Raw genomic sequence first — 71515 nt, 5'->3', positions numbered from 1 at the left:
CATGGGGAAGGGCCATTCCTTTGGGGCTTCTGGTTTCGATTATGCACTTAGTCCCGAATAGGAAAACTGGCAATAGGTGAAAGGTCAAGTCAAAGACACCCCCTTCCCAGGACACAGCCCACAGGCAGCCATGTGATGTTTTATCTTCTGATGTTCTGAGAGCAAAGAAGTTTATTGAGAAAGACGGAGCCCCCACCACTCAGTATGAAGACTTTTCTATTGTCAGCTCTGCATCTGACCCTTCTTTTCTCCTCTGCGCCTGGTGTCCTCTGACTCAGAGCTGATCTGGCTCAGTGCCCTGCGGATAAGCCTCCAGCCTCCCTAGGGGAGGGGTGGTAGTTTCTGGGGTAAATGGGGAACTTCATCCAGACCTGTGTCAACTGCTGGCTTCTGTTTCCACCTGCCATGGTACCTGGGACCTTTGGGACCTGACGGGTTCTGAGTGACCAGCAAGCTCTCTCTTCTCACCGTCTCTCCTCTGCCAACACTTAGGATAGACATTTTGGGTCCTGCTCTGTCCATTACCACCTCCACAGCAGCTGTCCATCTTTCCTGGACTTTCCCAAATCTCTCTTCCACCGAAGTGTTGGCCCTTATGGGCTGTACCCTTGTATTTCTTTTATTGTCATCTTGGTGAGTTTCTTTGGAGGGACAGGAGATAAACACATGTGGCTAATCCACCGTGTCTAAAAAGCAGCTTTCTTCGCCCGTCAAATGGCCCCACTTACATACACACTTTTGTCTCCCACTCTTGACTCAAACAGGGCTTGAACTCTGAGCAAATGCCACACCCATTCCCAATGCCATCCCCTGTCCGGATAGCTTTTTTCACTTGGTATCACTTCCATATTTATTCGGAATTCACTGGACCTCAAATACCACAGCCTCCAGTACGTATTCAATGGCTCAGGTTCCTTTAACGTCTCCAGCTTATCCCATGTGTTCCAGCCCTGTGTGTTTATTTACTTTTTCAGGCATTCCTTTGCTTATTATCTGGGGACTTGCTTGTAAGCGTCCTCTGCGTGGTGTATCAGGGAGCTTAGCGTGCAACACTAACTGACACACATGAGATGGGTGTGGCGAAGGGGAGGACACGCCAGAGCGGAGACCAGAAGGACAAAAGCCTGTCACGTGCTGAGTCCTGCACTCTCTGAGGGGTCCCCTGACAATGGGCTTTTCTGGCAGTCAACTTGAAGAGGGAAACCCAATCATTTCTTCAAACCTGAGCACCCACCACGACAGATCTCACCTGGAGAACGTCTCAGAAGACCTGCAGATGGACTCCGAGGGCCAGTCAGCTTTCACAGCCAACGTGGCAGAAGAAAACAGCCACCTTCCTCCACCAGAGAACCCTCGATGCCTTGTTTCCAACGAGACCCTGGAGTGCCAGGCTACCCCAGGGCATTGCCACTGAACAGCAGCAGCATCTCCCGGGCAATGCTGAAGTCTGGACTCACATGCAACCCTGGTTTTCTCTGAATGTGTTTCCTTCCTTCTAAAGAGGACACATGCTCACTCTGCCCACTACTCATGACTAAATGGTGATGCAATTGAGTTAATACTCAAATACTATGAAAATTTTAAAGTGCAATGTATTATTATCTTCTTACTGTCTGTGATTTTTCCTGACGTCCAATTGACCATGGAAGGGACTGCTGTCGAGCCCCACATGGTTGAAGGCGCCATACCCCTGACACTCCACAGGGCCTGACGGTGAGCCGGCCAGCCTGCCCCCATACCTCACAGCATCTCCGCTCCGCTCTGTGTTCAGAACCGAGAGCCCAGCACAGCGGGTGCTCGGCACAGGCTGACACGCAGTCAGCAGACGGAGAGGTACAGGGTGGCTGGCTCCATAGCCGTTCCACACACTGCCTCTAAGGATGCCCACAACAGCCCAGAGGGGTACATGTTGCTACTTTCACCTTACAGAAGAGTTAAATGAGTTCTTTTAAAATCACTCAGTAAGTAGTAGGACACTTCTGAGTCCTAAATTTTGTTTGGCATCCAACACGGTCTAAAGAATTTGTCTAACCAGGGACTATGGTGAGATTGCAGGTGGACAGGGGAATTCTGAGTCCTTCACTACCTGTAGCACACACACCTGCACACACGCGTGTACACACACACGCGCACACACACACTGTAAAGGACCCGTGATGGTGCAGCAGTGGCTCTAGGAATGACTGCAAGGTACAGAGCAGTGATGATCCACTGAAACCCTCCTTTCTGGGGCTGGGCTGGGCAAGTTCTTTAAATTCAGTTTAAAGCTAAATGGAGGGCCCGGCCGGTGCGGCTCAGTGGTTGAGCATCGACCCATGCATCAAGAGGTCACCGGTTCGATTCCCAGTCAGGACACATGCCCAGGTTGTGGGTCCAATCCCCAGTGGGGGGCATGCAGGAGGCGGCCAGTCGATGTTCTCTCTCACCGATGTTTCCATCTCTCTTTCTCTCACTTCCTCTCTCTAAACTCAATAAAAACAAAAACAAAAAAAAAATTCTTTTAAAGAAAGCTAAATGGAGGGAAAATGTCCCATTTTTATTGATTTGGGATCTTTGTTGAAAACTGTGGAGTGAAAGTCCACTCTCTCGTGCCCCCGGGGAAAGGACTGTCTTTCTCAAGCTCTGTCTCAAATCCCTGGAGCAGAAGCCCCTCTGCTGCCGACATGCCCGCCTCTTGAGACACCCTCGGAGAGGGGTGTAAGGGAAAGGAAGCGGGTTCTCCACAACCACCAACCCCTGCGTGCCGCCTGCTCACCCAACCCAAACCGCCGAGTCCTCAGGAGCGGCCCAGAGCGGAGTCCCCAGGACAGGCAGCTCGAGGCGGTAGCAGAAGACAGAACCCACCGGAGGCAATACAGCCCCTGCCCACGTGACCTGTGCGGGACAAGACTGGGGGCCGGGGACCCATGGGAGGGTCTCAATGAGGAGTTGTGAAGACACTTGTGCTAGAACCCCGCCCTCCCACTGAAAACAACTAAAAATGCTGATGATTTTTTTTCTTTTTTACCTTTTAAAAGCATCAAAGAATTGATTGTTATCACACCAAATCTAAACGAAACCGCGAACCCGAAGAGATAGCTGTGACGCTGTGGTCTGAAGCTCTTTCCCCACCCACCCCCAGGCTTTTGCTGAACTTGGCACATCTGAGCTCCGATCTTGAAAGCCCTGCGGAGCTTTGAGGAAACAGATGACACACAGGGACCACCCAAGGTGGGACATCTCACATAAAAGTGTGACCCCTGAGGCTACCCCCCCCTCCCCCAGGAGCTGCGAAGAAAACCTGTCTCCGAGCTGAGCAGGGGAAGGAAAACCCTCCCTGTACAGTTGCACCGCCAAGCTCCCTCTCACTGGTGTCTGCAGCCAAATATACAAAACCTCAAGCTGTGAAGTCAGTTAAAAGTGGTCTGATGTACTGTGGCCTCGGGAGGCAGAGGAAAGAACAGAGGCTCTCTGAAAACATTCCCTCGTTCCAGGCCTCAGAGAATCCCTTCAAATGAGCAAGCAGTGACACAGTGCAAAGTGACCTGCACACCAGGGAAGGCATCGTGCCGGAGAGGCGGCCACTACACAGCGAGGGTGCCGGGCTCAGGGGCCAGCACAGAGGGGCCACCAGAGTCCACGTCGGACCACACCAAGACCGAGAGCGTCTTAGCAGAGAGAGAGCAGAGCCTCGAACGGGGGCCTGGCCCCGCATGCCGGTGCACACCAGCCGACCAGCAGCTTGGTCCCGACACTGCAGTGGCTGGAAAAGGAAAGACGTGCTTTGGGCTTTGGGTGGCTCGTCTGCCCTTTGCTCGTTCCCTGACACCTGAGTCACAAGAGCAGCAGGTGCGCTTTTTATGTTTCCAACTGCCAAGGCGGGGCCTCTGCTGCTCCCCGAATAACCCCCACTTCCCCTCACTGAGGAGCCCACCGGGACATGCTCTTCGTGCCCCGGGACCTGGCGGGCTCCCCTAAATCATGATACCATCAAAATTAAGCTGGCCAGAGTTCATTCCGTGGAAGCTAGTGAGTTTCTGCTAAGCTGACCAGTTTGGCTAACCGTGGTCCCACACCATTTTCTCTCTCTACACTGTTTTCTGGGTAACATTTCCCACTTCAAGGATAGCGGCCGTAACCCCATGAGGTCCAGCTCAGAGTCCCTCTATTTTCTTGACTCCCACAGATTTCAGTAGCACCTGAGTCCACCACTGCCCACGAGCCCCCAGAAGCGCCAGGCTCCGGGCCTCTGCCCAGTCAGCTCTGAAGCCCCGCCCCGCTCGGCCCCGCCCCGCTCGGCCCCGCCCCGCTCGGCCCCGCCCCGCTCGGCCCCGCCCTGCGCTCACTGTGGGCGCCACGGGCTTGAGCTCCAGGGAGCCCCAGCTCCTTTACACCGACTCCACCCAGCCCGACTTCCCGGCTGACCCCGAAACACTGGCCCTCCCAGGGCCTCTGTGCTCAGTCCTCTGACCCCTGACCTGGGACCTGAATGCCCAGCAGCACTGTCCACCTTGGCGGCAGGAGCAGGGAAGCAGGTACACAGACCCCGAACGGGGACCAGCTGAGCAGGTCCCTGGAGCATAAAGGACGCCAGTGCCCCGGGTGGGCCGAGTGGGCGAGGTGTGGCCGGGGAACGGGATGCAGTGCTAACGTGTGTGACATGGCTGGGCACCTGGCCCTCCGGGCGTCGGGACCAGCATCATCAGCTCAGTAAAAGCGCGTCCCTTCCCGTCCCGGCCAGCGGGACCCAGCGCTCCCAAACCTCTGCGTGGAGGGGACAGTCACATGCGGCCTGATCACGTGGGGCCCACAGACAAGGGCAAAGCGCAGGGGGCACCCTGGTCCTGGGAAAGCTGGTGCCGGGTCTCAAGCAAGGGAGTGGTTAGTCTGAATCATATTTTTTAAAAATCACTTTGGCTGCTGTGTGGCAAATTCACTGTCAGAGACTGAGCTCAGTAGGAGGCCTGAGAAAGGTGGGTGAGGACAGTGGCCCGGGCCGGACAGCTGCTCTGGCAGCAGTTGGACTAGAAATGGGTGGACAGGGTTGTGCTCCGATGTCGAGCTCACCGGACTTGCTGGTAAACGGTTTGCGTCTGTGTCCCATCCACACCCCCGCCTCTTGGGAGTCACCCTGCTACGGGCCGCAGCAGGCAGGACGCCTCAGGGGTCACTCACTCACCGTCCTGAGCGGTGGCTCTCACGTTTGCTGTGTCCGCCCCGACGCCCCGCACGCTGGGTGGGCTAATGTGAGATGTGAGTTTCCCTCAGCTCTCCCAGGGCACTGTGCTCCCCACCGCGCTGGCTGGCTCAGCTCACCTGGTACTGACTCTCTTTCCTCTCAGGTTTCTCCAGGAGGATGGGCAGGAAGTGCTGAGCTCCCAGGTGACACCAGTGGACACAAGATTGGCCAAGGCCCTTCCACAGTCTTCAAGTAATGAGGGCCCAGGTTTTCTGAGTGGCCACCTTCATTCTCTTCTCCTCCACCTGGAGGGCGGCCTCAGGGTGCTGAGTTCTAAGGAGCTGAAAGGCTTCACCTACTTTAAAAACCTGAAGATTCCATTAGCCTCACACTTCTGCACTAGGCAGTGCCGGCGTCGCCCAGGGGATGGGACAGAGCGCGGAGGGGCAGGGAGCACATCAGCCGCAGTGCACCCCTCCTGGGGCTGAGGACCGGGCAGAAGGGAACAGAGCCTCCAGTGAAAGCAAGAGGAGAAAATGCTCACCGTGAAAACAGTGACAAGGGGCGGGGGCATGAGCGGTGCTTTTCCTTCTTGACTCTACTTTTGAAATTATCTAAAATGTACAAGGTGGCCCGGCCGGTGAGGCTCAGTGGTTGAGCGTGGACCCTGCACTAAGAGGTTGCCGGTTCGATTCCCGGTCAGGACACATGCCCAGGTTGTGGGCCCGATCCCCAGTGGGGGGCATGCAGGAGGCGGCCAGTCGATGTTCTCTCTCTCTCTCTCCCTCTCCCTTCTTCTCTCTCCAAAATCAATAAAGAAAAATATTTAAAAATTAAAATTAAAAAATAAAATGGACAAGGTGTAGGAGAAATAGGATAGTCGCAAGATACCTCTTGATCGTGAAGGGGAAAACTGTAGCCTTGGAGAACCCTGGCGGACACCACTTTTTCAAGCGGTAAAGGTGACTTCAGGGATGCACGAAAGGACATTAGGTGCCTCCTGACCGGACGTCCTGTGGGATTCCACCCAGACTGATCCTGAGAGAGAGTCAGACAAGCCCAAATTCAGAGAATTTCGGCAAAATCACTGGCCAAGACTCTTCCAGAATGTCCAGGTCATAAAAGCCAACGCCAGCGGGGGAACTAGTCCAGATCAGAGACCGGAGACCCAGCATCAAACCCAAGGTGTGATCCAGGAAGGGACATCGGGGGCGCGATGGGACAGGAGCACGGGCTGCAGGGGAAGGTGCGCCCGTGAGACCCTCCTGCTGGGCCGTGGGCCGCGGTCGGGGTAGGAAATCGGAGCACTGAGAGCTGACGGGAACCACGTCCGCGACTCCCTCTCAGATGCTGTCCTTGAGGGGTTCCGGGGGAGGGTGTGTGGCAATTCGTTGTGTAACTTTTCCACATTTTTACAAGCCAACGATTGTTTCAAAAGAGTAAGTTTAAAAAAATAAAATGTGTACGAACTTCGCAGTAAAAAAAAAAAAAAAAGTTTCAGAAAGAAAATGTGTCCGAATTCATAGCCTGTGCTACAAACTCCTGGGGTAGATTTCTGCTGTCAGCAGGGTTCCCAGCAGCCGAAGAACAAGGAACAAAAGGCCTGCCCTGCCCTCGAGCTGTCAGGGTGCCAGACCACACAAGGCTCGGCCTCCAAGGGGCCTGACTGAAAGATAAGTGCTGATAAGGCCTGCAGGTCATCCCCGGCAGCCTGGCCCCCCAGCTCGCTGGAGGAAGCCAGCCCTGCAGAGCTCGTCCGACATGAGCCAGAGCAGAGCCAGCTTCTCTTCACTTGAAAGCAGCAGCTGGTGCTCCCCCAGGGTCTGAGCAGCCCCTGGGCCGGGTGCCTGCCAGAGTGGGGGAGCACTGCTGGGCCCCTTCTCAGGGGGGCCAGGAAGGTCCCAGCCAAGCCCTCCTTCAGATTTACGGGGATGGCATTCTGCTTGGATCGGTTCCGGAAACCAGAAATGGTGTGTGTGTGTGTGTGTGTGTGTGTGTGTGTGTGGTGGAGGGACTGAACTTATCGGGGGATCACTTCGTACGTTATATAAATGTCTAACCACGATGCACCTGAAACTAATATAGTATTGAATGTCAACTGTAATTGAAACATTTTTAATTTGGAAAAAAACCCCACATCACTCATTAAAAAGATAAGCTACAAAGCCAACCAGTGACCTAAACCTGCGTCTTTCTCATCAAGCCCAGCGTAGAGGAGACCCGGGGAAATGTCCTTTCCCGGGCTTTGGGCAGTGCCTACCAGGCCTGGGTAGAGGCTGCAACCTGTTCAGGGGTCGCTGCCCTCCGACGCCGCTCCTCGTAGGGCAAAGGACCAATTCCATAGGGACCAAACTTTCCCTAACAACCAGGAAAGTGTTCCTGCCTGGCTGACCACACTGGCCGGTTGTCTCAAGGAAGGGTTACTTTGAAACACTGTCCAGTCGAGGTCTGTGTCTGGTCCCCAATTAAGTGGCTGGAGCTCTGCTGGACCCAAGACAGACTGGTCCCAGCTGAATCAACAAGAGCAGAGGCGCTGTTTACAATAGATGCAGGACGCTGCTCTCCCCCCACTTTAATTGGGGAGACCTCTTTATCCAGCCCCCTGTTTTTTTTTTAACTTCTGGAAGATGTACCCATGAATCAAACCCATTCTAACGCCCCACAATCATACTGAGAAAAGGGAACTGGGTGAACCCTGAGACCTAAGACAGCTTTCTGGCGTCTGGAGCACCAGCGCGGAGGCACAGTGCCCTCGTGCGGCGGCGTGGGGCGCGACAGGCGGGGCGGGCCCTTCCACGGAGGCCCGTCCCGCACCGCTCTGCCTCCCCCCAAGGTGTGGAAGTTACCTGTGGCTCCTCTGCGTGACAGCTGAAGACGGTGTGGGCATCTGGTCGATTTGAGGCTGGCAAGGAGAACATTCCGAACGGGGAATTAAAACCCTCGGTTTAGGCCTGGCTCTGGGGCTCTGGGCAAGGAGCCTGAAATCTCTGTTCTCTGCAAAGGGAAGAGAAAAAAAAAAAATGAAAACTGTGTTGTTTTCTTCACAGGGTTGTTTATAAAGATTACATGTAGTAATGTGTGTGATAGATTACTTAACCACTCCCTACACACATGTGCACACAGCAGGATAGTAACTGGACGGTTTCAAAGGGATTTTAACGAAACACGGCCCCATCGAATGCCTCCCACACAGCCAGGCCACTCTCCCCGATGCCCCCCACTTCCACGGGGCTTCAGGGCGGCCTGGGGGGTACTTGGGTTGCTGAAATGCGGCCTGGAGACAGCCAGGGCAGAACTAGTCCTTCAACTGCGCCGCAGGCCCAGCCTCTGCGGGGCGTTCACAGCCCTGGGTCCCGGGCCACGTCCCAGCCCCTGTAAGCGCCCTTCCTCCACCTGCTCATGCCGTCTGCCCCGAGGGGCTGTGCCCTCTTCAGAGTATCCTATCCGTTCACAGTGACAGTCACAGAACACTGCCACTGGACTCAGGCTCCGCATGTCCATCCCGGCTCCTGAAAGAAATCTAGTTCGCTCAGGTCATTTAGGATCCAGCCACTGGGCACACAGAATGGACCAATCCTAGGTCCCCGGAAACAGTGTGACTTTGCATTAAAGTGCCTGTGCCTTTGTTGAGGCCCACGAGCCACACAGTGGGGTGACGGGCTAACGACCAAGGTGGAAGGTGGGAAGGGTGAAGGCTGCATCCCCTTCTCGGACGGATGCTGACGATGTAAGCTTTTTAGATTCTCCTTGAGTTCCAAGAGTTAAAAAGGTGCCCTGAAGCAGAGAGCAGAGCTTCGTGACTGTGAAGGGTGGGGCTCAGCTGCACCTTGCCAAAGCTCTGTGAGCCCCTGGGACAGACAGCTTTCCTGGGGGCCCCCGGCGTCCGGGGCAGCGGCGGCCTTGAAAGCCGGGAGCAGGGCGGGCCTGTCTTCCAGCGCCCCCTGGCGGAGCAGCGCCTCTCAGCACATCGGCGGGTGTGTTCTCAAACCTCCAGGAAGGCGAGAGGATGTTTCTCAGCCTCCCTGAACCAGGCCTGAACCCTCAGCTTCTTGCACTTCGTAGGTCCTCAGCCAAATAAAAGATTCCGATTCATCAAGGACAACTTTTCCTAAATCCCATTCTTTCCATAACGTTTTTGCCCACAGCAAAATGTGAGCAAGCTGTTCTGTGCCCAGTGTCTGACCTTTATTTCCAACTGCATGTGAAAGAAACACCACCTAGGGCCATGAACTTGAGAGTGAGTACTCCTTAAATTCTGCACCCGAGGGGCCTCACCTGACTCGCTCAGTCCCGGCCCTGCGTCTCCACCTTCTTCAGGCTCACAGACCTCAGCAGACCTGCTCGCACTGGCCCCTCTTCTCTGTCTGCTTCTGGCGGCCGCGATGGGACCTTGGTTTCTATGGGGACTTGGCTGTCTGTCTCCCCAGGTGGACCGTCAGCTCCAGGACAGCTTCACCAGCTCTCCAGTGCCTGGCACACTGCCAAGTATACATCAGACGCACAATAGATACTTGTTGATTAAATGGGGGAAAAGAACTCAGCAAGATGACAAAGCCTCTGGAGTAGGGTCGGAGTCACCAGACTGGGGATCCCAGGAGGGCAGGAGTTACCTAAAATGTCCTAGCCCAGAGAGAAAGATCTGGCGGTGTCCTCAGACACATTCCTCCACCCAGCACGTCATCTCCAGCGTGGGCTGTGGGTACACAAAGTCCTAAGTAGGTAACAAAGTTGGGGGGAGAAGCCAAGTGCACAAATTCTAACTACAGAGCAGGCGGTGAGGGGAGAGAGATGGCATTTGTAGGGTGCTTCTCATGAGCCAGGTACTTCACCTGCCTGTTATTTCACAGGAGCCCCAAGCGCTGCACCCCCTTATCTTCATTCTGCAGATATGAAGCTAAGTATAAGAGATTCAGTAATATTTAAAACTCACATGTACCTAACTCTAAACCCTATATTCTTTTCACGGTGTCATGTAAAAGAGGTGCCATGTGAGAAGTAGATCCTGAGAGACAAGACAGAGGATTTGAGACAAGCCTCGATAGTAGGATTTCAGCCAGCAGAGATGCTCCAGATGTTCTGGGAGGAGAAAACTGTGGGGTCTGGGGGCCGCTCACAGCTCAGGTGTATGTGCTGTCCCATCATGCATTCCAACCATCTCCACCCCACCTGCCTCCACCCAGCTACTGGGGTCCCTGGAGGCACTGCCTTCATCTGCGGTGGCCCGAGAACAGTCTCAGACTGGCACAGGGCTTGTCACTTCACTGGGGAGTGAAGTTAAAAACTCAGATCCCACAAGGATGTGAAGCAGCTGGGATTCTCACACACGGTGGGAACATAAAACGGTATAACTGCTTTGGAGAACAGTTTTTCAGTCCCTTAAAAAGATATAGACATATACCTATCATATGACCCAACCACTCTACTCCTAGATATTTACCCGAGAGAAATTAAAATATATGTCCATACAGAGATGTGGACATGCATGTTCATAACAGCTTCATTTGCAGTAGCCCCAAACTGGAAACACCCAAATGTCCATCAGCAGGTGAATGGATAAGTAAATGTACGGCTGATCCACGGAACACTACTCTGCAGTGAAAAGGAATGATCTATACACACAACAACATGGACAAATTTCAGAGAAATGTTATCAAGTGGGAGAAGCCAGACCAAAATGGCGTATGTACATACTGAATGATTCCATTTATATAAATTCTCAAAAATGAAAATCAATCTGTAATGACAGATGTCAGATCAGTGGTTTCCTGGGGTTGGATGGGGCACAAAGAAGTTTGGGGGGGCCTCATTTATTAGAGTGACCATAACAAAATACCCCAGACTGGGTAGCCTAACCAAGTTTAACAGGTAGCAATCAAAATTGTGGTGATCATGATTGATTGTGGTAGTTGTTTCAAAACTTATCAGATTATGCCCGGCCAGTATGGCTCAGTGGTTGAGCATCTACCTATGTACCAAGAGGTCACCAGTTCAATTCCCAGTCAGAGCACATGCCCAGGTTGTGGGCCCGATCCCCAGTGTGGGCATGCAGGAGGCGGCCAGTCGATGTTCTCTCTCATCGATGTTTCTATCTCTCTCTCCCTCTCCCCTCCTCTCTCTCTAAAATCAATAAAGAAAAAAAAACTTATCAGATTATGCACTTTTAATAGGAACAAGTTAATTGTATACAAATATCACCTCACTAAAGCTGTTTAAAGAAACAGTAACAACAAGCATCAGACCCTGGGCTGTCCCCTCAGAGACAGGCTACTCCGTCAGGAATAGAGCTTATAAATCTCCATTTCCAGCTCGTCCTAGTGACTAGTGCACCGTCGGTTTGGGAACCAGCGGTTTAGGTGGACCAAAGGCGGGAGACCAGCAACCCAGAGCCCACACCCAGCGCCCCTCTACACGCAGGCATTATCAGAAACGTTTGTGCACAGCCAGCTGCCCGGAGCCCAAACAAGCAGCACCAAGCAGGGGAAACACAATTGCAGAGGCAGGTTGAGAAAGTGAACCTTTCAAAAACACCATCTCCCCACATTCTAAACCACCCCGGTAACATATAATCTAGGTAAAATGGTGCATCTAGCCCCTACTCCCATCCAGATGACTGTCCCTAAAACTCTCTTAAATAGACATTCTTGGCCATAAAGCTCTTTCTCCCCTTTATGAATCAATTCATGCCTTGGTCAGTGACTGACACTCCTACGACTATTCACTCCACAGTGAGTGGTTCATGACCATAGTCTTCTGTGGAATAAAACATCCTCATAGTTTATGTCGCCACCCCACCCATCAGCCCAGTCTTGCTGAACATGCACCCATTGCCCACCAGGGGGAGCAGTGGCTGGATCTTAATTTCCCAGCATGCATTGTGTTATTTTTCTGGGGGTGGTCAGTAAGCAGCTTCATATTCAATACTATGTTGTAATGGTTCTGGTCTTGGTTCTAACACACAGGGTAGAACATAGGCCGTCTGTGTAACTTTGCTGAGCGTCCGTTTTCTTATCTGTAAATGTAATATAATGAGATCTTTGGGACTGGCTATGCTTGAGTGCTGATGCCGTTCGTTCGTGCATGTAGCAGCCTCCCAGCTCAGCTCCTCCTGCACCTTCACACTATTGGTATCTTTCATTGCCATCTCTGGATTTACATTCGTTTTGTTTTGTTTTGTTACTGTGGGAATAAGCAGGAGTTCAGGTTCAGGTCATGCAAATCAGGCCCATTCTAAACACCACCTACTTGTCAGCCACTAGACTTAGAATAAATTCTACACATCCCGTATCATGGGCAAAGGAACAGGCTTTACTGGGTGTCTTAATCTGCTTGGCTGCCATAACAAAATACCACAGACTGGGCGGATTAAACAACTGAAATACACTGCTCATAGTTGAGAGGTTAGAAGTCCGAGATCAAGGTGTTGGCAGGTTCGGTTTCATCTGAGGCCTCGCTCCTTGGTTTGCAGACGGCCTCCTTCTCCCTGCGCCCTCGCGGGGTCTTTATCCTGTGTGAGCACCCCTGGTGTCTTTCTGTGTGTCCAAAGTTCCTCTTCTTAGAAGGATGCCAGTCGGATTGGATTAGGATTTACCCTGATGGCCTCATTTTAACTTAGTTCTCTCTTTAAAGATCTTACCTGCAAACAGTCACATTCTAATGTCCTGGGGGGTTAGGACTTCCACATATGAAATGTGAGGAAACAATTTATCCCACACCACTGGCAAAACTGGGTAGGAAAAACCAGCACTATTCTCACGAGTTGGGTTCCAGGGCCAGGGCTCTTTGCTGGAGGCATAATGTAAATTTGCATTCCAGATGCAGGTCTCCAAATCCCAGCGCCTTCTGCTATAAGGAAAGCATCAGAGGAAACAGGTCAGTGAAGAAATGTACAAACCACTGAACACAAGTCTGGATTTGGGTGCCAACAGTTTAAGAAGTATCAGGGAAATCCAACTGCCCAACACCTAGGGACATGGGGGAATCATAGTCCTTCCAACGAGTGGAGGGGAAGAAGCCAAAGAACCTGCGGAGACTGAGCCCAGTGCAGTACGTCATGCCTGGAGAGGTGAGGTCCCCGAGAGTTCATTGTCCCAGCACAGCAGAGTCTCAGGGGCATTTCGAACAATTCTGTGACTTGTTGGAAGAGGCATGTGGAAGACCCTGGAGATCTTACACTTTCTTTTATTTCCCATAATCCTACAGTCTGTGTGGGAAAGACTCACAGCTTAGCATTGCAAACATCCTTATTCATCTGATAGAACAACATCCTCTAGACTCGACTGAAATAAAATAAATAAGGATGAAAAGAATAGGGTCCAATAAATAAATAAGTAAAACCATCTAAACCAGCAGTCCATGCTTTAAGTCACCATCCAACAAGCAGTGAAGAATCAATAAACGAAAAAGAGAAAGATGTCAAAGAGTTAACAGGTATGTATTAAGCTGACTGTATCAACTAAAAATCGTCTCCAAAAAGTATGTTGGTCCAGGTAGTTTTAGAAATAAGTTCTTTAAAACCTTTGAGGAATTAGAAAATGTCTTTGCTAATATAAACTGTTCTGCAGGTTATAAACAAGTAAAAAACTTCCACGTCCATTTTACTAAATCAATATAATCCTGATACCACGGCCGGTGGGAGGATAATGGTCAGATGTATCCTGCGGCCACTAGCGCCCTGGAGGGGACCTGGGGTGTGGTGTTATGAAGTCACATGAAGAAGGTGTTCCAGGAAGAGTCAATGAGTGACCGTCATAATAAGAACCAAAAAGGGACCACTAGATTGGCAACCCAAGGGTCCTTGCTGACCTTGACACACATAGTCTCAGTGGAGGGGTGAGGATAGAGGCTGATTAGAATGGGTGGAAGAGAGCATGTGAATTGGGGGGCGGGGGGTGGAGACTATGACAAAGGGAAACTCTTTCAAGAAGCTCCATGAAAAGGAACAGAGAGAGGACACAGAATTCAGAGAACGATGAAGAGACAGGAAGGATTGTTGGTTTTTTATGTTTGTTTTTTTAATCCTCACCCTAGAATATTTTGCTATTTATCTTCAGATAGAGTGGGAAGGAGGGAGAGAGAGAAAGAAACAGCCAGGTGAGAGGGACACATCGACTGGTTGCCTCCCGCACAACCCCGACCAAGGCCGGGGACGAACTGCAACCAAGGTACATGCCCTTGACCAGAACTGAACCCATGACTCTTTGGTCCACAGGCCAATACTCTAACCGTTGAGCCATACTGGCCAGGGCAGAAGGACTGTTTTGTTAATGGCACATACTAGAGCTTGTTTATATGCTGATGAGAATGATCCAGGAGTGAGAGAGAAACTGATGGTGCGAAAAGGAGAGGAGGTAATTATAAGCATGATGAGATGGACGTCAGAGGACCAGTGGCCTTGCCTGAGAGAAGGACCTTTCATCCATAGTAAAGGGAGGGAAGTGGAGAGTGTGGACATTTGGCGGTATGCAACTATGATATGCATGAAGCTTTTGCTATAAGAACATTCACTGAAACATTGTTTATAATAGCAAAAAGAAAAGAAACAAGATAAACACCCAATAGAGGCATTGACTAAATATACCAGAATATTATGCAGCCATTAAAAGTGATGTTATGTACCTCAGCTAACATTTTACTGAATGATAAAGACCTAAGACTAGGAATAAGGCAAAGATTTCTGCTCTTGTCGTTCCTATTCAGCATAGTATTGGAGGTCTAAGCCAGTGCCATAAGGCAAGAAAAGGAAATAAAAGGCATACAGATTGGGAAAAAAAATAAAATAAAACTGTCTTTTTTTTTGCGCAGATGACGTAACTGCCTATGTAGAAAATCCCCAGGAATCTACCAAAAAAAAGTTCTTAGTACTAATAAGTGGTTTTAGCAAAGGCACGGGATACAAGGCTTTTTAATACTAACAATGGACAATTGGAAACTGAAATTAAAAACACAATACAATAATAATTGCTGGGAGAAAAAAGAGAAAGAAAGAGAAAAGATTAGATATAAATCTAACAAAGTATGACAAGATCTGTATGCTAAAAACTACAAAAGTTCAATGAAAGAAATCAAAGATCTAAATAAATGGAGAGGCATAGTATCTTTATGGATTGTTAAGGCTCAACATAATAAAAATGACAATTCTGAAACTAATATAAAGGTTTAACACAATTACTATGAAAAATCCTAGCGGGATTCTTTGTAGACATAGACAAACTGTGATGTGTATATGGAAAGGCAAAGTAACTAAAATGGTATTTTATAAGTATTACTTGATTTTAAAATGTTTTTATTGATTTTTTTCTTTTTTTAGAGAGAGAGGAAGGGCAGAGAGATAGAAATATCCATGTGAGAAGCATCGATGGGTTGCCTCCAGCACACCCCTACTGGGGATCGAGCCCGCAACCCAGGCTGTGCCCTGACCGGGAATAGAACCAGTACCTCTCAGTCCATGGGATGACATTCAATCCTCTGAGACACACTGGCCAGGCTGACTTTAAAACTCACTATAGCAACAGCAATAAAAAGAATGTGCTTTCGAAGAGGCTTAGACACGTAATAGAAGATTCAATAATAGATCTACACAGGACTGCAGACTGATTTTTTTACAAAGACGCAATAGCAACTCAATAGAAAAGGGATAGTTTTTGAATAGTTGACATTCATAAGTAAAAACATGAACTTCAACCTAAACTTTACACATTATACAAAAATTAACTAAAAATAGGCCATCGATCTAAATATAAAACAGAGGAAAACAGGAAAAATGTTTGAGACCTATGATTAGGCAAAAATATTTTAGATATGACACCAAAGGCACAATCCAGAAAAGAAATGTTGATCAATTGAGCGTCACCAAAATTAAAATGTTTGTTCGGCACAAGGCCCCATTAAAATGATAAAAACCACAAGGCACAGACTGAGCCGAGGGGGGGGATTGCAAACCATATCAGCAAAAATCAAAGTACTTGTATGCAAAGTACACAGAAAACTCTCTAGCCTCTGCAGTAACAAAGCAAAATATCCCATTAGAAAACTGGTAAAAGACTGAAACAGACATTTCACCGAAGAAGATACACGGATGGCAAAAAAAAGTTCATTAAAAGGTGTTCAATATCATTTATTTGTAATGAACAGAAGTAAGTCTACACTAGGTAAAATAAACAAACACAAACCAATGCGTTCTTTACAAATTCCCTGGGACACTCTGCTGAAGCCCTGAGGTGCCAAGGGAGAAGACTTCTATGCGGTGAGGAAGTCCAAGCCTCATGGAAAGGCTTCAGCTGACAGCCCCAGCTGAGGCCCCCGCCAGGAGCTCACATCAATTGCCAGATGTGAAATAAGGAGACCTCCAGATGATTCCAGTCCTCGGCCACCGTCACCTCCATCCATCACACCTTCCCAGCTGACGCTCCCTGCATCTTAAAGCAGATGGAAGTCTTTCCCCCCATACCTGGTCCAAATTCATAACCTGAGAATCCATGAGCATAATAAAATAGTTGTGTTAAGCTGCTAAAAGTGGGAGTACCCATTACCCAGTAATAGTAACCAGAGCAAATGGGCATTCTTTGTTTTCTCTGCAAAACGAACTGACTTCAAGTCAGTCAGTGTGCTTACCAGATATCTACTACCCAGTATAAAGTTCCTCCTCTCTGTTAGGTACCTTTCATTTCTTCCCATTCGGTGAGCTCTGTGCTTATGAAGAAGCATTATGTTCTTCCCAAACCTGTTTATGTCCGCTGTATGTATTATTATACTTACACAATTGAACTAAAGATTATATAAACCGATAAAATCTTGGTATGAAAACAGAGTTGTTATTATTATAAAAACTAAGGTGAATGCTTTGGAAATAGTCGATAAAAGTAAATTGATAAAAATTATTACAGTAGAATTAGATGTGGACGAGATAACTATAAGAAATTGTTGGGAGATTTTGAAAAGCCAAAAAGATTCTGCATTCAGATTGCTTTTAAATATCTTTAAGTTCTCATTTCTTTTTAAAGAAATAAAAACTATATATTGTAGTTGATGGTGTGATTTATGTAAGAAAGACAAGCTTCAGTTCCAATCAGTGGACCCCTACTTAAAAGAAAGCATTTGGCCCTACATCAAAAGATTGGCAAAGGACTATACTTTTATATGTTTTAAGTTAAAATAAAATGTTTAATGCACCTACCCTTTGACCCAGTAAATTTACTCCTGGGTATAAACCGAAGAGAAATGAAAACATATGTCCACAAAAATCCTTAGGCAAAGATGTTCATAGCAGCATTTGTCATGATAACCCAAACTGGAAAACCAAATGTCCATCAAGAGGAGAATGAATAAACAAATTGTGGGATATTCCTACATGAACTAATACTCAACAGCTAAAAGCAATGAATGCAACAACATGGGTGAATCTCACAGACATGACACTGAGTGAAAGAATCAAACATAAAAGAACTCGTACTGTATGATTTCATTTATATAAAATTCGATCACAGGCAAAACTAATCTATAGTGACAGAACTCAGGAAATGTTCAATATCTTGATGGGATTATGGATCACACACTGTCTCCAGTTGTCAAAATTATACAGTGAAGATTAGTATACTTTAATGTATGTAAATTTAACCTAAAGAAAATGGAATTTAAAAACTTGAGTGGGAGATGGGGAGAAGATGAAGTTAGAGATAAAGCAAGAATTGCCCATGTTGATTATTGTTGAATAGTGTGCTGAGGGCACATTACTCTATTCTGATTGCTTTGAGAATGTTTGGAATTTTCTATAATTTCTTAAGTTAAAATGTTTAAAGTATGTGTTATCCTCAATTATTCCCAGACGTAACCAACCTTTTGTTGTTTTGTTTTTGTATGTGTGTGGGTTTTTTATTTTTTGCATCTATCTTCAGATAGAGCAGGAGGGAGAGAGGGAGGAAGAGAGAGGAGAAACATCAATGTGAGAGGGACACATCGAGTGGTTGCCACCCACACCACACCACACCACCCGGGCCGGGGACAAACTGCAATCGAGGTACGTGCGCTTAGAGGGAACCAAATCCGGGGCCTTTCTGGACCAAGGCCCCAGACTCTAACCGCTGAGCCAAACTGGCCAGGGCTGTATGTGTGTGTTTTCAACCAACTTCTTTGATGAGCTGCCTGACTCCCTGCCCCGGCCAGGGGCCTCTGCCCCTCAGACTGGGGCGAGCCGGCTCCGAGGCTGAGCCACAGCTCCGTGTGTGGCGGGCGCGTGGGCATTTTTAAAACCACAGCCAGGACTGGGGCTACTGCTCTCTGCCACGTAGTCAAACCCTTCAAAAATACATGCTTTGTTTTATAATGGATTCATGTCTTGGAACCTCATTAAAATGTTAAGTGAAAGGCAATTTGATATAACAAGAAACAAAAAAAACTATGAATTTTTATTATCAGACCAGAGCTAGGGTCAAATCCCAGGTCTGGCATTTTGAATCCAAGTAATTTATGACAATTTAATGTCCCTGAACTTCCTTGTCTTTATCTGTGACAGGAGGGGACCATGCACAGATGGCTGTGTCTCTCCATATCTGCTACCCTTTCTCCCCGCAGGGACAGAGTCTGGCGATGCGGACGGTGTTGCAGAGGCCGGCCTCCCTCGCAGTGGTGTGGCCGCGTGGCCGCGTGGCTGCGTGGCTGCGTGGCTGCGTGCTGCCTCTGAGAAATAAAGGGTGCGTCCTGGGAGAGCGACAAGGAATCGTCCTTACAATGCACTGTCACGCTCTTCGTACCCTCCTCTTCCATCTTGCCGCCAGGGTGTGAGGCAGTGGTCGCAGGTCCAGCCACCATCTGGGAGGCCCCAGGAATAGACTCAGCGGGCAGGAACCTGGCTGCTTTAAAACACCCTTCAGCTGCCATCCCTGCTCTGGTCCGCCTACCCACAGAGCTTTATGGGGAAAATAAATAAATGGCTTCCTTGCATACCCCCCGCCGCAGGTATAAGTTCACAAGTGAACTCAAACCGGACTAGTACAATACGTGCTCCATAGTGTGCTGTGATGAGTGGAAATGCATGTGTCCAGAACACCTATTAGGCCTCAAAAACAGTAAAAAAATATAATTGTTATCTCTACCTCCTTAGTCATAGTTAAGGTCCTGTTTGTTTTCTGTAACCCACTCTGGGTCTAGCACTAAGGGCCACGTATAGGCCCCCACCAACACTAGTGGGATGAACTGACACTGCAGTTTTGACTAATGAAAGACACACTGATCCAAACGGGGTCTCATGAAAGAGTATAATGGTTAATCATTTGAACAGGCGGGATTTAACGTCATTCTAAAACCAAGAATTGATGGGTGAAAACAGTCGTATATTGAGACAGACACCCTCATAAAACAAAGGTCAAAGTTTCTCAACATCGTCACTACTGACGTTTGGGCCAGATAATCCCATGTTAGGCGCAGGGAGGGGCTGGGTGTTCCGAAGCCCCGCCTACAGAGGCAGCAGTCACGCACCGCCCCCCCGCCCCCCCCCAGTTGGGATAACCAAAAATGTCTTCAGACATTACAAAATGTCCCCTCGGAGACAAAATCACACCCTCGGTTGAGAACCACTGCTGAATATGGAGGTATAAAGGTATACAACTTTTCTAGACACTACTTGATAACACGTGTTAGGAGCTCTACAAAAGTGTTTAGATATTTTCATCCAGAAATCCTACTTCAAGGAAAAATATCCGAAATATAAAGATGCACACACTTCAATAAAAAATGACAACCTCCTTTAAAAATAGGCAAATGATCCGAGTATTCATTTCTTCAAAGATGGTAGAAAAATGGCCAACAAGCACCTGAAAAGATGCTCCACATCATGGAAGTCGAAACCTCGGTGAGATGTCACCTCACATCCATGAGGATGGCTATGATCAAAAAGACCAATAGCCCTGGCCGGTTTGGCTCAGCGCCTAGAGCAGCGGCCCGTGGACCAATGAGTCTCAGGTTCGATTCCGGTCAAGGGCACCTACTTTGGTTGCAGTTTGTCCCCGGCCCTGGTTGGGGTCATGGGAGAGGCAACCAGTCGATGTGTTTCTCTCACGTGGATGTTTCTCTCCCACCCTTCTACCCCCACCTCTATCTGAAGATAAATACAAAAATATCCCCAGGTGAGAATAAAAAATTTAAAAAAAGACCGATAAAAACAAGTGTTGGTGAGAGTGTGCAGAAACGGGAGCCCTCGTACACGCTGTGGGTAATGTAACAATGGTACAGCCACTTTGTAAACCAGCTTGGCAGTTCCTCAGAAGAGTAGACATAGAGTGACCATACAACCAAGCAATGCCACTCCTAGGCATATACCCAAGAGAAGTGAAAACATATATGCACACAAACTTGTACACGAATGTTCATAGCAGCATTATTTGTGATAGCCAAAGAATGGACACAACCTAAATGTCCACCAACAAATGGCCTGATAAACGTGGCCTATCCATGCAATAAAATATTATTCAGCCTGAAAACATTATGCTAAGTGAAAGAAGCCAATGACAAAAATCCACATATTATACGATTCCAGTTATCTTAAATGTCCAGCATAGGCAAACGCATAGAGACATAAAGCTCGGGGCGGGGAATGTAGAATGGGGAGTAACTGCCAATGAGGATGAGGTTCCTGTGGGAGGTGATGAAATGTTCTAAAATTGGTTGTGGCAACATTTGTACAACTCCGTAAATATAATAAAAATAATTGAAGTGTACACTTGAAGTGAGTAAATTGTATAGTACATGAATTACTAAAACCGTTATAAAAATACTCAAGCCCTGCCGGTGTGGCTCAGTTAGCTGAGCATCGTCCTGTGCACTGAAAGACCACTGGTTCGATTCCCGGTCAGGGTGCATACAATTGGCAAGCAATTGATGTTTCTCTCTCACATCGATGTGTGTGTGTCTCTCTCTCTTTCTCCCACTCCTTCCTCTCTCTAAAACCAATCAATCAATCAATATCTATATATATATTTAAAAACACTCAAAACAAAAATAAAATTATGCACATGCAAGGATGTAGATTGTTATATGTTGTTATTTATAAGATTTTAAAAATCAAGAAATATCTAAATGCAAAGCAAAAAGGATGGTAAAATAGATTACGTTCAGTCATTTGAATAAAGTAACCATTGTAATCATCTTTTGAATACTTATTAACACAAGGATATTTCATGCTGTAGTATTAAGGAAAAACACAAAATATGAAATCTGCACTTACACACACACTCACACACAGAAAATTTATAAAAGAAAATTTGCAATCAGGGAAGAATGGTTAATATAAGGTGGTGGATAAATGATTATTTTTATTTTCTTCTCTTCCTTCTATAGTTATCATATTTCTTACTTCATATACGTTTATAATCAATATTATTATTTTTTTAAGATTGAGAAAGAAAGTTTATTTTCAAAACCTACTTGAAATGTATAGATTATAAGAGTTGAATAGAAAAGTATAGACCATGTAGTCAAACTTTTTCATTTTACGAATAAAGTAACAAAAATCCAAAAAGGCTAAGTGCCCTGGCCCATGGTCAGCCATCTGGTCCAAGTATGTGAAACTCAAACAATTCCATTCCTCTCTCACTTCCTTTTCTTTCTTTCTTGATGACCCACCTACGCACACTCAAAAGTAACTTAAAAAAAAAAAAAAATTGAGGGATGGACCTTGAGGACATTATGCAAGGAAGGAAGGAAGGAAGGAAGGAAGGAAGGAAGGAAGGAAGGAAGGAAGGAAGGAAGGAAGGAAGGAAGGAAAGAAAGAAAGAAAGAAAGAAAGAAAGAAAGAAAGAAAGAAAGAAAGAAAGAAAGAAACCATATGATCTCACCTATATGTGGACTCTAAAAACAACAATGCAGAGAACAGATTGGTTGCTACCAGAGGGGGGCAGTGTTGAGAGAAATGGGTGATTGTAGTCAAAAGGTACAAACATCCAGTATAAAAGAAATAAGTCCTGGGGATATGTACGGCAATGGTAAGTGTAGTTAATAATACTTTATTGTATATTTGAAAGTTGCCAAGAGTAGATCTTAAAAGTTTTCATCACAAGAACAAAAAATTGTAACCATGTGTGGTGATGGATGTTATCTAGACTTGTGATTATCTTGCAAGATATACTTACATTGAATCTTTATGTTATACACCTGAAACTAATATAACATCATATGTCAATTATATCTCAATTTTTTTTTTAAGAACTAGATTTTTTTTGAGGGATTTCTTTCCCCAAATTGTATTCTGTATTCTAAATATCCTGCAAGATTAGAAAGAATCAACAATTTCTCTCCCAGACCATTAGAGGGCACTAGCAAGTCAAGCCAGGCTGAGCACTAAGCACAGTGGATAAACTACAGTGAGAATAACCATCTTTTTTTGGCATCAGAAGCAAACAAAGATGATTAAAATCATGCTGACCCTTGGATGACTGTCTTCAGTTTTTATCTGGCCAGTGTTGGCTAAAGGAGTCTTTGTGAAATGGGGCATTCTGGTTCCCATCCCATAAGAACAAGAAATGAATGACATATCGGGAAACAACCCCAGTAACAGCTCCCAACTGTCTTCAGAGCAGCAGCCCATAATCACCTTATTTCCCTGCTCCAAGTGTTGTCAGAGGGATCCTCTGGCCTTTGGCATGCTGGGGGGCAGCACGGATGGAAGGCTGGAAGAACACAGAGTGAATGCTTCTATCAAAATGACTAGCTGCCGATGCTGTTCCTTGGGGTCCTCCCCCCAAACAAAAGGAGAGAATCAAGCAAGAAACAAGACCCTGACACTCCTCAGTGGAAACAAAAGCTCAGTGAAATTTGGCAAGCCTCCCTGTTCTGAAATGATTCCCAGACGATCGTAAATTGGGAAAGCGGTCAGTGTTGAGTGGAGACACGTGGGCCTGGATGCAAAGCCCAATTCCTCACCTCTCTTCATGTCATGTGAAAGTAAAAAATACAGAGTTGGGGGAAATAGGGTTCACCCATTTCCATTAAGTCCAGTTAAAGAGCCTTATCCCAGACAGGTAAGGCTCTACTGTAGTGTTTAGTCTACGTATGCTGGATAATGACCCATGTTCAAATCCCAGCTCTGCCTCTCACTGGTCAAGTGAACCCATGCAAGTTACTCAGTTTTTCTGTGCCTCGGTTTCCTCATCTGTAAATGCAGGTAATATGAATAACAGTTCCCACTTCCTAAGTTGTTATGAGGATTTACATAGTCTCTGACACATTATTAGTGCTCAAAAAATGTTAGCTATCATCTAGTGCTAGTGGTGATGGGTATAAAAATCTTAAAATACAGAGCTTTTCTACCCTTGTTTCATAAGCCAACCCAACATCTTGGGGCCTTTATTCTAAGGAAATTCTCTCTTAATTTAAAGATCCCCAAAAAGCTTGTAGACAATGAATCACTCAAATCAACCCAGGATTGATACATTGCTAAAACTCCTATATCACAAAAAACTAAAAATTATTTCTAAAATCTGCCCCAGGCTGTATACGCAAAGTATATATTTTTTCTCACTTAAGCTGCTAATTATGGAAGTTCTTCCCCAAACGCAAATTTACCAGGGTTTGATGTGAAGGGTTAGAAACACAATGTCTACACTTTTTTTTTCTTTATTGATTTTAGAAAGACAGGAAGGGAGAAGGAGAGAGAGGCAGGAACATCGATGTGAGAGAGAACATCGATTGGTTGCCTCCTGCATGACCCCCACTGGGGATCAGGCCCACAACCTGGGCATGTGCCCTGACCAGGAATCAAACCAGTGACCTCTTGGTGCATGAGTCGACACTCAACCACTGAGCCACACCGTCCAGGCAATGTTTACACTTTTTTTTTTTTTTTTATCCTCACCCAAGGACATTTTTTTGTATGTATCTTCAGATAGAGCGGGAGGGAAGAGAGAGAAAGAAACATTGACATGAGAGAGACACATCGACTGGTCGCCACCCACACAACCCTAAATGGAGCCAGGGACAAATTGCAACCGAGACACGTGCCCTTAGCGGGAACCGAATCCAGGACTCTCTGGTCCACAGACGGACGCTCTGACTGCTGAGCCAAACCAGCCAGGGTGCAATGTCTACACTTTTATAAGTTGCTCCATCAATAGTTGAAATGCCAATTCCCCATAATTAATATATGCTAGGACAAACACTTATAGTAAGATTAATTAGTGTGGCTCAATGTATTTTCCAAAGATGGTTACAATCTTTCCTATTACACAGAAGGCAAAGGAGGACCAGAGTGTTCTTGCTGTTTCACGTCATTTTATTTCAAAATAATAAATGTGCCAAAGTGACATGTTTTGGGGAACCCTGTCCTGAGTCCCATCACTGGTCTCACAAAAATAAGCTAAACTAGGTTTTGCTGGCATGAGTAAACGGAATTTTCTAGGCTGGTCTCCATTTGTCCTGGATTTTAACATGAGCAAAATGGCACAAAAGTTGTATTCTGTGACATGAGTTGCATCTGTGACATGCCCTCCAGCTGCACGGGCTGGTGGGTGATGGGCTGTTCCTTGGGCCTCTGCGGCCAGTGCAGAACTCGGTGCAGCCAACAGTGCTGGCTGGCCCGCCCGCCCGCCCGGACTACCCGATGCTGGCGTTCCGCTTGAGGTAGTTGGTGTAATGAGTCAGGAGCAGCTTCTTGAACGCGCTGCTGTAGAAAGCCCACGAGGGGACCAGGCCCAGCAAGCTCGCCTTGGAGAAACAAAAACACGAGTGTTCGGGTGAAAAGAAGAACAAGGAAGTTACAACTAAAACATCTCAGTTTCTATTGATCATTTTTGAAAGAGATTTTTCTGCCTATTGAAGTTATGTTGCAAAATCTTTTAGTACAGTCATGTGTCACTTAACAAGGAGGATTCATTCTAAGAAATCATTAGATGATTTCCTCAAAGTGCAAACATCCTAGAGTGCACTTACACAAACCTGGAAGGCACGCCTATGACACACCCAGGCTACGCCTATGACACACCCAGGCTACGCCTAGGACACACCCAGGCTACGCCTAGGACACACCCAGGAGCCTGCAAACCTGTACAGCAGTTCCTGCACCGAATCCTGCAGGGTGGAATAACACAATGGTAAGTGCTTGTGCATCTAATCATAGAAAAAGTACATTTAAAAATTTTAAATATGGCCCTGGCCGGTTTGGCTCAGAGCTTGGAGCGTCGGCCTACGGACCAGAGTCCAGGGTTCGGTTCCTGCTAGAGGCACGTACCAAAAAAAAAAAAAATTTAAATATGGTTACAATATGGTATAAAAGATTAAAAAACGGTACACCAGTATAGGGCATTTACCATGAGTGGAGCTCGAAAGACGAGAGTTGCTCTGGGTAAGTCAGTGAGCGATGAGTGGATTAGAAGGCCTAGGGCAATACTGGGCATGACTATGACTTTATAAACACTATACTTAAGCCACACTAGATTCATTTTTAAATTTTTCACTCTTTTTTTTTTTTTTTAAATCCTCACCTGAGGATATTTTTTAATTTTTTGTTCAGATAGAGTAGGAGGGAGGGAGAGGGGGAGAGAGAGAGAGAGAGAGAAACATCGACATGAAAGGGACACATCAAGTGCCTGCCACCTGCACGACCCAACCAGGGTCAGGGACAAACTGCAACTGAAGTACGTGCCCTTAGCGGGAACCAACCCCGGGTCTCTCCGGACTGCAGGCCGACGCTCTAACCGCTGAGCCAATCCGGCCAGGGCAATTTTTCATTCTTTAGTCATGAATTAATCTTAGCTCACTGTAACAGTTTTACTTTATAAACATTTCAATTGCAATTATTTTGTAACAACATAGCTTAAAACACAAGCATATTTTATAACTGTACCAAAATAGTTTCTTTCTTTATATCCTTATTCTATAAGCTTTTTTCTATTTTAAAATTTAATTTAAAATTTTTTTTAACTTTTTAGATTTTTTTTTGTTAAAAACTCTGATACAAACACGCACATTAGCCTAGGCCTACACAGGGCCAGGGTCTCAACACCACTGCCTGCCACCTGCACACCTCGTCCCATGGAAGGTCTTCAGGGGCAGTGACACATGCTGTTGTCATCTCCTGTGAGAGCAACGCCTTCCTCGGGAACACCCCCTGGAGGACCTGCCCGGGGCTTTCTGAGGAGGTGCTACTTTTTTTGGAAATATGTCGATGTTGGCCTGTTGCATTTGTTTTTTGTTTTGTTTTTCATCATAGATTTGCTTATAAGCAGATAATGCAACATGAACATTCCTCTCTAAAAATGAAAACCTTTTGGTGTTTTTTTAAATTAATGAAAAGCTATCTAAGGAGCTGGTCGAGGTCTGCAAAACGTCTGCTAGACCCTTCCCTGTGAATTTTCTGGGAGGTTCTTTTCCTTCTCCTGCAGTTTCCTTTCCTCTTGCCTCTTCTGGGGTCGCCCCAGTCCAACAACTCCTCGTCCATCAGTTCCCCAGGCGCTCCGGCGAGCTCCTCGTTGCCATCCCGACCACGGCCTTGTTGGGGTTGCAACGTCTTCATTCTTGCCAAATCCTTTGAAGTCATGGACAAAACTCTTGAATGTCTTCTTCCAGGTGCCATTCATACACTCCTTGGTGACATCACTCCAAGCCCAAGCAAGGTTTTGGATGCAGTCATAGGTGTAATTTTTCCAAAACTGCGTCAGGGTCTTTGTTAAGCAACAGCCTGGGCAAAGGCCCTCCTCGGGTAGCAAGCTTTAGAAGCTGCCATCGCTCTTTGATCCAATGGTTGAATCAAAGAGGGTGTTTGGGGGGAGAAACACCACTTTGATGTTGGGATGAAGATCACGCCAGCACTCGCAGACTCACACTCACGTCCACCTTAGGTTGAATTGCTTTAAAAGAACCCAGAGCTGGCAATAAACCAGTGTCAGAGCCAGTGCGGCCTTCTCTGTCAGCATCACAGACTTCCTGCTTGGGCCGTGAGCATCGTGGTTCTGAGAGGCAGAGGCTCCTGTGTCTGGTCTTCCATCCAGATCATTGGAAGTTTCTCCATGTCTGATACAGGCCCTTCTCAAAGTGTTGTCTTGTTGCCGTCAATAAATCAGGTCCTCTGGCCCCTGCCGGTTTGCCTCAGTGGTTAGAGCATCGGCCCGTGGACCAGAGAGTCCTGGGTTCAGTTCCCGCTAAGGGCACGTACCTTGGTTGCTGTTTGTCCCCGGCCAGGGTTGGGGTCGTGTGGGTGGCAACTAGTCGATGTGTCTCTCGCATTGATGTTTCTCTCTCTCTTCCTCCCTCTCTCCCTCCCGCTCTATCTGAAGATAAATGCAAAAAATGTCCTCGGGTGAGGATTAAAAAAAAAATCCGGTCCTCTGGCAGCTCCCATCACTTTGCTTTTGTTCTTGACCGTAGCTGTGGCAGAATGAGACATGTCTGAGTGGCAAGCAATGGCCATCACTGACTCTCCACCGTCATAGTCCTTCATCACTGCCCATTTCATTTCCAGGTCAGACAACGCGGTCTCTTACTGGCAACATCAACAGTGGGCTTTGTATGCTTAGGGGCCACAGTGAGCAAAACAACACAAGGGCCAATCGAGCACAAGAGAAAATGATGCACTCAAGAGACACGCTGTAGGAGGCTGCTGCCATGGCAACATGGCCTACTGTTTTACTGCTGTTCATAAGTAGAAAGAGTACACATTTAAAAATGATAAAAAGCAGAATACTGAAAGTACATAAACCAGTAACACAGTCGTTTATTATCGTATCAAGTAATAATACACACGATGACGGGAGGAGCCATGCTCCTGCATGCCTGGCAGCCTAGTGGCTTGGTCAGCACTGACGTCACCAGACATGTGAGTGATGCCTTGCTGCAACACAGGGCTATGCGTCACTTGCGACAGTTTTAATCTTTTTTTCTTTTCAATTTTTTTCTTCCTTTATTGATTTTAGGGAGAGAGACAGAAACACTGATGAGGGAGAACATGGATTGGCCGCCTCCTGCATGCCCCGCACTGGGGATGGGGCCAAAATCTGGGCATGTGCCCTGACCGAGAATCGAACTGGCGACCTCTTGGTGCATGGGTCGACTCTCAGCCAGTGAGCCACACCAGCCGGACTAGGTAGTGTTAATCTTTGTCCGTTGTCATCTCTGGGGCCACCGTCAGGGATGCGGTCTATTGGCAGAAGCGCAGTCACATGGTGCATGGCTGTAATTGCTAAAATTGAAAGGGCCTGTGACACTTTAGAAACCAAGTCACCCACAGCATCAGTCCTGAGGAAACTAAACTAAGGGAACGGTGTCCATGGTAAAGCATCACCCCCTTCTATCGCTCAGGGAGCACTTTCTCTTCTTGGTGTGTCCCCCCTCCCCCCATCTTCATGTGTTTTCCACCAAGCTTCTGTGAAGATGAGATTGTCGGGCCCTGGCTGGTTTTGCTCAGCGGTTAGAGCATCACTTCCAGACCAGAGAGACCCCATTCGGTTCCGCTAAGGGCAGGTACCTCCGTTGCAGTTTGTCCCCGGCCCAATTGGGGTTGTGTGGGTGGCAGCCAGTTGATGTGTCTCTGTCATATTGATGTTTCTCTCTCTCTCATCCTCCCTCTCTTTCTCCCCCTCTATCTGAAGATAAATGCAAAAATGTCCTGAGTGAGCATTTAAAAAAAAAAAAATGAGACTGGCAGGGAAAATCCGGTCTGTCTAGAATTCCTTGGAGATGCTGGAAACAGAGCTGCAGTATTGTTTTCACGATTAGCATGCAGTAGTCACATCTACTTGGTTTCCTGTTTGCATTTGTTTCTAAAAGCAGCCAGAACAGTGAGAACTCCTGGGCCGGGGAAGCTTATTTCCACGCGGAGGGAGTCCGCGCGCGGCCTGCGGAACCGGCTTGCCCGGCACACTCCTCATCGCCGCACACTGGAGCTTAAAATCGGCCTGGGGGCAGGATTTAAGTAATGGAAATCAGCGAATGCTACAAATCAGGTGTTTTGTTTTACTTTTTCCTGGGGAGCCAGGGGTTAAATATTTGCTAACACAGAGGGTCCGAGATGAGAGCAGCCGCAAGAGAAGCTCCCGGGGCTTGGCCGGCTCCCCCAGGACCTCTGGGGGCCGCCTCAGGGGCGAGGTTCCCAGCGTGGGGGCCCTCATGGGCGGAGCCCAGGCCTCCCCAGCGAGGAAGGGCCCTCAGCCCCGGGAGGGCCGCCCGCACACCTGTCCTCACTGCTTCGAGAAGGAAGTTAGCAGTTACCATGATTGCATGGCCGAGGCAGCCACAGGTTGCGTCTCCCAGCGTGATGTAATTCAGTGATTCTCGAACAAAGTCGTCGGCAGTCTTGGTTATGGGGCTGGTGTTGAGGTGCTTGGTCATTGGGGTGGAGACAGCGTATGGGGTCAGCACCTACAGTGGGGAATAAAGCTGTAATACAGGAGCCATCCGCCCACCCGGAGACACGAACCCCCATTTCACCAGCCCTTCATTTTCCAACTCTGTCCTTCCCGCAGAAAGCTCCAGGATCCGAGGCGATGAGGGAGCCGAAAACGCAGCCCAGAGCTGGGCACAGAGCTGGGCACCAGGCTCCCAGGTTCCCTTGGGCAGGAGCGCAAGCCGAGCCTGAGCCGCACAGCCCGGGCGGCGGTGCGCGGGGGGCTGAGCACGCGCCCACTCACAACGTGGGTGCCAGGCTTGCAAAATAAAAGTGCAGGACACTCAGATTGAATCCAGAAAAACCACAATAATTCCATATCAATATGCCCCAAGTATTCCATGGGATATACTTACATTTACATTTTTGTTTGTTATTTAGCTGATACCCCAATGTAATTGGTTGTCGTGTATTTTATCTGGCAACCCTATCTCGGAAGTTTATTTCTAAGGTATACAGCCAAGGTTGGAGCAGTTCCAAGCGCTCTGGGTTCCCACTCTCACACTTTAGTTGGGAGCCAGGAGTGGAACCTACCTCATCAACTTTCCTGTTGTGGTAAGAAAAATAAACAACCACACATGGTACCCTCCAAATCCACCACCAAGTTTCCGCCCAGGGTCTCACCACCTTGCAGCCTCGTGTAAGGTTTCACCGTGGGGTTTCTTACTTCACTCCCCGACACAGAGCACTTGGCATCGTTAGAGGACAGAAGAGATCCGTGCTTGTTTTCTTGGTTTTATTTTTCTTCATGTCACATTTGAAATAGCACTGTTCTGACTTTGGAAATATGGTTGGTGGGACATTTCTCAAAAAGAAAAGAAAAATTTAAGCCCTGGCCGGTTTGGCTCAGCGGTTGGAGCGTCCACCTGCAGTCTGGAGAGACCTGGGTTCGGTTCCCGCTAAGGGCGTGTACCTCGGGTGCAGTTTGTCCCCGGCCCTGGTTGGTCGTGCGGGTGGCAGCCACTCGATGTGTCCCTTTCACGTCGATGTTTCTCTCTCTCTCTTCCTCTCTCTCCCTCCCACTCTATCTGTACAAAAAATGGAAAAATGTCCTCGGGTGAGGATAAAAAAAAAAAATGAAATAGCACTGTTCATAACTGAACCTAATTATGACACAGACGATCCCGTGGAATGGGTCCTGGTGGAAATGAGTGCTGGCCTTAATTTGCATAACATTTGCTCCCAAAGATCTCAAAGTGGTACTCTTGGAGAGACAGAGGAGCATGTATTCCCAACCTGTTTCCCGATGGGGAAATAATAAGTATTTTCATTCCTACCAGGAGATTTGGTTCTACACTCACTGAAGAACCCAGGGGCTTAGTAAACAGTGCTGAAATTGCCCGTGTCTGCTCATTAGACTTGGGATAACCTAGAGACGTGAGCGGGGATTGTAAACCCTGGTTTGCAGATGGGGAAACTGAGGCTCGTGGAGTTTCAGCGGGCTTTCCAGGATCACTCTCAGATGGAAAGTGGCAGAGCTGGGCTTTGAAAATCAAATTCAAGTCTATAGTACATGCTTCCTTGTCCATTTGAGAAATATTTACTGAGCACCAATTCCGTACGTGTTTGGAGAAGCCGGTTGGATTTTAAAAGGTCGGAGAGTTTTCTCACCTTCTCGTGCTGCTGGGAGAGCAGGTCTGAGGTGCCTGCATCCTGGGAGGGGCACATTTCCCTACCCCACCTCCCCCACCCCTGCTGCCCCACGGAACCCACAAATTTGCCAGCCACAGCGTCTCTCACCACACAGTTCTCAAGATCAAGATGATGCGACAGCTGTCGCATGGCTAGTAAGCAAATAGCTCTGGTAATCATTCGTGTTGTTTACCCAATGTTTCTAGTTCTTTTTTCCTCCAGACACATAATAGAATTGCACTTTCTGGACCCCTGTGGTTGGGTGGGACCATGTGACCAGATCTGGCCAATGAGTCTGAGCAAAGGTGACATATGTCTTTTCTAAGCCAAAGCCCTTAACTATCAAAGCAAGATCCTCTAGAACTGGCACTTTGACCCGGCCGGTCCGCCGCTCCATCGCTGGGCCCCTGTGTCGCTGCCCTGAGCTAGTCCCCTCTGGCAGCTCACAGCAAGTGTGCATCCTGAGGGGGAATAAATCCCTGTGGTTTTAAGTCAGTGAGGTTTTAAGGGTTACTTTTTGCAGCAGCAAACAGCCTAGATGGGGTAGCACTTTTGCAAAATGAATCCGTCTTCAGCTGGGAGTTGGAAGATGGATAGGAAGGGGAAATATCTGGAGACTTCAGTTCAGCAGGGCAGAGACAGCTCTGTGGTCTAGTGACACGGCCTGGCTGTTACAGTCACTCACTGTGGCTGGGAAGTCGAAGTTGTTTGCCAAGTTCTCACCATTAACTCCCATCTGCCTTTTGAATAAGCTTTATCCGATAGCTGGTTAATTTATAAGAACACTCACCCGAGAGAGTCTCATTGAATATCAGTGTACACACCGACAATCTTACAGATATCACTGTGAGTGATCCTTTTTCATTTCCTCCCAAACAACCAAAAAACCTCTGTACATGCACCTTTTATTCCAGGTTCTCGAAACCACTTAACTCTGTGTGCCGAGCCAACCTCATGGATATCACTGACGCCTCAAGACGTCATATTGGTCAGCCTACAGACAGTAGTGTCTGTCTACGGTTAAGACGCGGTCACCCTTAGACAGGTCCACGCGGTTGGTGAAGGGGAAGCAGAGCGCCTCTCCCCCGATTGCTCAGAGCCAGAGTGTGAGGATCTCTGTGCCCATCACAGATGAACAGCCCGCAAGGGAAGCACCCCCACCCCTCCCAAATGGACCGAGTGCCCAGGGTCCTCTTGTTCCCTCGCCACCATTCCTCCCGCATAAGCCTGTCTCCTGTACTTACATCAGAGAGTCAAGGATGGTCGACAAGATCTCAATTTCTGTCGTGAGGCAGCATCAGGTGGCAAGAGGGTGGACAGCGTTTCTGAGCAGTCACCCTGCCCTGTCTCCTGCTTCAGCACCCAGGGCATGGGTGAGGGCCCAGCGGCCCCCAGCGGGCGCAGCTTCCTCCTGGCTGCATTTGCATCACCAGTCCCGCAGGGGGCAGTGGCCCCAGCTCAGCAGGGATCTGGAGATCCTGTTCCCAGGGACTCAGAACTGTCGCCCTCACCTGGATAATGATTCCTTTGGCTTTATATTCCGCTTGCAGTGCCTTGGAAAACGTGCACATGAAAGCCTGGAGCCGGAAGGAGAAACACCTCAGGACCCAGAGCTGGCTTTCTCCACCAGAACCAGCTCACTCAGACTTCAAAGGGCCCCGCAAGGAGCCTGCCACTTTATCTTAAAATGTAGCTGCTCGTCTCGGGGGTCGGGCCTTCATTTCTTGGTCTGAGAAGAGCTCCCTCAATCGATAGGAACATACATTTTGGAATAAATACATACTTCGGGCTACTGCACATAAATAACCCAACTTAGGGGGAGTTGTCCCTTGTGCAGAGCACCCCCTCCTCCCAGAGTTTGTTTTTAAAGCAGGGGCATGAGGACACCTGGCTCGGCAGGGAGAGAGCAGGGCTCCCAGGCCAGGAGGTGAGTGAGGGCCGGAGGCCCAGGGGCAGCGCCGCCCCGCTGGGCCCCCGCAGGCCTTTGTCAGCCCAGGGGCGGCGCCTTTTTCTAATTTGCACCCGAACACCTGCTGCCTCGCTCTGCCCTGTACATAGAAGAGTGCGTCCCGGCAGGTCCGTCCACCAGCTATCACTCACCTTGGAAGCTGAATACATGGAGTATAGAGGCCAGGGAAACAGGGCCACCCCAGAAGAAATGTTCAAGATGAGCCCTTTCCGCCTACAAGGCAAAGAAGCCAAGTTTCAGATGCTTTGCTGCCTGATTGCATCCTGAGAAAGAAGCAAGCGAAGGGACTCCTGTGAACACTGGGGAAACCCATCCTCTGGAGGGGTCCACGCACACTAGGGCTCTACTTCCCCAGCCTGAGAGTCGGGCTTCCCTTCACAGACACCGGCACCACACGGTGATGTCGGTGGACATCAGGGCCTGTGACCGGAAGCGGCTCTGCTGTGACCAAGGTCCCCCCACTGAAGTGCAGGAAGCCTGCTGAGCTCAGACAAGATCGGGGAAGAGATCCTTCTCTATTGTGGCCACAGGAGCGCAAGGTCCCTTCTGACCCATAAAGATGACCTACAGGACAGGTGCCCTGTGTCTTCTGTGGAATTCGACCGTCATCATCTGCTCACACAGGCCCCCACAGAAGGCTCTGGAGTCCTTAATTATCCTTTTGAAGTTTAATCTCTTTAATCCGCCCCAGTGAGATGGGTTCAATTCAGAAAAACCGAGCAACTGCACAGCAGAATACAAGGCAAGCCGCTGCTTCCTCTAGGGAAGATGAGACTATCAGCCATTTGCTTTTAATAAATACCTCCTGGAAAAAAAAAAAAAAACCTAGCTCCCAAGTGAGTGTTGTAATAGGGTGATAAAAACATGGAATAAATGGAGGCACGTATGGGGTGGTGGTTTTTACCACTAAATTGAAGTATTCATTCTGACAAGAGCTGAAATTCATAATAACAAAGAGATGGCCTTGGTCTCAGGCCAACTTCCGAAGTTTCTATCCTGCTCCACGTAAGTTAATTTTGTTAATACACCGTGTGCTGAATCTGCGGTTCTCTTCCTCCCTCCAGCGTGTGCTCCATCTGACCTTCAAATCTGCTTCCCTGCTGGCGGCGCTGGCCGGGCCAGAGCGTTACTGTTTCCCGTCACGTCCACTCCTCTCACAGTTGTGTGGTTTGTTAAAGCAGCAGCCGAAGCAACCCCATGTCCCGGAGTCAGCGGACTGCCCGGCCAGGGAGCCCTGCTGCTCCGCGCTTGTCGGAAGAAAGGCCTCACCTGGACTCCATGTGCCTCAGAAGGAGCTGGGTCATCTGTAAGAGAAGCCAGCGTTAAGCCTTGACAGAGGGACCAAGCAGCAGCAGGTGCTGCCCCTTGGGGAAGTGGGAGGGAGCTGCAGAATGGCTAATCTTCTCAGATGGCCTTAAACATCTGCTGGAGGTCATTCTGGCAACACTAGAGCCTGGCTGGAACCCACCGGAGGCAACGTGGACACATGGCAAATGGCCAGGCCTCTGGTTTCCCCTCCATAAACCTGAAGTCTTCCTGCGAAATGAGGCAGTGAGAAATCGGGAAATTGCTCTGGCGCTGGGGTCACCCCGGAGGTTCCCTGGACACGGGCAGAAGCAGGCTGGTCATCACAGGCCTCGGCCAGGACTGTCAGGAGACCACACACATGTCCACCAGCATCTCAGGTACAAGGCATGGGATGGAGAAGGACATCCGTCAGTTCAACAGCAGCCACGTGACAACCTGCAGGCGGTCTGTGAAATAGCTCCCTAGGTAGAGTGTGTCTGTCTGTCAGAATTGTAACAGAACTGAGACATTTCTTCCCCTCCCAACTTTCTGCCCCCAAAGAGTTCTTCTCTACAAATTCTGGAGCTTAAGCAACCCATTAAAAGAGCTTTTCACATCATAATTGTAAGGCACAGGTTTTAAGAATTAAGGAGGAGGCAACCATATGGACTAAAATGTCCTCAAAAGTACATTTGCATGTACTCGGGTCCTGTCTTGGGATCAGGTCTGAGACAGAAAGGAACCAAATGGATGGGGTTAGGCAGAGAAATAAAAAAGACTGGAGGCCCTGGCCGGTTTGGCTCAGCAGTTAGAGCATCGGCCTGTGGGCCAAAGAGTCTGAGGTTCAATTCCAGTCAAGGGCATGTACCTTAGTTGCAGTTCGATCCCCGGCCCTGGTCAGGGTTGTGCAGGAGGCAACCAATCAATGTGTCTCACATTGATGTTTCTCTCTTTCTCTCTCCCTCCCTCCTTCCCTCCTACTCTATCTGAAAATCAATGAAAAATATCCTCGGGTAAGGAAGATGATAGATAGATAGATGATAGATGATAGATGATAGATAGATAGATAGATGATAGATAGATAGACAGACAATCCTGGGGACCAGAAGATTGGTTCTGCCTGTTGCCCGTGTGTCTGGGAGCCCTTCAGGCCCTTCCCAGCGGGCTGTGTCCTGCCAGGCCCTGCAGCCCATCTGGGGGAGCCTCCCAGCCACGTTTCACTGCTCTGGGTCTGCAGCAGGGCTGGGAGGGGTGCGGGGTGCTCCCTGGAACCCACGGGGCTGCCTCCTGAAACCCTGGGCTCGCAGGCAGGTGAGAAGGATAGGGGCCCAATTTTGCCCTCACCCCCCGCCCCCTGGGCTTCTCCAGCGTCACTGCGGGTGCCCTGGAACAGCCAGCCCACCCCCAGAGCTCTCCAACGGGTTCACTCGCCTCACTGGGAGCAATTCCAATGAGAGAGACACCAGCAGACTGTGTGAGTCTGTTACAAACTCCCAATATTCGGTCTCCGCCCTCGCCTGCCCCTCACCTTCAAAGTCCCCTCCCCCCTCGCCCTTGGTAAAGAGCCCCACTGTTCCCAGATGGCCCCTTTGGAATAACACAGCGTGCTCACCCTGCCTCCAGCCAGCATGGACCACTGGGGAGACACACTTACAAGCTACCCATGATGTGTTTCCTCTGTTCTTTAGGGAAGTTAGTGTCTAACAAGACACAAAATAACTTTTTAGCAAATCAAAGCATTTCTCTGCTAAAGGAGTCAAAGGGTCGTCAAATGCATTTGGGAAGCCCTGTGACCAAGTGGACCAAGACCGAAAGGTCAATGTGTAAAACAACGTGACCGATTTGAGGGGTAAGGCTGCCGACACCAGCTGGACATAGAAAACGTACGACGTCGGCTGGGGGTTTTCAAAAGCCATTGGTGGCTCAGCCCAAGAGAACGTGTGTACCCCCAAACGCTGGGCAGGCAACCACAAAACACCAGTGTGCTTGCACAAAACAACCAAAGGTAAAAACAATTTTTGTCAGCCCGACTTGTCCACCTGAATTTTTTTTTTTTTTTTTTGCCGTTCCCAGCGTCCATGCTCTGCTTAGTGCAGAGGAGCTGCCCACCCTCTGAGAAAGCAGCCCTCACGCCAGCTCGTGTTTTTCTGGATGAGACTGAGCCTCCCGCGGGTCCCCAGCCAGGGCCCAGACCCAGGACCCAGGGCCAGGCCGGACTCACCGCGCAGCCCCGGGCCTGACGGATGCTCCCGGGCGCCATGTGCGGCTGTGAACTCTGTGCCCTGAGCCGGGCGCCCAGCTGTGGGGCAAGTGGGGGCTGAGAGCCCAGGGCTCACCCACGAGCCGCTTAGCGGGCCCTCGCTGTCCAGAGGAAGGGACAGCACTGTGCTCACACAGGACAGCCATCCACTTACCGAGCAGCCCACTGGGAAGCAGCCCCTCCCTCTGCCCAGAACTGTGCGCCTTTTTCTCACTAAGGGCCCGGGGCAGGGCAGCGCTGTGGTCGTCGTGTCTATAATGCTTATGCAGCCCTGGCCAGTTTGGCTCAGCGGTTGGAGCATCAGCCCGCGGATCAGAGAGTCCCAGGTTCGGTTCCCCCTAAGGGCACGTACCTCTGTTGCCATTTGCCCTTTGTCCCCGGGGCCCAGTTGGGGCTGTGTGGGTGGCAACCAGTCGATGTGTCTTTCTCGCATCAATGTTTCTCTCTCTCTCTCTTCCCCCCCTCTCTCCCTCCACGCTATCTAAATGCAAAAATGTCCTCAGGTGAGGATAAAAAAATAATAATAATAAATGTTTATGCTGAACAGCACCTGACACAACACTTAGTGCAACACTTTTCAGAGCAGATGAAGAATCTGAAAATCAAGGACTGAACAAAATATCCAGTGTCCAGCTGACTAGTAGCTGAACTGGGATCCCAGACACATGTGAACATGAACTTCAATTCAGCCAATGTATTAAACACGGGTCCATAAAATCCATGCCGTGCCCTCTGCCTTTTTTTCTTTTTTTCCCAAACCAAACGAGTTTTCTTCTATTTACAAGAATAAAATCAGAGGAAGGCACTGAATTTTTGTGTGTGTGCCTGGGGAAAGGAGGAGGGTAAAGGGGAGAGAAGAGGGGGAAGGAGATGGGGAAGGAGAGGGGGGAAGGAGAGAGGGAAGGAGAGGGGGAAGGAGAGGGGAAAGGAGAGGGGGAAGGAGAGGGGGAAGGAGAGGGGGGAAGGTGGAGGGGAAGGAGAGGGGGAAGGAGAGGGGGAAGGAGAGGGGGAAGGAGAGGGGGGAAGGAGAGGGGGAAGGAGAGGGGGAAGGAGAGGGGGAAGGAGAGGGGGGAAGGTGGAGGGGAAGGAGAGGGGGAAGGAGAGGGGGAAGGAGAGGGGGAAGGAGAGGGGGAAGGAGAGGGGGAAGGAGAGGGGGGAAGGAGAGGGGGAAGGAGAGGGGAAAGGAGAGGGGGAAGGAGAGGGGGAAGGAGAGGGGGAAGGAGAGGGGGAAGGAGAGGGGGGAAGGAGAGGGGGGAAGGAGAGGGGGGAAGGTGGAGGGGAAGGAGAGGGGGAAGGTGGAGGGGAAGGAGGGGGGGAAGGAGAGGGGGAAGGAGAGGGGGAAGGAGAGGGGGGAAGGAGAGGGGGGAAGGAGAGGGGGACAGGAGAGGGGGAAGGAGAGGGGGAAGGAGAGGGGGAAGGAGAGGGGGAAGGAGAGGGGGAAGGTGGAGGGGGAAGGTGGAGGTGAAGGAGAGGGGGAAGGAGAGGGGGGAAGTGGAGGGGAAGGAGTGGGGGGAGGAGAGGGGGGAAGGAGAGGGGGAAGGAGAGGGGGAAGGAGAGGGGGGAAGGAGAGGGGGAAGGAGAGGGGGAAGGAGAGGGGGGAAGGAGAGGGGGGAAGGAGAGGGGGAAGGAGAGGGGGAAGGAGAGGGGGAAGGAGAGGGGGGAAGGTGGAGGGGAAGGAGTGGGGGAAGGAGAGGGGGAAGGAGAGGGGGGAAGGAGAGGGGGAAAGGAGAGGGGGAAGGAGAGGGGGAAGGAGAGGGGGAAGGTGGAGGGGAAGGAGAGGGGGAAGGAGAGGGGGGAAGGAGAGGGGGAAGGAGAGGGGGGAAGGAGAGGGGGAAGGAGAGGGGGAAGGAGAGGGGGAAGGAGAGGGGGAAGGTGGAGGGGAAGGAGAGGGGGAAGGAGAGGGGGGAAGGAGAGGGGGAAGGAGAGGGGGGAAGGAGAGGGGGAAGGTGGAGGGGAAGGAGGGGGGAAGGAGAGGGGGGAAGGTGGAGGGGAAGGAGAGGGGGGAAGGAGAGGGGGAAGGAGAGGGGGAAGGAGAGGGGGGAAGGAGAGGGGGAAGGAGAGGGGGAAGGAGAGGGGGAAGGAGAGGGGGAAGGAGAGGGGGGAAGGTGGAGGGGAAGGAGAGGGGGAAGGAGAGGGGGAAGGTGGAGGGGAAAGGAGAGGGAGATGGAGAGGGAGAAGGAGAGGGGGAAGGAGAGGGGGGAAGGAGAGGGGGAAGGAGAGGGGGAAGGTGGAGGGGGAAGGAGAGGGAGATGGAGAGGGAGAAGGAGAGGGGGAAGGAGAGGGGGAAGGTGGAGGGGAAGGAGAGGGGGAAGGTGGAGGGGAAGGAGAGGGGGGAAGGAGAGGGGGAAGGAGAGGGGGGAAGGAGAGGGGGAAGGAGAGGGGGGAAGGTGGAGGGGAAGGAGAGGGGGAAGGAGAGGGGGAAGGTGGAGGGGAAGGAGAGGGGGGAAGGAGAGGGGGAAGGAGAGGGGGAAGGAGAGGGAGATGGAGAGGGAGAAGGAGAGGGGGAAGGAGAGGGGGGAAGGAGAGGGGGAAGGAGAGGGGGGAAGGTGGAGGGGAAGGAGAGGGGGGAAGGTGGAGGGGAAGGAGAGGGGGAAGGAGAGGGGGAAGGTGGAGGGGAAGGAGAGGGGGGAAGGAGAGGGGGAAGGAGAGGGGGAAGGAGAGGGGGGAAGGTGGAGGGGAAGGAGAGGGGGAAGGTGGAGGGGAAGGAGAGGGGGAAGGTGGAGGGGAAGGAGAGGGGGGAAGGAGAGGGGGAAGGAGAGGGGGGAAGGAGAGGGGGAAGGAGAGGGGGGAAGGAGAGGGGGAAGGAGAGGGGGAAGGAGAGGGAGATGGAGAGGGAGAAGGAGAGGGGGAAGGAGAGGGGGGAAGGTGGAGGGGAAGGAGAGGGGGAAGGTGGAGGGGAAGGAGAGGGGGGAAGGAGAGGGGGAAGGAGAGGGGGGAAGGTGGAGGGGAAGGAGAGGGGGAAGGTGGAGGGGAAGGAGAGGGGGGAAGGAGAGGGGGAAGGAGAGGGGGGAAGGAGAGGGGGAAGGAGAGGGGGGAAGGTGGAGGGGAAGGAGAGGGGGAAGGAGAGGGGGGAAGGAGAGGGGGAAGGAGAGGGGGAAGGTGGAGGGGAAGGAGAGGGGGAAGGAGAGGGGGGAGGAGAGGGGGGAAGGTGGAGGGAAAGGAGAGGGGAAAGGTGGAGGGGAAGGAGAGGGGGAAAGGCACCTTGAGAACCCTGAATTTTTGTTTTATTTTATTATAATTTTTCTTAAAGTCACCTTGGAATCCAGAATCCATTTCAGCACTGTCAGGTCTAATACGTCCTGACATGACAAAACTGAGTGCAGAAATTGTTTTCAAACACTGGGGACAATGAATCCATCACTGTCACGATGTCAAGCGTGGTTCAGTGTCAGAGGTTCTCCTTCCAGGGAAGGGCCCGAGTCTCCTGAGTTGCCGCATTCCAGTAGCTGCTACATTTTAATGCATTTAGCACAGACATTGATCACGTACCTTCACTACGGAGGTGATGTTACAGTGGATGACGCTCTGTAATAAATAATCATAACCACAAATCAGCTGGATCTTTCAAGAAATTCTCTTGAGATGTAGTCAGTGCTAAAGAACCGTCACATGGGCGAAAGCATGTGTCTGAGCTGTTCCCTTACTCACTAAGCTGGCCAATTAGGCTCCTAACTGAAGTTCAGCAAGTAGGCACTAGGACTGGGAAACATCTGACATCCGTACTGGGATTCTATAAGGTGTGATCTTGAACAGACGTCAATTAAGAGTTTCTTTGCCCTGGCCGGTGAGGCTCAGTTGGTTGGAGCATTGTCCCATGCACCAAAGGGTCAAGGGTTCAATTCCCAGTCAGGGCACATACAAAGGTTCAATCACTGATCAGGGTGTGTGGGGGAGGTAATTAATCAACTGCTCTCTCTCCCTCCTTCTCGTTCTCCTTTCCTCTCTCTCTAAAAATCAAATTTTAAATAAAAGGAGTTTAGCCCTGGCTGGTTTGGCTCAGCAGTTAGAGCATCGACCTGCGGTCCAGAGAGACCCGGGTTCGGTTCCCGCTAAGGGCATGTACTTCGGTTGCAGTTTGTCCCCGGCCCTGGTTGGGTCGTGCGGGTGGCAGCCACTCGATGTGCCCCTTTCACATCGATGTTTCTCTCTCTCCCTCCCTCCCACTCCATCTGAACAAAAATTGAAAAATGTCCTCGGGTGAGGATAAAAATGGAGTTTAAGGGAGATGGTTAAGTTCCAGCTGGAGGAAGGGAGGTCAGTGTACGTGGGTCTAAAGACAACAGGCTGGAGAACAGAAGGCGAATGACTGGATAGTACAAACTGAGGTTCTGGGTTTCCGAGGCCAGATAAAGAAACTACTAGAATCATCCAGGACAGACAGAGAGGGAAAGAGGGACAGACACAGACAGAAACAAGCACAAATACAGACATAAACAGAGAAAGAAAAGTAAGAATGGAATCTGCTTAGTGGAGAGACACAAGTCTATGCCAGAGACGAGGACCACGGGGCTCGATGTACCGCCAAGAAGGGGGTTGGCAAAGACGTGCAGCGATGTCCAAGCCATCCGGCGTCCTCCCCCGCGCGGGAGGCTCGAGGCTGACACTGGGCCACAGGAATACCTGCAGAGCAGACAGCCTGTCCGTATTGGGACGACCCCATGACTCCAAGGCCAGGGCCTGGGGGACACTGAGCAACGCACACCTTCCAGGACTGCTACCTGCACAACCCGTGTGCTCCTGACCAACAGCGGAAGCCAAGGGTCTGAGCCACACTCGCTGAACCTACAGTCCCCCAGCCACGCAGTTCGCATCACTGACTTCCCTCACACAGAAAGTTGAACAAATTTTATTACCTAAGAAGACAAAGAAAACCCCAGAGCTGGCCTTCTCCCACTTGCATACACAGCTGTCAGTGTTGCAGGCAGAGCACAGAGCCCCCAAAGGACCGGGACAGGAGGCAGGTAAGTTTCCATGCTTGGGAAAGGGGGGAAGATGACCTCATCCTACAGGTGCCCATGGACAGTGTAACCCTTGAGTGTGTAGCAAACACTGAGATAAGAAGAAAGGGAACCTCCCGACACTCAGGTGGAACACAGAATCTGTCCAGACACCCTCCCCAGGCCTGGCGATGGCCCGGTGAGAGGACGTCACCCACAGAAAGCGCAGACGTACCTGGATGACATGTGGCGTATCAAGGAAATGGCTCGGGAGAAGGCTTGGAAGCATTCCAACATTGTTGACTGACGGGGAGAGACAAAACGAAAGGATGTCACCAGAGCCAGCGGCAAGCGTTTATTGAAAACCTTAAAAATAGTCATATTCAACCCAGAAATTCTTCTCTTGGAAAGTGTATTTAAGAAAAGACATGCAAAACCATTGACAGACGCGGCTGCTCACTGTGCCGATTTGCTAACACTGGAGGAGCCGGCACTGGCAGGACGCACAGGAGGCGAACCTCGGTGCAGCTCTATGCGGGAAGCACAAAGTCACTCACAAGCACCGCTGCTTAGCCTGAGACGTGGGGCAGCGGGTGTGATGACTGGCTTCTTAAAATGCTGCAGATAGGTGGGTGTAATCCCGGATTTGAAAATATGTGCAAATAGGTAAAATACATGTCAATGTATGAAACTGCATCTGGAAGGCTATGCACCAAAATGCTTTCTCAGGTAAGTTCATGATTCTTTCATGTGCTTCTCTATTCTTTCCAGTTTTTCTGCACTGATATGTTTTACATTTTTATTTGTAAAAAGAATTAGGAACGAATTCTTTTTTAAATTCAGCAGGAAGTTTAGAAATCAAATCTTCCTTCTATACACAATACAAACACTGTACTGTGTACGTAGTTATGAAATAGCTTGTTTATAAATCATCACAGAAAAAAATATTATCTTGTTTTCTGAATGAGGTAGTCAGTTCTCAAACAAGCACACCAACCTGCCATTTCACAGGCCAATCACAGCAACACGTGTTTGCTAAGTGAGTTCCTTTAAGCCAATGTTTCTGAGATTCCCTCTTCCTGCCAAGTGTCAATATCCATCAGTGAGCCCTGGCCGGTTTAGCTCAGCAGTTAGAGTGTCGGCCCGAGGACCAGTGAGTCACAGGTTCAATTCCAGTCAGGGGCATGTACCTCTGTTGTGGTTTGGTCCCTGGCCCTGGTTGGGGTCGTGCGGGAGGCAGCCTACTCAATATGTCCCTTTCACATCAATGTCTCTCTCTCTCTCTCTCTCTCTCTCTCTCTCTCCCCCCCCTCACACACACACACACACACACACACACACACACTATCTGAACAAAAATGGAAAAATGTCCTCAAGTGAGGAAAACAAAAACAAATATATATATATATATATATCTCCATCAGTGAAAGAAAATTCATTTTAACATTAGGAAGTATGGTCAGGAAGGTTGAAATATGTAAGTCTGACACATTCTCTAGCTATATATAAATCTGTTAATCCAGCAATGTCTCTTGAAAGGACTGAGCTTTAATATTCATTTAATGCTACAGCTTAAAATACAGTTATAGTCAAGTGTCACTAAGATCATTACTTCATGGATGTATTACAACAGCTTTGAATTTTACAATTTACTTACCTAAAATTCCAATTTCTAAGCCTTTAAGTTTTTCCTCAATATACCCATAGATGTCGTCCTTGGTAAAATCTGCTTGTATAATTCTCACACTGCTCCCTGTGGTCGACTCTGCATTAGAGACAATCATTATTGTGCAACGAACAGCAGACCAAATCCCCCTCTCCGTGGAGTTTCCCCGGCACCCCACGCAGCCTGAGCATGGGCCCATCACCCCATTACAAACAGGAAATAGCCCGGGATCAATGCTGGGATGAGCTAAAAGATTTGTGAATGGTGACTTCTGTGTGCGTCCCAGAGTTACTACGGTAACAAGTATATACATTATAACAAATCTGATGCAGTGATTCCCAAAGTGGGGTCCACAGGCCACAGCATCAGCATCACCAGCAACTTGTTAGGGACACAAAATCTCAGGCTGCACCGCACACCCACGGAACCAGGAGACCCTGGGAGCGAGCCCCGCGGTCTGTTTGCACACGAGGTCCAGCTGACTGCTGCATGCTCAAGGTGGAGACCCCTGGACTAAGGGTGTAAGAGCAGAGTGTGATGCTGCCTGTGCCGTCAGGTCCCCTCTGCACAGAAGAAGTAACCTTCTGCATCTGTCCAACACTTAGTATTCATGAAGCATTGGCCCACATAATATCTTATTTTAATCCTCTCTACGACCTTGCAGAGTAGGTATGATCCTCATCGTCCAGGGGAGAAAGCGGCTCAGAGACGCTAAGGGCCTTGGCAAGGCTCCTCCCCCTCTCCCAGGAGCCCTGGGGCAGATACCGAAGCTGCACAGATGCGCCAGCTGCTGCCAGCTCGGCGCTGGGGTCAGACCCGGTATTTCTGGGGCAAGTGATTGTGAGGCCTTGTTTCCGGGGGGGGGGGGGGGACGGGACACTTTCAGACCAAAGACACTACTTGCTTTTCAGGAGGACGGTACAAAGCACAGTTTAACATTCATTGTGAGAGGAACACTGAAGAATGTCCTAATCCTGGTCAAAGTTACTTCTGATATCCAGACACAGAACAGAAGCAGAATTCATGGGTCCAAGGGCACTGAGCCTCTGTGGGGGCTTGCTCGGCCCCGTGCCTCCCACATGGGGCTCCTAACCCTGCCCGCCCAGGGACACGGCCCTGTCCCCCTGCCATGGTCTTCATGAGTCTTCATAATTCAAGGCTCATTCCTTTGAGTTAAGGAGTTTATTCATCACTAAGTTAACAATTAATCATTAAAATGCAAATACCCTAAAAGGGATACTATGCTCATTATTAACTAAGGACACTTCAGAGAGGGCCGTGGTAATAACACGGTGATATCAACACCGCCTCCCAGACTGTGCGGTGGACCCTCTTTACAACACAGCAGCCCTGGGCCAAACCTTTCTTAGAAATCGGACAACCGCCACTAAGCACCTCCCTCACCCCTGCAAGGAGCAGAGCATAGACATAGGGACGTGCAGTCCCAAGCACGATGCTGCTTTCGAAGGGCGTGGCAGAAGCACCAGGGGGCTGGGGCCTCTGGTGAGGGGGTCTGATGCTAGATGAAGACACCAGACCAAAGAAGAGACGAGAGCGGCTTGTGCGTGAGTCTGGTCCTCCGAGCCCAGAGACTCACTGCTGAACGGAAGCCCCCACTCAACAGCCTGCACTTAACTTCGTACACTGAGCTCTGGCAGGAGGACCAGCACCCCAGGCTCCAGAGAACAGATATAGGGGTGCTGATGGTGCTTCTGCAAGCAGGACCCGAGCAGACCGGGCTGGTGGGCTCCACAGACATCTCCCTCGTTCCTTGGGGTCACTCACCAATCTCCATGGCAACAGCCTGTAGTTTTTCCAATGTCCGGCTGATCAGCACAACATTGAGTCCTTGTCTTGCTAGCTGGGATGGGAAAACGAAAAAAGACAAAGACCATCAGGAAGGCTTGATTAAAGGGTGAAAAGCACATCATCCACTCGGTTGCAACGGGAGGTACTTGTTTCTCCTGGGTTTATTTATTATTTTTTATTTTTTTTATCCTCACCCGAGGACATTTTCCCATTTTTTTGTTTAGACAGAGTGGGAGGGAGAGAGAGAGAGAGAAACATCCATGTGAGAGAGACACATCGAGTGGCTGCCTGCCACACAACCCCAACCAGGGCCGGGGATGAATCGCAGTGAGGTACCTGCCCTTGACTGGAATTGAACCCCCAACTCATTGGTCCTTGGGCCGAGGCTCTAACCGCTGAACCAAACCGGCCAGGGCACTTCTCCTGGATTTAAATGTGCAGAACGTGGCAAAGGTTTCTGGGTCATGAGTGAAACAGCCACACTGGGCCAGGCTGACGGTGACATCATCGTCGGAGCTCCGGTGTGTGTTTATGAAGAGCCAGGAGCCGGTCCACACCTCCTTGTGTACAGACCCACAGTCTGCACCCCTCTCATCCCAACCCCCGGGCTCCATGTGTGCTGGAAATCGGAATCGGGAAGACGTTAGATTATCATTTATGTCGCAGACTCCAAGGCAGCACCCCTTGATTTAAAAAACCTACTTCTGCAGCAATTTTGAGCTGCTTCCTACTCCCAAGGACGTTCTTCCTGTGGTTCGCTTTCCACAGACCTGCTCCCGGCCAAGGCCTTTCTCCCTGCGCTGGCTCCCGGCAGGACGGAACTGGGACCCAAGGCGGTCTCCTCGGAGGGGACACTGCCCCGGCTCACGGCGCTGAGGGCCGCAGGACGAGGGGCGTGCCTGGCACCGGCCTCCCGCCTGGGAAGGCTGCCCCTGAGGAAAACAGCTTCCCTGGGGACGCAGGAAGACCCGTGTCCGTGCAAACAGCCTGACGACATGAGAGTCGTGACACAGGACCCAGGTCATTAAGATCTCTCTCTATGGTTTTAATTAAATGATTTATATTGGGGGTTTTTTTAGCTGTGGTAAAACACACAGGACGGAGAGTTGTCCATGTTCACGAAGAGATGGACTGTTTCATGACTGGTACCGAGCCTTGGGCAGGGCCCGTGCTGACCTGCTGTGGTTCGGGTTCAGGGCGAGCACTGTGCCGGTGTTTCATGCGGAGTTATTACAGGAAAGACACAGAAGCTGAGCTGAAGACTATCATACAGGGTCTGCGGTAACCATGAGCTCGATCTTCGAGCCAGCGGTCTCAGAATCACCCAGGAGGATGTCAAAAACACCAATTCCCACCAAAACCATCCATAACGATCTCTGGGCCGACGCCTCAGCATTTACATATTTGTCTAACTTAATGTAGTACATGTCACTATGAAATGCACAGGTGCGGTCTCGCTGTGGAAGGCGCCCTGATGCCACCACAGTCCCGTTCCCTCGCCCACCTCCTGCGTGGCGATGACCCTTCCGCACTTTTCTCGGCATCTACACACACATGGAAGTACCCGCGGTAGTAGATGTTCGTTTGTGTTTCTTTCTTTTCAGGCTTGACCAATGGCACTGTAAGCACTGCCTTTTTAGCTCAATATTGAGTCTTGTCTCTGAGCATGGTACCTATTTCCACACCATCCATGCTGAGTGGCTCGATTCTTTTTGTTGCTTTCGGGTCTTTACAGCTCACTGTGGGTGAGCATTTAAGTTGTCGAGTTCTCTCATTACCAGTACTGCTACGATGAACCTTTCTAGAGAGCTCTTTGTATATACAGGTGAATTAATTCCTAGGGTAGAAACACACAAAGTGGAATTGTTGTGTCAAAGGGTATATGCTTTTTAAGTTTTAACTGTATTATCCAAATGTCCTCCCTTCAAACTGTACCATCAAAAATACAATTATAGATACTTCTTCATTCTCTGGCCAATATTTTATATTAACAAACTTTTCAACTTCTTCTAACCTAATGGTCAAGAAATGATATCCCTTGCCCAGCTGGTGTGCCTCAGTGGATTGAGCATCGTCCCATGGACTGAGAGGTCCCGGTTCGATTCCCAGTAGGGCACATGCCTGGGTTTCAGCTTTGATCCCCAGATGGGGGGGGGGGGAACGTGCAGGAGGCAGCTGATCAATGTTTCTCTCTCACATTGATGTTTCTATCCCTCTCTCCCTTCCTCTCTCTATAAAAAATTCAATTAAAACATATTTTTTAAAAGAAATTATATCCTGCCCTGGCCGGTTTGGCTCAGCGGTTGGAGTGTCAGCCTGCGGACCAGAGAGTCCCGGATTCAATTCCCACTAGGGGCACGTACCAAAACAGAAAAAAAGGAAAAGAAAAAAAAAGAAATGATATCCCTTGATTGTTTTCATTTGCATTTCTTTAATTAACAGTGGGGCTGAGTATCTTTTTGTATGTTTATGTGTGAAATATCAGTGTCTACCTTTTGCCCATTCTTCTGCTGGGTTATTTGTCATTTTCCTATAAGTTTGTAGGAGTTTTTTGTGTTCTGGGTATTAATTATTTGCCTATCATGTATGTAGCAAGTGTTTCCTCCTTTGTTTATGGTGTCCTGGCATACATGATAAATTAATTTTAATGTTATCTAGTTTGTGAATATCTTCCTTAGAATTAAAAAAAAAATTATTACAATTTTCCCTAACTACAGGGATATAAATACATTTTCCTACAACCCTTAGTAGTTTGTTTTGTGATTGTTTATTTTTGAAAATAGTGTGAGGTTGAAATCATCTAGCATTATTCTTTTTCAAAATGGGTGGTTAAATGTCTCAACATTTTCTACTTCTCCATTCTTTCCTGATTTGCATGACTTAGTCATATGCAACATTTTCATAGGTACATGTGTCTGTTTCTGGTCTACCTGTACTGTTCATTGACCTATTCATTCATTTATACGACACAGCCACCTTCAACTTAATCATAATCTTAGAGGAAGCTGTGCTGTCTGATGTCTGATAGAGAGTCCTGACCATTTATTATTCTTTCAAAACATTTTTTGCTGGGGAGAGGGCGGGGCGGGGGGGATTAGTGGAGGGAAAAGAAGAAACATCTGTAACAAAAATAAATTAAGTAATTAAATAAAAATAAGTTAATAAAAAAATTTTTTTTTGTTTTACCCAGATAAAATTGTATTTTTTTAAGTATCATATTAAAATTGGAGACATTTTGGGGAAGTTACATCTTGGTGGTAATCAGTTGTCTCATCCATTTAGGGGTATAGCAATCCATATATGCTATTCATCCATTTATTCAAATTTCAGACATTCTTCTAAACACTTTTAAAGTTTCTTTATGTAATCTTCAACATTTCTTGTTAATTTGCATTTGTTAGGATAATGTTAGCTGCTGTAACACTTCAAATTTTGGTGGCTTAACATAATGAAGTTTTTTGTTGTTGTTGTTGTTGTTGTTGTTGTTGTTTTTTGTCTTATATAATAGACTCTATTCCAAATAATCATTCAAGGCCCCCAGCTAAGAAAGACTTTACCACCTGCAGTACCAGGCTTCTAAGATTGCCCTAGGCATCAACGGCTAGCCAGTGCAAAGACTACAAGAGGGCGAGAAGATGCTCTGCCTTACCCACCTTGACCAAGAAGTGACACACATCATTTCTGCTTGATTTGATTGGCTCAAGTAGTCAAATGGCCCCACCCAGATGTAAGGGAGTCTAGGAAATTTCCTGGCTGGGCAGCCACTTATCAGCTGAAACCCAATCCCAATGGAAGAAAGACAGGGATCTGGGGTGACATGTAGCTGTTCTTGCCACCAATATCTTAAGTTTATTTGTTGCCATTGTGAATTACATTATTATGGAAAGAAGAAGAAACTCTAGGATTAAATAGCTAAGTTCAATTCCTGTTTACACCACTTGTACCTGTGTGCACAGGTTACTCAATTTGGGCCTGTGGTTTCCTCACTGGCAAGACAAGGACACCAGCAGACCTCCTTTCTAGACTTGTTCTGAGATCAAATTACAAATTACATTAAAAAGTGCATGGCCCCAAGCCCTGTCCAGTTTGGCTCAGCGGTTAGAGTGTTGGCCCACAGACCAGAAAAACCCATGTTCAGTTCCCGCTAAGGGCACGTACCTTGGTTGCAGTTTGTCTCCGGCCCTGGTTGGTGTCATGTGGGTGGCAGCCAGTTGATGTGTCTCTCTCAAATTGATGTTTCTCTCCCCCCGCCCCTCCTGCTCTATCTGAAGATAAATGCAAAAATGTCCTCGGGTGAGGATAAAAATAAATAAATAACTCCTTTTTTAAACCTCTGGATTCCGTTTGCTGATATTTAAGTTGGACCCCAATACTCTTGTGCTTTGTCCCATTTTGGTATCATTCACATTCATTTCTCTACACAATTCATAAACCATGTAGTACAGCCAACTTCCCTCATTTCCAGGATTTCCCTCATTTCACAACTGAACGGCCCACATCCCGGGAACTTCAGTCATCCTAGAATGTTTTACCTATTCTTTGATGAGTTGGTAATATTTATTTGCAAAAAATGTTTAGGTGTTTTATTTAAGTACAGCCTTTTCCGTTTCTTCTATGAGTATTAATCTCTTGCTGTGTGATCATTTACATTTCCATGGGAAGAAAACCATCTCTTTCTTTTAGATTTTCAATTTATTGACACAAAGATTGAAATAGTATTTCCTTTCTTTTTATTCCTCCTCTCCTTTTTTTATTTTTATTTTTTTATCCTCACCTGAGAACATTTTTCTATTTTTTGTTCAGGTAGAGTGGGAGGGAGAGAGAGGAAGAGAGAGAGAAACATCGACGTGAAAGGGACACATCGAGTGGCTGCCACCCGCACGACCAACCAGGGCCGGGGACAAACTGCAACGAGGTACATGCCCTTAGCGGGAACCAAACCCGGGTCTCTCGGGACCGCAGGCCGACGCTCTAACCGCTGAGCCAAACCGGCCAGGGCTATTTTTAGATCTTGTCTTTAGCTAAGTTCCTAATAGTGTTCCTCCTCTTTCTTTCTTTTTTTTTTTTTCTAATTTAATAAAATTAGTTTTATAAAGATTTGTTTTCTTTTTTGGTCTCTTTCAAGAATCAGTTTTGGTTGATCGGTTCAGTTTATTCCTGTTTCCTATGTCATCAATTTTTGTTCTTCTCTTAATTAATTTACTCCTTCTCTCTCTTTTTTATTTATTTTATTGTTCCTTTTCTACAATTTCTTGAAAGCTAAAACTATTTACAGTCTTTTTATTTTCTACTAGTTGTATCTAAAACCAAAACTTTTCATCTGCATAGCACTTGAATTCAAAGGGGTGTCCCTATGTATTTTTTTCTTTAGCCTTAAAGCTATATTGAAGAATAACTTTTCAATATAAACAAGGGGGTGGATATCATTTTCTAAGATTATATTTAATTTTACTGCATAGTATTCAGTGAGTATAATGGTATGATTTTGCTATTTGTAGTTTATCACAATTTCCTTTGTAACCTAATAAGCAGACAACGTCTATGAATATTTCGTACATATCCTTAGGGAATTGGTATTTGATCTTTGTTGGCTGCCCAGTTTTATATACTGTTGTCTCTTAAACTGAAATGGAGGTTTACCTCAACACGCTTTAACGGCTTACCAAATACTAGTTAAACCAGTGTGAGAGGTATGCGAATTTCTCATACCTTTCATTATTTTGATTTATGTAATAAGATGTTAAATTAGACATTTCAGCAGAAGTGCTAAGACTCACAAGATAATCAGATCACAAAGTGATTTCAAAGGGAAAAAATGTTCAAAGTAATATCTACGAACTGACGGTGTGATTCTTGAGCCCCTCCCTGACGGACCCAGCACTCTTGCCAAGTATGTAGCGAGGAGGGTGGCAGTTAAGAAGGATCTGTCAAGGGGATGTCCTTGGTCCCTCCCACTTCCCAGCTGACTGCCCCCCCCCCCCCGCAGTGTGAGGGAGGAGCATCACCGGCCTCCGTCCACAGAGGGAGAAGCATCCCGTCTTAGCTCATGTTTCATAGGCACTGTACTTTCTTGTTCTTTATTCCCCCCCCCTTAGTTAATATAGCATAAACCATGCTATGGTAACAAGTTAAGATTAAAATCTCAGCAGTTTAATGTAACAAAGGCTTATTTCTTCTACATGATGCTTGAACTGTAGACCCATCTCTGACAAAGGTCCCCCCAAGGTCGAATGAGCAGAGATGGTGGCTTATTGGTGCTCTGACAAGGGGGCATCTACCGCCACCACCCAGTCTGACCGTCTCCCCCCGAGCATATGTGGGAGAGAACTGGTATGGACTAGATTCTATTCACAGCCCTTATCTCAAGGGCAAAGGGACTTCTGCAGAAGCGCAGCTGGGGGCGTGTGAGGCAGGCTGAGAGGCACTGTGCGCGGAGAACTCGGGAAATCACTCCCCAGCTAGTGTTGTCAGCAGTCACCAGTCCAGAGAGCTAGACACCCTCTCACGGGGTACCGAGCATGTAAGACCCTTAGGGTTCCCCTTCCTTCTCCTCTCTGCGCGCTGTCCCTGAGTCTCCTGCTCCCCAAACCTTGGCAGGTGCAGACACCTCAGTTAGCACCAGGAAAAGGAGAAATGCCAGGCCAGGAAGGAGAGAAACCAGCCCCAGCACCCCATAGTGTCCCACTGGCCATGGCCTGTGAGGCAGGTCCCAGCTGCGGGGAGGGACGAAGATTTTGCTGCAGGTGATCGGACAGTGGGAACCATGAAATCAAAACCCCATTTGCATCTGGAAGTGACCAGAGGCCTTTGTTGTACCTGAACAGGCTCAGTGGAGTTAAGGGACCAGAGGCAGAGAAAGAACCATCGCTATGAAGCGGGTTCAAAGAGGTGACGGCAAACAGGCAGCGACTGTGGGTGAGCCTAGGGAAGCCTATCGGGCCTGCTTGGTTTAAAAACCGGTCACATTTTATATTCCAGTTTCTGAAAGAGACATGCAAATTTCCCACAATGGTGTACATTTCTCTATCGCTTCTATTTCTCTCAGTTTCTACATAAAACGTTTTGAAGCTATCTTGTCAGAAAGAATAGGCTCAATATTAATCAGCTGAAGTTTATCAATATGAACATTTCCCTTTTATTATCTTGAATTACATTTTGTCTAACACTAACATTGCTCCTTGTCCTCCCTTTTCTTTTGTACTTTCCTAGTATATATTTTTTATTTCTTTATTTTCAACCTTCCTGTATTCAACACTAGGGTTTTTTTTAAAGCCCCATCTGAGTATCTATTTATCAGTACATTTAACCAAGTCACATTTATTGAGATTACAGACTTGTTAAGCCAATTTCTGCTAGCTTATTTTAGTTTTTCTATTTATTGTATTTTTTTTTTTATTGTAGTAAGCACAGTAGGATAGGCAATACTGCAGGGACAAATTTCAGTGGCTGAGTACAAGAAAGGTTTGTCCTTCCTCACAGTGTCTTCTGCAAGCAGTCCAACAGCGCAGGCCAGCCCGTCCACGCAGCGACTCACGGATCTAGTTGCTGGAACTAAGACGAGGCACGTGAAGGTGCAACTTTTCCCCCCCTGAGGTTCATGGGCACCTGAGCCTCCTCTCTACTTTTTCATCTAGTGGCTCCACCCTCTCAACCCAAGGCCCCCACTTCTTTGCCTCATTTCAGTAACTGAGCACTGAACCTGAGTGTAGTGTAGCAAAGACAAATTCATGTCTTCTTTAAAAACTAAGTTACAAGAGTAAATATCACCTTTTTTTTTTTTTTTCCAAACTAAATACAGAAAGACCAGTTCTGTGTCTGGATTAGTAAAACATTTATATAAATGAAAAATGCCTACAAAACAATTAACCTTTTATAAGAATGCATACAAACAAGAGACCCTACATCAAACAGACTAGGAAGGTTGCACAGGGGAGGAGGAGAAATGGGAGTAGGGGATGGGAATTTAAAAATGAGAGAGGCGCCTGGTATGGATCAGTGATAACAACTCACACTCTGTGTCTGTGGTTAACAAATAGGGAGAGATAACAGAAAGAGGAGAGCGGGGGCGGCAGGTGAGAACGGAGGAAAGAAGGGAAAATAGAGTCCCCGCCTGGGCAGACCTATGTGTGGAAGGGAGGGGAGCAGAGGTCAAATCCCAACCTTTGTAATTTATTAAGTTAATTATACCAATTCTAAGTTTTATTGTACCCATGCTTCAACTTAATTTTCTTGTCTATAAATGCACATTTTATAGCTGCCTTTAGAGTTAGTTTTGTACTTAAAGTTACCCTAACCTTATCAATTAATAAGGCCATAATTCCACACATTCTGATTTTAAAAATTAAATTTTGATCTTAAATCATTGAAGAAAACTTCATCCCAGAATGATAATTGCTCGATTTTTTTAAATTAATAGCACCCCAGAATGTTTTCTAATAACCTCCTCTGACACCTGGGGCAGGTAACTCTTCCAGCATCTCTGACGATCCTCAGCCGGCAAAGGTGCAGTGCTCACCACCACCCACGTCAGAAGCAGAGGCGTCTGGGGGACTCTGCAGTCTGGCACAGAAGCTAACCCAGAGGTGACATGATTGTAACCCTGTAGAAAGTTCGCCCATCTGGTATCTAATTTGGCAACATTGTTTCACATTCCTCCCGATGACTACAGAAATCCCTGCTTCTCTTCAATCAGTTCTTTTGTCTTCCTGCTGTATCCTTCCTTACTAAATTAAAGTTTAACAAGTTTTAGCATGTATCTTTGTGCCTTTAAAATACTAAACATGCCCTGGCCAGTTTGGCTCAGCAGTAGAGCGTCAGCCTGCAGATCAATGAGTCGCGGGTTCGATTCCGGTCAAGGGCACGTACCTGGGTCGCAGTTCGTCCCCTGCCCTGGTCGGGGTCGTGCAGGAGGCAACCAGTCAATGTGTCTCTCTCACGTTGATCTTTTTCTCTCTCTCCCTTTCTTCCCTCTCTCTCCCTCCCGCTCTATCTGAAAATAAATAGAAAAATATCCTCGGGTGAGGATTAAAAAAAAAAACTAAACATAAAGTATTAGTGATACTTTCAAAAGGAGTTACATTAGTGATAACTCTCAAAAGGAGTTATTTGGCTAAATAAACACAATAGTTATACTATAACCATAATACCTGCAAGATTTCAGAAATTAACATGCCATCATGCTCTATTAAAGACAAAATATCAGAGAAGAGTTAAATTAAAATCAAGCTTTACGATATTTTCAAGAAACACACCTGAAACATAAGGTCACAGAAAGGTTGAACTAAAATGAGAAAATTATATTATATATATAAGGTGAATACCAACCAAAAGAAAAAGGCACAGCATTATCAATATCGAACAAAACAGGCATTAAATGAGCAAATAAGTATTATTAGAAATAGATTAGTAAACAGTCCAATTCGTCAGGAAGACATAGCAGTTCTAACCCTAGGTTACCTGATAAAATAGCGTCACATAGAACTGCAAGGAGAATTGAAAAATACACCATCAGAATCAGTGAACAGTTTTAATTTTTTTAAGTTTCACTTTTAATATTTTTTGAAATGTGAAATTTCCAAAGAAATAGAGCAACACATGAGAAATGTAATAGAAGAGTTGGAGGATAACATTGATGAAATCCTTTTGCAGACAGAAAAGCAGAAACAAAAGAAACAGAAATTATAAAGGAAAAAAGACAGCTGGAGGGTGACTTCAGGATCTGAATAACGGGAGTCTCAGCACCAGTGTGACCAGCGTCTGAGGAACTGGAGCTCCGGACAGGAGAGAAAGCGGACAGAATGGAAGCACCCTCGCCCGGCTCCTGTGTGTCCTCCACCAGCGAGCCTCTCCGTCTCTGCTCATTTTCAGAACACAGCTGTTGACCCTTCCCAGTGATTCTGTGAACTAGATGACAGCCTTCAATAAACGCGCGTCCTGCCAAAGCTTTTTAAATGTAGTAAGAGAATGTTACCAAAAAAAGTATATGCCAGTAGCCCTGGCCGGTTTTGCTCAGTGGTTAGAGCATCGGCCTGCGGACCAGAGTCCCGGGTTCAGTTCCCATTAAGGGCACGTACCTCGGTTGCACTTTGTACCTGCCCGGTTGGGGCCATATGTGTGGCAACCACTCGATGTGTCTCTCTCATCTCGATGTTTCTCTCTCTCTCTCTTCCTCCCTCTCTCCCTCCCGCTCTATGTCTTCAGGTGAGGATAAATATATATATACCAATAAATTTGAAAACTTAGGTGAAATGGGTATATTTCCAGAAAAATATAAATCCAAGACTTATTCAAAAAAAAAAATTAAAAACCCAAATTGTTCTATAACCACTAAAAATAATAACAATAAAGTAGTTTAAATTGTCCCACAAAGAAAATTCCAGCCATAGATGGTTTTCAGATAAACTATCATTCAAAAAAAACCCAATAATTCCAAAATAATAAAAAGAGGTAAGATTTCCCTATTCAGTTTATGAGGCTGCTATATCTAACTTTAACACCGAAACGTTGGAAACATTACCTAGTAATGTTGACTCTCCGTAACTTATGAGCCCAAAATTCCGCTCTGGGCATGTTCTCAACCAGTCCTTTGGAGACACGGACAATCCATTCACATCAGCAAACTAGAGACTGCAGAAATGTTTGCCAATAGAGGACAAGATAACTAAATTGGGATATATTTACATAATGGAATACTATACAATTCTGAAAATGAATGAACACATCAGCATGGATGAATTTCAGAAGTATAATATTGATCAATAAGAAGCAGATAGCAGAAGACATATGAGTCAGTTTACATGGAATTCAAAACAAGCCAAGCGACCCTTCCTCTCTCTCTAAAAAAATCAATAAATAAATATATATATATATATATATATATATATATATATATATATATTAAAAAGCTTAGATCAGAAATTATAGGGATGAAGTCAAGCTACACGGGAACAAAGTGATGAAATCCAAGCGAGCATAAAAATAAGTGAAAGCTACTGTTTTCATTCAAGGCAAGATGAAAGAGAGCAAGTCGAGAGTTCAGCTGGAGTAATTTAGACTCGAGTAATATAGACGTTAGGAAGAAAGATTTCCTTGCTGAAACAGCCTAGGGCGCCATCATGTATTGCCCGGTATGTGAGTGACGACAGGAATAGGACGGGGCGGTGATTTTCCTCGGGCTGGGCTGGAGCGGAGCCAAGGGAATTGAATCCAAGGGCCCCTCAGCGCCATTCCCTGTAGCTTCCAGGAGAACTGTCTTGAGAAAAACCGACTGCCCTTGTCTGCCGCAGCGAGCTGGGAGCAGTGCCTGCATCCATGCCATCCCAGGTATTGGGGGTGGCACCAGAGCTGCCCAGGTGTGGAGGAATACAACCGGACCATCTTTAGTCATGTATTTCGATTCTAGCATTCTCCGGGCATTAACAGCCAAGAATACAGGTTTACTTACACTCATAAGAGTGACAAAAAGTAAAATGTATAATGTTTTAAAATATATTATTAAATACATACTTAACATAAATATTGAAATGGATAATAACATGGGATGGGTTAAAGTCGGTTCTGTCATACGGAGAACAATTTGGCCATGGTCTCCAGCATTTAAATGCACACACCCATGAGCTAGCTATCTTACCGATAAGGACGTATCTATTCAAGGGTGTCTCTTGAAACATTATTTGTAAAAACAAACATGAAAATTAACCTTGGCCCTGGCCTGTTTGGCTCAGCTGTTAGAGCGTCAGCCCATGGACCAGAGAGTCCCAGGTTCAGTTACTACTAAGGGCACATATACCTCAGTTGCAGTTTGTCCCCAGCCCTGGTTGGGGTCGTGTGGGTGGCAACCACTCTATGTGTCTCTCTCACATGGATGTTTCTTTCTCTCTCCCCATCCCACTCTATCTGAAGATAAATCCAAAATAAATAAATAAATAAAGTGTCCTCGGGTGAGGATTAAAAAAAAAAAAATCAACCTTAGTGCCCATCCCTAAGGAGTTGATAAAAGAGACATGGTGCCCTGGCCGGTTTGACTCAGTGGTTAGAGCATCGGCCTGCGGTTCAGAGAGACCCGGGTTCGGTTCCCACTAGGGGCATGTACCTCAGTTGCAGTTTGTCTCTGGCCCTGGTTGGGTCGTGTGGGTGGCAGCCACTCGATGTGTCCCTTTCACGTCGATGTTTCTCTCTCTCTCTCTCCCTCCTACTCTATCTAAACAAAAAATGGAAAAATGTCCTCAGGTGAGGATAAAAAAAAAAAAGAGAGACATGGTACATCCCTGAGGTCATTAAAAAGAATGCAAGCCATCTGTATGACTTTGCTGTGGCGAGATCTCCAGCCTAGATTATTAAACTAATGAAACAAAGTGTTAAGTAGGATCCCACTAGTGCTGACGGGGCAAAAACTAAAGGAACAGGTGTGAATTCTGAGGGAGACTGCGAGTGGGCCCCTCAAACCTGTTCCCCACTTCGTTGCGGGCACGGGACAAAGTGACACCTGGCTTTTCTTGCCCTGGGTTTGACCACAGGACTGAGTGCTGTCTGTGGACACTCAGGACACAGACATGCTCACGACCCAGCTCCAGCTGTGAAGAGCAGAGCAAAGACCACGGACAAGACAGAAGGTAACTGGACACAGCCACCTGCCAACCAGGGAAATCTGCATTGTCGTCGGGTCTCTCTGTCACTCCAGCCAAACTTCACCATTCTGTCCGCATCCTCATCAACATAGAAGTATGAATATAGCCATAGTATTTATGTTTCCTGGAAGAAATCTCAAGACATTTTGAACACTGGTGGCCTTTACAGAGGAGGGTACTGTATGACAAAGGCAGGAGTGACGAGAGACCTTGATTTCTCTTTTTCTGCGGTCCTTAGGTTTTCTAATTTTACCCCTGCATCATTTTATCTTTAACAAGAATTATCAGTTCTAAAGTTTTCATTTTGTTCTCTTTATGGTATTTTCTATTTTTTGGAGGGGGGTGAAAACTTTCTATTTTTTGTTTGTTTTGATTGTGTTCATCATTGCTCGTTAAAGCATGTTTATGATGGCTGCTTTAATGTCCTAGCCACATAGTTCTAACACCTGTGTCATCTCAACGTTGGCATCTGTTGATTGTCTTTATTTCGCTTAAATTGAGATCTTCCTGGTTTTGGGTGTGATGAGTAATCTTTGAATTTTGGATATTTTTGGTTTTATGTTAGAGACTCTGGGTCTGACTTAAACCTTCAGTTTTAGGTCTATACCAACATTGCTTCAGCAGGGGGGTGGCTGCCAATTTGTTCCTACAGGAGAGTAGGGGCCCAGGTTTTCTACTTGGTCTTCACTGGCGAGTGCTGCCTCCTTGTTACGTTGGGCGGGTAGAGTGACCCCATTCGGTCACTCTGGACGGTAGGGGCAAGCGTGCCTCTTACTTCTCCCCACCAGGCCTCCAACGGTGCTTGGGGAAGGTGGCCTCGTTAGCACTGGGGTGGTGGTGGCAGTCCGACCGTCCTCTGTGCCTTCCCTGCATCATCATCCCAGGAGAAGGGAGCGGGAAAGGGGCCCCTGCACTGCCAGGTGTAGAAGTTCAGGTTTCTGCTGACATGCACGAGGGTGGCTGGGACGAAGGTCCCAGCTCCCTGCTCGGCCTTGTCGGGTGCCAGCCTGGCAGGGGCTGGGGCACTGTTACAGCAGCCTCACCAGGACGGACGCCTCGGCTCCCGCTGGGCCTTTGCAGGCAGGGTGGGGGTGGGGCCACAGATTTTGTTGTTTCTTTGTGAGTTCTTTACCTGGAGGAAAGCAGTTTTGTCTCACATTTTCTGCCTTGGGACCCCTCTCTAGCCCTTTGGTCGAGAGAGCAGGCTTCTGTTGGGGCTTTTCTGTCGGTCCTGGTGGTGGATCTGAACTGACCGCGTACTCCAGCAGCACGGCTGGGACCTGGGGCCTCCGCTGGTCTTCTCTTCACCCTTTGGAGTCTTCTAATGTTCCTCTTCTGTGTTGTGTCCAGGTTGCACTTTGTGGTTACATTTAGTGGTAGGAATGGGCGAAAGCACCTCTTCATCTTTCTGGAAGCCTATTCTGTGTGGCGATTTAACTTCATCTGCATATTTAAAGTGGCAAAGAGGCTTCACCTGCTGCTAAAGGGACTCCAAGCGTTGCTGGACCAGGCGGGAAAGAATGTGGAGAGCGGTGGCCTGGGAGAAGGGACAGCGCGGTGGCCTCCGCCTGTGCCCGCTGCCACCTGCCCTGCGCGCTGCCCCTCCTCCGGCTCCGGGTCCAAGCCCTTGCCCTCATTCCCTGCCGCCCGGGGGCCCCTCTGTCCGCCCTGCAGTCCCACCCCTGTTATCGTTAGTGACCAGCACCTTCCTTGACGCGGCCCTAACACCCAGGAAGGGAACCGGCCGGTCAGCACACAGAGCGGTTCTGCGGCCGGTGCCCGCGGCGCTTCTGGGGAAGGGAGGGCTTCTGTGGCTTCACCCCCCCGAAGGGGGCAGCACCGCCCCGAGCCTGGCAGCCTGGGCCGGGGGCGCGCTCTGCTCAAGGGGACCAGGGAGCAGTGTGGCCCAGACCATCAGGTGTTCTCGGCAGCCTCGTGCCAGCCGACTTCGGTGGAACCTGAAGATGCCGTGGCTCTTCGGAGGAACAGCGCAGGAGGGGCTGGAAGGGCCACCGCGCAGGGAGCATCCTCTGTGCTGAAAACGCGAGTTGTTTCCCCTTCAGGAGGCTGAGGGAGTGAATGGTGCCAGTAAGGTGCTCACTTCTTCAGCGGTTCTTGGAGGGGCCCCAAGACTCCCAGCGGAGGGCTGGGGGCGGGGGCGGGGGCGGGGTTTTCCACGCAGGAGAGAGAACCAGGATGTCACTGGCAGGGTCCCCCTTGAAACAGGACAGTCTTTGGTTTTTATTTCTTAATCTTTTAATTTTCTACTTACTTTTATGTTTGTTCAGACTGTATTTTTTTGTAGTTTTAGGTTGACGGTGGAATCAAGCTGAAGGTACAGAACTTTCTCATACCTCCCCCCCCCCCAAGTCACTGCCCCGCTGCCCACATCCCCTCAGACTGCGAGTCCCTTACAGTCAGCGCACTACACCGACGTCATCACCACCCAGAACCCCGAGTTTACCTGCGGGTTAGCTTCTCCTGTGGCTGGTTTTCAGAGGAAAGAATGAGCTGGGCAGAGCTGGAGGTGAATTTCTCTTAGGGGATCTGTTTCCTGCCTCCCCTCCTTTTCTCAGTCTGACCAGAAAGGAGATTCATCCAGGGTCAAAGTTGGCATGAGGTCTTCACAGAGTTTCTGTGGTTTATTTTTCTGCCAGGGGTGGGGATCGTCTGGCCCACAGGCCTTATACGGCCCGGGAAATCAATACCAACTAACATCACAAACCTCATGAAATTAGCTTGACCAAATATAGCAGGCTAATTTTTAAGTTGATAATTTTGTATGGCCCACGAATGATATTATAAATATCCAAACGGTCCTTGGCAGAAAAAGGGTTCCCCACTCCTGATTGCCAGATGGTTGTTGAATAAACTTTTGTGTATGTCACATTCAAGTACACTAGGAAATCGACTATTTGAAGGGAACAACACATGCAGAGAATCACCTCTAATTTTCTTTTGAAATGTCTGGATATTGATTGATGATCTCTTTATAAAGCGAAACCCTACTGTACATATTCCAGGGCAGGGACTTGTCACAACACTTTTTGGCTGAGGATCATCTGTCAGAGTAAATGTAATTTATTTTAAAACTCTTCAGCATAGATGATATCATAGTCATGTGGGTCAGTTAATTTTTATATTTTAAAGTTTCTTGAGGTATACTTTACATAGCAGAAAATTCACTTGTCTTAAGTGTACGAGTCAATGATTTTTAGAAAATTAACCAAGTTGTTCACCATCGTCACTACCCAGTGTTAGAACATTTCCATCACTCTGATACGATCCTAATAAGATCCCTGGCACCTGTGACAGTTAATCCCTCGTCCCCATCCCAGCCTAGGCTGTCACTTTTCCTTTTGGACATTTCTTACAAATGCCACCACACAATATGTAGTCATTGGTGGCTGGCTCTTTCCCTGAGCATAACGTTTCTGAGGTTCGTCCATGTTGTAGCAGGTGTAGTGACTCCTTCATTTTTATTGCAGAATAATATTTGATTGCATGAATATACCACAATCTGTTCATTTATTTACCAGTTGATGAATGTTTAGATTGTTCCTGTTTCTTGACAATGTATTAATGTCACTGTAAACATTCGTATGTGAATTTTTGTGTGGACCTGTTTTCATTTCTCTTGGGCAGATCTCTCAGGAGTGACGTCGCTGGGTTGTACAGTGAGCTTATGTTTAAGGTCGACGAGTTTTGGTCCACGTTTCTGCAACACCTGGTTAACCATTAACCCCAGAGGTTTTGTGTGCTGGGTTTCTCTCCTTGCTCCTGAGACCTGCCCTTTGTCCTCCTCACCCCGCTCTAGGGCCACCAGGTTCCCCTGCCCCGACCAGCTTAGCTGTGGGGACACTGGCCACAGCTGAAAGGACAGAGGAGGTGAGGTCAGGATCTGTTCTGCGCTCCCTGTGGGCTACGACGGTGGGCTGTGACCCTGTGCTGGAGGTCACTGCTCTGCTGGGTCACAGCTCTCTTGCTCCACCTCTGCTAACCGATCATTCCTCAAACCTTTCAGGCCCACAAGTGACAACAGGGCCATTGTTATTCGCCTCGGGGTTTCTCTACACCTTGCATGCACTTTGTAAATTGTCCTTTTATTAAACTCGCTTCGAGTTATCCAATTGGAGTGTGCTGTTTCCATCAGGACCCTGGCTACCTCCAGTTTTTAGTTAATTTTAATTTTTTTTATTATTATTTTTTTAAAAATTTCTTTCTTTATTGATTTGAGAGAGAGAGGAAAGGAGAGGGAGAGAGAGATAGAAACATAGATGAGAGAGAACATCGAATGCCCGCCTCCTGCATGTCCCTCACTGGGGACTGGGCCCACAACCTGGGCATGTGCCCTGACTGGGGACCTCCTGGTGCATGGGTCGATGTTCAACCACTGAGCCACACCAGCCAGACGGTTTTTATTTTTAAAATATTTTAATTAATTGTTTTAGAGAGAGAGGAAAGGAGAGGGAGAGAGAAAGAGAAACCTCGATTGGCCGCCTCCTGCACGCCTCCCTCCGGGGATCAAGCCCGAGACCCGGGCATGTGCCCTGACCGGGAATCCAACCAACAACCTCCCGGTGCACGGACGATGCCCAACCAACTGAGCCACACTGACCAGGGCATTAGCTAATTTTTAAAGGTGCTAAATTGAAATTCATCAACATCTACGCTCCAGCCAATTGGACTTTCACTAGAGGGTTTGCCCCTTAGCCAGGAGACGTTATAAATGATTTTCTGAGGAAATGCAACCCAGGCCATATGAATTGGCTAGAAACATAGAAACACTTCACAGGCACTTCTGCCCTTACATATGAAAAAAGATAAAACATCTATGAGTGCAGTAGACGGGTGCTCCTGGCCTTGAACGTGTTTGGTCGTGTGTCCTGACACTTCGTGGAGGGTTCTGTCACCTGATCCAGCTGCAGGGTTGACTGCATCCTGCCCAGGACGGTACCATATCCATCTGGAATGAGCCTCACGTGAGGTCCTCACAGGATGCCTGGGGGACAGAGAGCTGGGGCTCCACTGGGCTCTAAGAACAGATTTGTGATTGTTGTGATGCCAGCTGACTGGTAGGATTTGGTCTGAGGCTTGCTTGCATTTTGTCGCACACCGTCTGCTGGCTGCAATGCGGGGGAGGACACCTGTAGCCCTCCTTTACTTCTAATTCCTGGAGGGTACAAAATCTCAGTAACTAGAAACAACCAAATGGGCTCAATAATTAGAAACAACCAGAAAGACATCACCTTTACTGCCTCCCAGAATTCCGCCATCCAGGCTCAGAACATCCAGGGTCCTAGCCATCAGGGTTCAGCCACCCAGGGTTTCCCATCAGCCTAGCCCAGCTACAGGATCCCTGCGGTAGCACATGCAAATGCTCTGGCCTGTACAAAAGCAGCCCAACTGTCCCCAAGCTGGGCCAGCCCCTCTGGTCTCCCAGTTCACCTTGGCCCCAGCTCAGCCCCACGCAACCACCACCCAATCCACACACATCTCTCACTCTCTGTTAAATAGCACTGTCAGCCCTGGCCGGTTTGGCTCAGCGGTTAGAGCGTCGGCCTGCGGTCCGGAGAGACCCGGGTTCGGTTTCCGCTAAGGGCACGTACCTCGGTTGCAGTTTGTCCCCGGCCCTGGTTGGTCGTGCGGGTGGCAATCACTCGATGTGTCGCTTTCACGTCAATGTTTCTCTCTCTCTCTCTCTCTCCCTCCCACTCTATCTGAACAAAATATCAAAAAAAAAAGGTCCTCGGGTGAGGATAAAAAAATAAATAAAATAAAAAAATAAAAAGCACTGTCATCTACATTTCATGTACTTACTTTGTTCTCTTTTAACTTAAAAAACAATTAAACATTTTATTTTGAAATCATTGAAGATGCAAAGCTATCATACATCATCACAGGCAGGATGTTGACAAGGAGATGATCAAGTCAGCATAGTTTCATCACCATATGATCTCTTGTGTTGCCCTTTTTATAAACACTCCACCCCGCCCTGGCTGGCTTGGCTCAGTGGTTAGAGCATCAGCCTGAGGACCAAAGAGTCGTGGGTTTAATTCCAGTCAAGGGCACGTACCTTGGTTGCGCTTCCTCCCAGCCCTGGTCGGAGTTGTGCGGGAGGCAACCAATTGATGTGTCTCTCTCATATCGAGGTTTCTCTCTCTCTTTCTCCCATCCCCTTCCACTCTATCTAAAGATAAATGAAGAAACAAACAAACAAACAAACAAAAACCACCCCACCTGCGCTACTTCCACTCCCTCCTTAATCCCTGGCAACCCCTGATCTGGTCTCTATTTCTATAATTTGGTCATTTCAAGCATGTTATATAAATGGAACCATATGCTTCGTAACCTTTTTGGATTTACTTGTTTTTTACTGAGCATAATCCTCTGGAGATTCATCCAGGGTGTGTCAGTAGTTTGTTGAGTAGAATTCATGGTACAGATGTTTCAGTTTGTCAAACATTCATCTGTCAAAGGACAGATGAATTCATTTAGGTTGTTCCAGCGTTTGGCAATACACATCAAGCTGTTATAGGCATTTGTCTATGAGTATTTGTGTGGATATAAGTCTCTGTTCTGTAAATGCTGAGCGGTCAGAAACTGGCGGACTGCCTCCCCAGTGTCTGCTGCTCCCGGCGGCAGTGCAGGAGTGGGACCTGTTTTCTCCACACCCTCATCAGCACGTGGTGGCGTCAGTATTTTGAAATTTTATTTTAGCTATTCTGTCTGACAGTTGTGTAGTGATATCTCATTGTGGTTTTAGTTTATATTTCCCTGGTGCCTAATGATGTTTATGTATATAAATTTAATTCAAAGAGGCATAAAGAAGAAAACAACAAAAAGGCAATAACCAAAATTAAAAACTTGATGAATGGGCTCAGTAGCAGAATGGAGGGGACCAAGGAAAGAATCAGTGAACTTAAAGATGAAACAATTGAAAATTCCCCAATCTAAACAACAGAGAAAAATGCACTGAAACAAATGAACAGCATTTCAGACACCCATTGGGCTATAAGAAAGAGCTAACATTTATATTACTAGAGTCTCCGAAAAAGAGAAGAGTGTTGAGCAGAAAAAGTATTTGCAAAAATCTTGAATGAAAAATTTCCAAATCTGTAAAAAGACATTAACTTACAGAGGCTGTGTGAACCTCAAACAAGATAAACCCAAAGAAATTCACACCAAGAAACATCATAACTAAACTGAAAACTAAAGGCAAAGAAAATATCTTGCAAACAGTGAGAAAGAGAGAAACACCACCTTACTTAAAGGGGAAAAACAATTAGATGTTTTTTTCTTTACTGATATTAGAAAGAGAGAGGGAGGGGAAAGGAGAGAGAGCTAAAAACATAGATGACAGAGAACATCGATTGGCCGCCTCCTGCACACCCCCCCAATGGGGATCAGGCCCACAACCTGGGCATGTGCCCTGCCTGGGAATCGAACTGGCGACCTCTTGGTGCATGGGTCAGCACTCGACCACTGAGCCACACTGGCTGGGAAAGAGGAAAAATAATTTGTATGACATCAGACTCATCAGAGACTATGAGGCCACAAGCGATGAAAGAAAGAACTATCAGCCATAAATTATCCAGCAAAATTATCCTTCAGGAATGAAAGGGAAGTGGAGACATTCTCTGATGAAGGAAAACTAAGAAAAATTGTCACCAGCAGACTTACCTGAAAAGGAATTTCTCTAAATAGAAAAGAAATAACAAAAGAAAGATCCTTGGAACATCAGGGGAAAAGAAAGAATAATGGAAAGAGTAAAATATGATAAGTACAATTCATTTTCCTCCTCAAAAAAAAAAAAGCCCTGGCCGGTTTGGCTCAGCGGTTAGAGCATCAGCCTGTGGTCCAGAGAGACCCAGGTTCGGTTTCCGCTGAGGGCATGTACCTCGGTTGCAGTTTGTCCCCGGCCCTGGTTGGGTCGTGTGAATGGCAACCACTCAATGTGTCCCTTTCATGGTGATGTTTCTCTCTCTCTCCCTCCCACTCTATCTGAACAAAATATCAAAAAATGTCCTCGGGTGAGGATAAAAAAAAAAAAAAGACTATAGAGGAAAGGAAACGCAGTGTAAACATCCAGTATAATAGTGGCTAACCTCATTCTGTGCAAAGCATTTTGCCCTCCTCATGCCATTTAAACCTTTACAAAAGCCCAGGTGGGACTGTCATCACCTCCAGTTTATTGGTGTGGAAATCCTGCAGCACACGTCGAAGGCAGGGTGTGAACAGAAAGATGTCTAGTCAATGCCCAGTTTGGGGCTCCTAACCATTACAGTCGACAGTATCCCAGTCTCTGCTCTCCCTGGGGTAGCAGGGAGGCGAGAACGGGCTCTCTGGAAGGGAGAAAAGTCTGCATGAAGGAGAGCTAGGAAGTCCAGAAAATGTCGAGCCGCCTTAGAAAAGAACAAAAGAGAACAAAGAAAACAATTATACAAGGAGAAGAGCAAAGCAAGAACTAGTCTAGAACAGAAACAGAATTTAGGACTTGAAGGCCCTTGGGAGGTGTCTTTTGTGCTGGTAAAGACTAGAAGCCCAGAAATGTGTAACTTGTCCAAAATCTCCAGACAGTTAGTTTCAGAGTGAGCACCAGAACCCTCAGCTCCTGACCCCCGGGCTTTTGGAAGCAGTGACGAAACGAATGGCTGAGAGCTTCCACACAGGTCTCCTCTAAGCAGAAAGAAATGTATCCGAATCTTAAGATATCAAAGGGACCACAGTAGGTCAAGTCGGCATGAGTATGAGGAAAGTATCTGGAAAATCATAAAGGATCTAAATTTCTTGGCAATCCGGAGCACTAAGAGGTGAGGCCATGGATCTTCTTCTTTTTTTTTTTTTTTAAATCTTCTCCTGAGGCTATTTTTTCATTGATTTTTAGATAGAGTGGAAGAGAGGGAGGGGATTGAACCTGCAACCCAGTTACGTGCCCTTGACTGGGAATTGAACCTGAGACTCTTCAGTTCTCAGGCGGACGCTCTAACCACTGAGCCAAACCCGCCAGGGCAAGGCCATGGATCTTTGGATGAGGGATTAGGCCCTTTCCAGAAACCTGATCTAAGGTAGAAAATAATCATATAAAAGGTGATACAGCTTTAATGCAAATAGCTGTGAAAACTTTCCTTCTGATTTTTGAGTATGGAAGACAAGGCTTTGGAGAGTGGCTGCTGAGTGGTCTCCGCAACCTCAACTCTCAAATATGACCACTCAGCTGCTGAGCGCTGGGCACCACTAACCATCAGCAGTTGTTGCGCACCGAGTGGGATAAGAGCGCCACTGAAGCAGAATGTCGGTACCAGAGACACGACCGCCAGAGGATAAAGGATGAGGGCAGACCCGAACGACCAGCAACAGGAGCGTGGTTAACTGGCCTGGTTTAGGGTTGTCCGAGTCCCAGAGGTTTCGGCCAGGTGCCTCCCAGACACCTTGCACTGTCCATCTCACACAGGGTGCTTGTGTCTGTCACAATGAAGGCTTTGGGGACGAGAAAGCGTCAATGTAGTTTTCATAATTGAAGTGCGTTTCATTATATTTTTAAGGTGTTACTGATTTTTTAACAGCCATCCTTATAACTCTTAAGATTCTATTTCTTCTTTTGTATTTTATATGCTTCTAGAGGTCAGTGTAATGACTGGGAAGAAATAAAATAAATAGGAATTCCAGGAAACAATACTCCATTAATGGAATTTGTAATAGAAATAATAATAGCATATAAAATGACATACACTATAAATGTATTTTTTAAAGGTACCCATCTATTTTCTTCCTTCCTTTCTGTCTGTCTGTCTGTCTGTCTATCTATCTATCTATCTATCTATCATCTATTGATCTATCTGCAGAGGAACAAAAAGCCTGGAAAGAAATACTGAAAGATACTAATCATATTCCAACAACTCTCAGCCCTATCAGACAATCTCTTTGTGTAGTATTAATCTTGAAATTAGAGTCACAGATAATATGTCCTGCCTACACAAATACATTTTAAGTCTATACATGACCTAACCATAATATAAAGAATAAATAAACATGGTTTAGAATTTTTTTTAATTGTGTAATAAAATTACAGCAGAACATAATAGTGCTCCCTACATTTTTAAAACAACTCTTAAGTGGAGACACTGGCACCCTTGAATATCATTGCATTTTTTAAGAAGGTCTCCAGGAAGTGAGATAATGACCTTCAGATTTCCTTTTATACAGAAAATATTTCCTTCCTACATGAAGGTCTATTGTCTTCATAGTCAGGACACGGGTGCTGGGGTGGGCGTCACACAACCATGGTGTTTTCAGTTCAAGAGGCAGAGAAAGTCCCCAAAGCACAACTTACCTCAAAGGAGTACGCTTTCCCGATCCCATCTCCTGCTCCAGTGATCACTGCAAAAAGCAGAGCTGGTTTTAGAGGGCAGATCTGACCTTGGGGTCCGCCTCCTCGCCCGCTATGTGTTCTCACAGGCCGTCTCTCCGGGACGCTTATGCTCCAAAGCAGCGCTCAACTGGGAGCCCCTGACTTCCTTCACAAAGGTTCAAAATGAAGCTTTACTTATTTATTTTTTTGTCTTGAGGGATTGGTGAACCTTGAACAATCCTCTCCAAGATGAAATAAAGAACCCCAGCTGAGGAACATTTCTTATTTTTTCTTATTTTTATTTATTTTTTATCCTCACCCGAGGACATTTTTTGATATTTTGTTCAGATAGAGTGGGAGGGAGAGAGAGAGAGTGGGGGGACACATCGAGTGCCTGCCACCCACGACCCAACAGAGGCCGGGGACAAACTGCAACCGAGGCACGTGCCCTTAGCGGGAACCGAACCCGGGTCTCTCTGGACTGCAGGCCGACGCTCTAACCACTGAGCAAAACCGGCCAGGGCACATTTCATTCAGACCTCATCCGGGTTTAGACATCTCCAAGCCTTCACTCACCACGGGCACGCACTGCACCCTATTATCTCTCTATCCACACACCCAGCTGTCACTGCAAGGACATTTCAAGGTTCCTTCTAAAAGCCGAGTCCTCCTCCTTGCTTTCTCCACCCCCACAGATCAGCGGCAGCCAAAGCCCACGGCAGGTAGGGGACTTAACAAATGAGAAGTTCAGAAATGCAAGAGGAGGATGAGAGAAATGAAGGGATCTGAAGCCCCGCACTCCGTGGTCCCACTGATTCCTATGCAACAGGCAGACTGGCCTGACCCTTCACTATCCAGCCCACGGGCATGCAGCCGGGCTGAGCTCTGGCACAGACCTCACTTGCTGAACGTCACCATGTCGAAATGCACTTCAATTCAGTAAATACGTATCTGCAGTTCACCTTTGCTCCAACCATGAAAAGTTATGCGCTCCAAACGTGTGAACAGAAGATACGTACACATTTGGCTCACTTGTGAATGAGAGCAGAGCAAGTTGTACAAGCTCCCAGCAGCAAACTGGCAGAAGCAGGCTGGTCTTAATAACTACTAATGATTTTATCTGTTTTAATTGGGTACTTTTAAGCGAACCCATGCATGTCAGCTGTTCCCCTAGTAGAAGGTACTATGCTCAGGGTTATCTTTTGCCTCACCTTCCCCTCTATTATGGGGATATTCAAAATCCCCCAGTACAAGGCCTGTACTATAGTTAGATAATAGCATCAATAAATGGCTGGCATCCATTGAGTGCTTCCGTTCTGCCGTGCACTGTTTCAGGTGTTTCAGATGCATCATGTCACTTACTATTCACAACAGTCCTCTAATGTAGGGACCATCATTCTTAGTTTATAGATCACAAGCCAAGAGAGAGGAAGTTCTTAACTCTGTCAAGATCACACTACTAAAAATGCTGATGATGGGATCTCACCCAGGCTGTCAGACTCTGGGCCCACAAGCCTATTGAGATCTGCCAATGACATAATGAGCCAATCAGCCACAGAGCTCTGCGGAGTTTACATTTCAGTCTCTAGTCCCTGGCTTTTCTTCTTGCCCCCCTCCCCTTTTGAACTATATTATCTCCCCAATATCTGCCTGTACCCAAGGACCTTTTACTCCTGCTAATGATAACACTACTCAAGACTGACTCAAAAGACAGGAAAAGATGATGTGTTTTCAGTCAACAAATGCTCTAGTCTCTGGCCTCATGTGAACTCTTTTTGGAACATGTGTTCTCAGAGGGCTTTGCCCAGCACCGAGGGGCAGCATTTGTACAGTGCAAGGCCCGCGGCGTGTGCATCTGCCTCTGTGAGGAGCAGAGCATGCGGCCCAGGCCACTGAAGCTCACGCACCCAGAAGTCCTCGAGACCCAGCGTGCTGCCCAGCGCTGCGAATGCCACCTGCCACAGTTAAAAACTCATTTTTCATTCCTAACCATTTTTCTATAGTAAAACGTTTTTATTTCCATTGCTAAAGTTGCAAGATTGCCACCTTCACCAAGTAAGGATGCAAGACACCCAGTTAAAGCTGATTTTCAGGTAGACAGCGAGTAATATTTTAGTAGAAATATGTCCCACACAGCATTTGGGATGTCATTTAGTAAAAAATTACCCCCTGGTTACCTGAAATCCAAATGTAATTCAATATCCTGTATTTTATTTGGCAGCCCTATAAGGTTGTTCACAGTTTCTCCTATCTAGCTTGGCATGGTATTTCTAAAGCTGCTTACTTTTTTTTAAAGTCACCAGATTTCTTGGTGCCCAGCATTTATTTGTGGAAATGCTGAAACCATAGCCTCATGCCTTTGCCTTAAACCCAGACCCGAGCTCCGATGCACGGCGGTTCCAGGGGATAGCCCCTTGGGCGGCAGCGGCTAGCCTACTTGGAACACTCGCCCGGACCCGGATTGCGTCTTTCTCATAAAGTGTCTCCATAGAGATCTTCGTGGCCTTGATTTTGTAATACTCTCAATTCCCAAAAGGGCGCAGAGAATTTTTTTTTAATAAGTTTATTAAAATGAATTGGATTTCAGTATTTTGAAACACCCTGTAACGAAATGGAAGCACTCTGGGCTTTTGAAAGCCGGCAGGGAGGGCGCGGAAGGCCCCGCAGCATTCGCTGGTGGTGCCATGGGACACTCCGCGGGGAAGCAGGCAGCCGGCGAGGGCCGCAGACAAGCCCCGGGCGCGCAGCCTCGGCCACAGCCCCCAGTGGTCTCCTCAGACCCCACGCCTTGGTTTCCCAACAATTCTCATTTTACTCATGCTTTCCAGAACCCCCTCCCTCCCTCCCCACTTAAAATCACCCAAAGCGTTTCCATCTTTGCTCAAAGGGAAAGATGCAATGTCATTACCTGCCCACTGTCCCATTGACTTCAAGAAGGACCTTGGCAAAACCTTCCAGAAATGCAGGTAAATACATTTGGAGAATCTCACCCACTTCACCAGGTAGACCAGGCACACCAGCATGCCCACCGAGATGAAGAGGTGCTCCAGAGCTGCCCCCATGGCCACCCGCAGATGTGGCTGCAGACGGGTCCTCCGCTGGCCTCGCAGGATGGGCGGCGCTGCCGGCAGGCGGGTCAGCCTCCCGAGTCACCGTGCGCTCCACTGTGCGCAGACCTTTAGATTAGAGTAACTGCTTTACACAATCCTCTGATTCACAGGCGTTGCAATAAAGTATTCTTTCTAATATCTTTACAACACTGTTGGTCTTTTGCGACCTTGGGGGAACTAACTAGTGAAGGAGCAAAAGGCAGACATGAGGAAAGATAAAGCCAGGAAATGAACATGGCAGCCCAAGGTTCTCTCCTTGATTTGGAAGCTCAGGAGGATACAATGTCCTGTCTGTCAGTCATTTATTCAGCAAATATGTATTGACTGCCTACCAGGTGGCATTGCTGTTCGG

The 71515-nt window shown here is 47.8% G+C and overlaps 1 protein-coding gene across 1 annotated transcript; it reads right to left on the bottom strand.

Moving 5' to 3' along the window:
• Nucleotides 1–24733: 24733 nt before the first annotated feature.
• On the bottom strand, nt 24734–71115 carry HSD17B3 (hydroxysteroid 17-beta dehydrogenase 3). Its single transcript, XM_036260376.1, has 11 exons — nt 70962–71115; nt 68036–68082; nt 45053–45128; nt 43259–43366; nt 41837–41904; nt 40154–40189; nt 34387–34421; nt 33249–33330; nt 32660–32725; nt 29342–29491; nt 24734–24844 (listed from the first exon to the last, which is right to left on the bottom strand). Exons 1-11 carry the CDS (start codon nt 71113–71115, stop codon nt 24734–24736), a joined length of 933 nt encoding a protein of 310 aa, XP_036116269.1.
• Between the last annotated feature and the right edge of the window lie 400 nt (nt 71116–71515).

The sequence above is a fragment of the Molossus molossus genome, unplaced genomic scaffold (genome assembly GCF_014108415.1).
Source record: "Molossus molossus isolate mMolMol1 unplaced genomic scaffold, mMolMol1.p scaffold_m16_p_14, whole genome shotgun sequence".
Taxonomy (NCBI): domain Eukaryota; kingdom Metazoa; phylum Chordata; class Mammalia; order Chiroptera; family Molossidae; genus Molossus; species Molossus molossus.
The sequence above is the reverse complement of the archived record's forward strand: the minus strand, read 5'-3'. Positions and strand labels throughout refer to the sequence as shown.

What these genes read in the sequence shown, in the direction of transcription:
- HSD17B3 (XM_036260376.1), bottom strand. Translation starts at nt 71,115, where the DNA reads ATGGGGGCAGCTCTGGAGCACCTCTTCATCTCGGTGGGCATGCTGGTG. An exon ending in GTCAATGGGACAGTGGGCAG is followed by an intron (nt 68,083 to 70,961) that starts GTAATGACATTG and finishes TGCTTTTTGCAG; the next exon opens with TGATCACTGGAGCAGGAGAT. An exon ending in GCCTCGGCCATGCAATCATG is followed by an intron (nt 24,845 to 29,341) that starts GTAACTGCTAAC and finishes TGTTTCTCCAAG; the next exon opens with GCGAGCTTGCTGGGCCTGGT.